Genomic DNA, 68,215 nt, shown 5'->3' with positions numbered 1-68,215 from the left:
AGAGGAGGAGCCCAAGGGATGGATGGATGTTCCATTGCTGGGTTCTGGGGGATCCCCGGCTGCAGCCTCCCCCTTTCCCCACTTTTCTCCAGGGATGCACATTCCCACAGATTTCTCTGATTCTTGGCTAGAAATGCCACCTCCTTCCCCGCCCCCACAGGAAAGGATTACTGCCTTCCAAAGTGCAAGGGCTGGATTAGTGTAAACAGGCAGGGCTTAATCCATCCTGGCCATTGTCCCCATCACAGGGACACAACCTACCTTCCCCGAGCTCCCTGGGCTCCCAGCCTTGCCAGGGTCCCCGGGGACCTGACAGCAGCCCCTCTGCTGCACCCCACATACAGAGATGCGGATGCCTGACCCTACTCTGCTGCTCTGTGTCAGGGAGCAGGGAGTGCAGAAAATGATCCCATGTTTGCTCCCTTGGGAGCCTGGCCTGGGCCCACCCTGGCTCTCTCCAGTGCCGAGCAGTCTCAGGCCCTCAGTTTGCTTCTCTGTACAGGTGTGATCACATAATAACAGTGAATGTGTAAACTTGTATTAAAAAATTTCACTCCACTCCTGCCCTCCGTAAAAGGCACATTGTGGTCAATCCTCAGAATTCCCTGCCTCCCTTTGAACACCTCCTCCTGATGTTCTCGCCACTTTCCGCAGCAGTTCTGCAAGTCTCTTCAATGAATGTCTTTAGTTGCGCTGTCGCGGCTGCCTTGATGTCCTGAATAGATTCAAAACATTTCCTTTTCATGGTCATTTTGACTTTTGGGAGGAGCTAGAAGTCGCATGGTGCCAGATCTGGTGTATAAGGTGGATGAGGACACAGCATCATGTTTTTACGACTCTGCCTTTCTGCTGGATGGCGCTCAGCAGCAGCAGTCATTGTATTTTTTATCACACATGGTAAAGACCTTCGAGAAAGAGGATTCCAGACCTGCTTCAGAAAGTGGCAAGAACAATGGGATCAGTGTGCTTGAGGTGAGGGGGAGGACTTGGAGGGGCCAAAGGACAGTGTGTCTTTTACCGTAATGAACTTTAAATGCCGTGTTTCTGGTCTCACTGTGTGCTGTCAGCATCCTGCTGTTCCTTGGTGTGTGCCTGCGAAGCCCTTTAAGGAGGCGCCGCGCTCTTCCTGGTGCCCCGAAGATGGATAGGAAACACCCGCAAATGGACCAAGGCAGAGGCAGTATCCCTCGGCTGTGTGGCTTCCTTGCCGGCCCTGTCCCTCTGAGGCTTCTACTCTCTGCTCCCTCCTGGCGAGGTGAGGAAGGAGATGCATGTACCCAGGGCCGAGGCTGGGTGCCCTGGTAGGCAGCGCCCCCTCTGGTCCCCTGGAGGTGAGGATTCCTGTGCCCTTTTACAGATGGGGAGACTGAGGCCGGGAGAGGCGAGAAGGGGCGCCTTGGCCAGAGCTTTCCTGGGGTCTTGGGGAGCCGACCCCAAGTGACACAGTGTGGTGACAGTGCGCCCTTCCTGGCCTTGCCTCCAGGTGGGATGGGGCAGGAACAGGGGTCTCCATCTTGGGCCACCCCCTCCCCCTCCCCACGCTCCTTCCTGCGTTGCTTTTTCTTTTGTGGTCATTATTGATGACCAAAGACCGGTCACAGCTTCCAAAGGACCCAAAGCTTGATGGGATGGAAAAACAGAGGCCACAGTGGGGGCACCACGCTCCTGCTACTGGCACCCCGTGCCTCAGTTTCCCTGTCTGTAAGTTGGGGTGGTTGTGAGAGCAGAGGTGATATGTGGAAAGGGCGCAGAGGGGATGTGCTGCTGGGGTTATTTGGTTCATCCCTGAGTCCATGCAACTGCAGCTTTCCACAGTCACTGCTTACCGCTGGGACCAATTCTGGAGAGATCTGATCTGAGGTTCAGAGGGGTGATGAGGGGTAGAATTGTGCCTCCATTGGTCACTAAGACACAGGTCTTGGTGCCTGCCCCCTGGGAAGTTGGGAAGGTGTTGGGCACTGAAGCACAGGGACAAGGAAACCCCAGATAATGAGTGGTTTTTGGGGAGCCAGTACTGGCAGTTGAACCCAGGCCCTTCACACTGAGCTACACCTCCAGCCCTTTTTATTTTTTATTTTGAAACAGGATCTTGATAAATTGAAATTGGATTTGAACTTTGAGATCCTCTTGCCTCAACCTCCCAGAGTCCTGGGAAGAGAAGTGGTTGCCACCACACCCAGCTCAGAAATGAGTCCCGTGAACTCACACGTGGCCAACTGAGGACTGTAATCCAGGGAAGGCAGGGTGGGACAATGTGTGGGTGTTTGTGTTGCTATAACAACACATGAGCAGGGCAAGGTGCACACCTGTCATCCCAGCACTTGGGAGGCTGAGACAGGACGATCACTGCAAATTCAAAGCCAGCCTGGGCTACATAGCAAGACCTTATCTCAAAGCAAAAACAACCACAACAAAACAAAGCATGTGAGGCTGGGTACTTCAGAAGGAAGTAAAGTCTGTAAAGTCCAAGCATGGGCAGCTGCATCTGGCGAGGGCCTTGTGCTGTGTTGTGACTGGGTGGGTGGCATCCTTAGCAGTGAGTGTAGGGGAGCTAAGCACTGGGGTGGCCTTGCTTTATAACACCCTGCTCACAAAGCCCCTGATTCAGCCTCTCATTGGATTCTTGGAGAAAAGCATCCATTCCTTAAAGGACATCGCCTCCTAGCACTGTCTTGGCATGAGCTAGGGAAGGAGACAAAGCATATTCCATGCAGAGCGGTAGCCTTCCCCAAAATGAGGTTCACTTAGGGCCCATGGGATGGCCCAGGATGCGTGAGTGGTGACCAGAAATGGGGGTATCTGGACAGATGGATCTTACTTAGGGCAGCTTTTTGGGCATTGAAAAGATGGTTTTCTCTTTTGGAAGGAATCTCTTCCTTTAAAAATCTTTTGTGAGGATGCAGAAAAAGGCTGGGCATGGTGATACACACTTGCAGTCCCAGCACTCAGGAGGCTGAGGCAGGAGGATTGCTGCGTGTTCAGGGCCAGCGTGGGCTACATAATGAGTTAAAGATCTTGTCCCCCAAAAAAACACACACACAGAAAAAAAAGTCCCCCCCCCCAAAGTCTCTTGTATTCAGAGCTGGAGCTCTGGGAAGGGCAATGGATCTTGAGGCGCTGTATTCTCAGTCAGATTAATCCTCTGATGAGTTCCTAGCAGAACACTCTTAGGAGGAGGGGCCTGGCTGGAGGAGGTGTGGTCTGGTCAGAGGAGGCAGGGCCTGGGGCTTGGGCTGAAAGATGTACCTTGTCCATGGCTCCTCCCCCATCTGCTTCCTGGATGCCCGGAGCTGAGCCGCTATCCTCTGAGCACCTCGGCCACTGTGACTTGTGCTGCAAGGAGCATAGGAGTGCAGGTGTCTTTCTGATATATTGATTTCATTTCTTTTGGATGCATAGTTATAACTTGGTACTGGACCACTTTGAAACTTGTCAAATTTGGTTCTTGATGCATTTACACTGGAAAATTTTGTCTGGTACCCCTCTGGTACCCCTAATCTACACCCTCCGGCAGTGTGTAAGAGCTTCCGTAATCTCCATCTTTGGCAGAATTTATTATTATTATTACTATTATTACTATTATTATTATTTTGTCTTTTTAATAATAGCCATTCTAACTAGGGTTTTGATTTGGATCATTGGCCCATTTTATTTATTTGATTAATTTGTCAATTTATCCTTTGTAGTTCTGGGGATGGAACCCTGGGCCTTGCACATGCTGGGCAAGGGGTCTGCCACTGAGCTACACCCCTTCTCCCTTTGGGCCACTTTAAAATTGTATGATTATTACGTTTTCCTGTTGAGGTTTTTGAGCTCCTTGTGCATTCTGATATTAATCCCTTGTCAGATGAATAGTTTGCAAGTATTTCCCCCCCATTCTGCAAATTAAAACTACAATGAGATACCACGAGATAACCATTACGACCTACAAAAACAAATCAACAAAAAAGGTTGACTATATTAGCATTCTCATACAATTGTACAGACAGGTTGGGAAACAGTTTGGCAGTTTCTTTGTTATAAAGGTAAGTATATACTAGCTGGGTGTGGTGCTGTACACCTGTAATCCCAACAGCCTGGGAGGCTGAGGCAGGAGGATTGCAAATTCGAGCCTAGCCTGGGCAGTTTAGCAACTTAGCAAGAGCCCATCTCAAAATAAAAAATTAAGGGCTGGGGATTTAGCTCAGTGGTTTCGCCGCCTGCTGCACAAGCGCAAGGACTGGAGCTTGATCCCCGGTACCAAGAAAAAAAAAACAGGCATGAAAAAAATAAAAAATTAAAAATAGGGCCGGGGATGTAGCTGAGTGCCAAGGCCTTCGATTCAATCCCCAGTATTGGAAGGAGTGATGAAGACAAAAAGTAAACAAACACTAACACATGACTTGGCAATTTCACTTTTAGAAATTTACCCAGGAGAAGTGAAAGTTTGTATTTGCACAAAAACCAGTTCACAAATATTTATGGCAGGTTTCTTTATAAATGTTTCAAAGTAGAAACAACTGAAACACTTTCTAGTAAAAGGATAAATTAGTACATTCATACAATGGGATACTATTTAGCAATTAAAAGACACAAAGGCTCTCAGAGGTATTATGTTAAGTGGAAGGAGAGACCCAAAGGGGTGGGGAGGGGGGAAATTGGCTCCAAAGGGGCAGGGCAATTCTGAAGGGTGATGGAATGAGTCTCTCATGTGACTACACAAGGATATGCCATTGGTAAAACTCACAGAGCCGTACACTAAAATGAGTACATTTTATTCTATGCAAATTAAATCTTCATATGCCAGATTAAAAAATGGAATCACATTTTGTATGACTGGTATCACAGTATGTACCCTCTGTAGCCTACTTTTTTGGCTTAGCATTAATGATTTTTAAGACTCAGCCAAGTTGGTACTGTGTAGACTACAATGATACATGTAGCTCTATTTTTTTGTGTGTTTGGTGGTACTGGGGATTGAACCCAGGACATTTGCAATGAGCTACATCTTTGACCCTTTTTATTTTGAGACAGGGTCTCGCTAAGTCACTAAGTTGCCTAGGCTGGACTCAAACTTTCAATCCTCCTGTCTCAGCCTCCCAGAATGCTGGGATTACAGGTGTGTTCCACGACACCTGGCTGGTACATGTAGCTCTTGTCCATTCATTTCCAAAGCTACAGCATTATACACTATACTTAGTTTGTTTATCCATTCTCCTGCCGTAGAACATTTACTTTGTGGTAAATAGGGTAATTGAGGCACAGGATATGAGTGCTTTCACTTTGCGCTCTGAGGGTTTATACCAAGTCCTGCTCTGGCAAACTACGTGAGGGTTTCATTTCTCTGTACTCCCATCAACAGTGGTGTTAGCCGGGTATGGTGGTGCACACCTGGTATTCCAGCTACTCTGGAGGCTGAGGCAGGGCGATCTTAAGTTTGAGCCCAGCCTGTGCAACTTAGTGAGACCTTGCTCCCCCCACCAAAAAAAAGATATTGTCTGAACATACCTCACCACTGTTATTTTGCAATCTGACTGATGATCAGTGAACTTGAGCATCTATTCATAGTTTACGGGCATGTGAGCTGACACTGAGTTACATCCCGAGCCATTTTATTTTATTTTATTTTTTAATTAAAATTTTTTTTTGGTACCGGGGGTGGAACTTGGGACCTTGCACTTGTGAGGCAGGCAGCAGTACCACTGAGCTAAATCCCTGGCCCCCTTTTGATTTTATTTTGAGGCAGGGTCTCACTGTGTTGCTCAGAGTGACTTCAAATTTGCAATCTTCCTGCTTCAGCCTCCCAAGTAGCTGGGATTACAGACATGTGGCACCATGCCCAGCTCTCTCCTTCCCCTTTTATGTGGTGTTGGGGATAGAACCCAGGTCTTCTGTGTGCTAGGCCTACGTAGCAAGGGTTTAATATACCCCCATTCAATTTTATCTTTACTAAGAAATCCTCACCACAGGCTATGAAGAATATTTTCCTGAAAATAAAAATTTTGCTTTTCATATTTAAGTCTTTAGTTTATGTGGACTTGAATGTTATATATAGAGTCAATTTCAGTTTTTCACATGCATAACTGTTAGGGGGCTTGGAGCACTGGAGTCTCCTTCTAGAGGTGCTTTCTAGGTTCCTTCTGTCCTGAACAAAAAATTGGTCTAGAGAAGCACAAAAAGTAATGAGGTTTTACATTTATTAAAGGTAGGAAAAGAAAAAGACTCTGTGGAGCAAGTTTGAGCCAAGTAATAGTAGGAGAAGAAGCACAGCCTACAGTGTGAGGGCGGAGCACTGTGGAGGAACACGGTAATGGAGGGCTCATTCGGTGGCCACTGTCCTTTTGTATCTCCCACTCCTCAGGCTGATATCAGCTCTGGGTCGTCCTATGGAGAACTTGCTCCAATTCTGGCTAGAAGAACCGAAGAGAGTGCTCTTTAATTGGTTCTAGGTGCAGGGCTTTGGGAACTGTTCTGTGATGTGTCCTGGGACTTTGAAATGAGCAGCTCAGCCCACTTCCTCAGCCAGTCTGCCATGCCCTAATCTCCTGCTTCTGATCCTGTCTCATTTATTCAGGGTCCATCCTTTCCTCATAGATTTATGTATGCTTGGATTTTTTGGGACTCTATTCTCTTTTATTGGTCTACTTGTCTATCCTTATATCTATAAAACACCCTTTTAATTTTATAACAAATCTTTCTATCTAATAAATCTCTCTAGGCGTAATCTTGGCTCTTGGCTCATTTATATAAATTTTAGAGGCAACACATCAAGTTTCCATAAGAGTCCTATGGGTTTTAAAAAATTGTATTCAGTTTATAGAAAAGTTTGGATAGAATTGGTACCTTTGTTATGTTGAATGCTCCTGTTCATGATATTTATTTCTTTACTCAGATATTTTTGAGTCTTTCGAAAGTATTTTGTCATTTGCACTACAGTGGTACCTCAGTTCACGAACTTAATTCTTTCCACAATTCTGGTTGCAAAACAAGTTGGATGAGAACCAAATCAAATTTCCCCATAAGGTCAACATTGAACCTAGCTATTGAATTTGATTCGGTTCTCATCTAATTCAGTTTGGGACTAGAATTGTGGAAAGAATTAAGTTCATGAACTAAGGTACCATTATATAATGGTGTTATATAACTTTTGCTGGATTCATTTTAGAGATTTTATAGTTTTGAATTTCTTTTTCATTTTTTCTATGGAAGATAGAATTTAAAAATAATAGATCCTATTTTTTTTTTTTTCTGAGACAAGGTCTTGCTATATTGTTCAAACTGGCCTTGGACTCATTATGTAGCCCAGGTTGGTCTTAAATTCACAACAATCCTCCTGGCTCACCCTCCCAAGGGCTGGGATTATAGGGGTGCATCACCATGCCTGGCTAAAAAGAATAGACTCTAACTATTATTGTACAGCAATCTTGCTGATTACAAGTTTGTATGCAGATCTCTTGAATTTTCTATGTAAACAATCACACTTTCTTCAGATACAGGTGATTTTATCCTTTTCTTTGTACTTAATCTTTTTTTCTTTTATTGGCTTTATTTCATTGGTGAGATGCTTTGGTTGTTACTGGACCTAAGTCTGTCTGCTCACCACTTGAAAGCCAACATTTGGGAGTTGAGTTGGTGTGAAGAAAGTTAGGTTTATTGAAGAGAAAGAAGTATGGAAGATTGGGGGGTTATCATCCCCCAGAAAGCTGTCTCAGGCAGATGAAAGGGTGTTTATGGGGGAGAGGGTACTGTAGGACGATGCCTGACAGCTTCTTTGTCACGCTGGGTGTGTCCCTCCTTGCCTGCCGCCCTATGTCCAGAGCACCACAGTAAACCTTGAACTCTGGGCCCAGTGATAAACACTGGCTTCCTGTTATTTAAGTGTCATAGCAATTGACATGAGTTGAGTTAGCTGGGCACAGAATTAAAGCGTGAGGAGGGACACCTCATGTTCCGATGCTAATGAAGGCCAACAGATGTCCCAGGTTGTGTAGATCTAAAGAAAGATTATCTCCTTCCTTTCTTGCCCTCCCTTTCTTTCTCCCTCCCTCCCTCCCCTTCCCTTCTTTGCTCTACCACTGAGCTACACTTTTAGCCCTTTTGAATTATCACTTAAAAAATTTTTTTTTTTTTTGGTACTGGGGATCGAACTCGGGACCTTGTGCTTGTGAGACAGGCAGTGGAACCACTGAGCTACATCCCTGACCCACTTTTTTAAGTTTTTGAGGCAGGGTCTACACTAAGTTTCTCAGGTGGGACTTGAGCTTGCCATCCTTCTGCCTCATATTTTCATTTCTTCCATTATTCTTGTCTGCTTTATTTATTTATTTTTAGCTCAAGGTTGCGGCGGCATCATACAATTAGAGAGCTTTCACTGCTTATTTTTATTTTTCTGAAACATTTTTAGAAAAAAGTGTGTTTTCTGGTACTTGGTATTTTGGGAAAAATTGACTCTAAATTTACTTGGTGTCTTTGGTGGGTGGAATAATGGAGGCCAACTTGTGAAATGATTAAGCGTACTTGCTAGTGTAGTTACTGTTTTAGTTTAAACATAAAATCTAAAAATTTTATCCATTTTTTCTGTTTTTAGGGCTGTTGGCAGAAGTGACAGCAGCTTCTTAGTATTTCAACTTTTTAAAAACTGTAATTGAGTAGATGTCTCCTTTTACTTCCTTATAATACATATTTATACTTTTCCTTATTTTTCTTTGAGTAGTGTAACCAGTAGTTTTAAAAAAAATTTGAATTTTTTTTTTTGGGACTGGAGATTGAACTCAGGACCTTGTGCTTTCGAGGCAGGCGGCGGAACCACTGAGCTAAATCCCTGGTCCTAATATTTTGTTTTAAAAGAACTAGCTTTTGTTTTTGTATTTGGATGCGATATAAGATTTTTTTTTTTTTTTGAGACAAGGCCTCGCTATGTAGTTCAGGCTGGCCTTGAACTCACTATGTAGCCCAGGCTGGCCTTGAACTTGCAGTGATCCTCCTGCCTCAGCCTCCCGAGTATTGGGATTACAGGTGTGTGCCACCACAGCCAGCTGGATAGGATATAAATTTAACTGTTATAACAGAAATCTAAACTTATTAATGATTTAAGGCATGCATTTACTTGTTATGGGTTAAACCGTGTCTGCCCAAAATTTGTATGTGGAAGTTCCAATCCCCGGTACGTCAGAATGTGACCATGCTTGGAGATCAGGCCTCTAAAGAGGTAATCAAGTTCGAGTGAGGCTGTGAGGGAAGCCCTGATACAATATGAGTGGAGTTCCATAAGAAGAGGAAAGCTGCTGTGGTGGGGCAGGCCTGTAATCCCAGCACTCAGGAGGCTGAGGCAGGAGGGTCACAAGTTCAAAACCAGCTTGGGGAATTTAGCAGCTTAGGGAGACCTTGTCCTGAAATAAAAAAAACAATAAAAGGGCTGGGGATGTAGCTCAATGTGAAGGCTCTGGGTTCAATCCCCAGTGGAAGAAAGAAGAGAAGGAGGAGGGGAGGAGGAGGGGAGGGGAGGAAATGGGCACCCAGGAGGCAGGGGTGCACATGTGAGCATGCAGAGAGAAGTGGCCGACCCCACACCCAGGACAGCCCCCAGGAGACACAAACCCTGTGGACACCTTGATCTTAGCGTTTTAGGCTTCAGCAAAAAAGGGCTTACATCTCTGCGGCCCCAGCATCCGGTCTGGGACTTCACCACGCAGCCCTTTGATGCCGATCCCATCTCGAAGAAACCTCTGCCCTTTACTGAGGCCATGGGGGGCCCAGGTCCTTCCTGGCATTCTGCCATCATCCATGGGCTCTGCCCTTCTACATCGCAGCCAGTGGGGAGAGGAAGGGGAAGGAGATGCAGACAGTCATTTTAAAAAGATTTTTTATTAGTACATGTTTGCAGTACATAATGAATGCAGTCATTGTAGGGGGTTGGTGCACATACATATCACATCTTGGACCTTCTTACTTCCCATTTTCCTCCCCCTCTCCATCCCTGGATCCACTGTCCTCTGCCACAGATCTACATCCTTGTTTTAAAAATCATCTATCTTTTATTTTGCTCTTTAAATTATTTATACTTTGGGTTTCTCATATAAAAGAAATCATGCAATGTTTAATCTGTGTCTAATTTATTTCACTTAGCTCCATGGTCTCAAAGTGCATCCATTTTCCTACAAATGACTCAACTTTATCCTTCTTTATGGCAGGGTAGTACTCTATTATATGTGAGTACCACATTTTCTTTATTCATTCATCTGTTGATGGACACACAGGATGCTTCCAAGATTTAGCTATTGTGAATTGTGCTGCTATACACATGGGTGTGCATGGATTACTATGATATGAGGTCTTTAACTCTTTTGGGAAGAAGAGGTATAGCTGGGTCAAACAGAATTTTTATTTTTAGTTTTTTCAGCAGTCTCCATACTGATTTCCATAGTGGCTATACTAGTTTGCATTCCCACCAGCAAAGTACATGCACTTTTGTTCTCTTTCTTTTTCTTTTTCTCTTTTTTTCTTTCTTTCTTTCTTCTCTCTCTCTTTCCTTCTTTCTTTTTTTTCTTTCTTTCTCTTCCATCCTCTCTCTCTCCTTCCTTCCTTCCTTCCTTTTTTCTTTTCTTTTTTGATTCACAGTCTCACTGCGCAGTTCAGGATGACCTTGAACTCACTGTGTAGCCCAGGCTGTCCTTAAACTCTGGCAATCCTCCTGTCTCAGCCTCCCAAGTGCTGGGATTACAGGTATGCGCCACCACGTTCACTTTGGTGTGTCACATCGGGCTGCAGCAGTTGCTGCAACAGTTGCAACAGTTGGCCAGGGACCACCCAAAGATTCTAGGATGATCCTAATTTTATACATACATATATATATATTTTTAAATTTTTGTGGATCTGGGCATCAAACTCAGAACCTTGTGCTTGTCAGGCAGGCATGGCACCACTGAGCTATATCCCTGGCCCTCTGTGATAAATTTTATTTTTTATTTATTTATTTTTGGTACCAGAGATTGAACTCGGGTCCTTGTGCTTCTGCAGCAGGCGGCGAAACCACTGAGCTAAATCCCCGGCCCTCTGGAAGTTTTATTAGGCATAAGTTGGGAGAGGGGCCAGTATGATGGGAGTGGGGACGGAGCACAAGGTTGGACCGAGACACATTCAGAACACAGCCTGTGATGCTGGGTGCTGTGACCATCAATCGCGATATGGCAACTGGAATGGATTAAGAGAGCCTGGTAGATTAGTAGAGCCCAATTCTGAGAGTGTCTGGGAATGGCTGACTACACCATGTAGGCCAGCTGGGTGGCACCAACCAATGGGCTGGTAGCCTGGACAGAATAGAAAGGGAAAGAAGAAGGAAGGCTTTCTGTTTTAAAGAGCTCTAGTCTTCCTGAGTGGGTCTGTCCTTTGCTGCTGTTGCCTCTGGACATCTGGCTTGCCTTCAGGTGCCTGGTTTCTTCAGGCTTGTAACACAGACACCAGGGGCCCTCCAGGGAGCTTCCAGGTCTTTGACCTTGGACTGGTTCTTCGTCCTTGGTCCCTCTTATTCTGGAGCTTCCTGCTTCTTGGGTCGAGATCCTCTGACTCTTCAGTGGGCGGGCGGCCATTGTGAACTCTCCTGCTTTGAATCCTGTAAGTGACCTAATAAATCCACTTGTATAGTTATACATGTTTTCTATTGATTCTATTCCTCTAGAGCAGCCTAACTAATACAGATGACATAGAGCAGACTGGTGGTGGCCAGAGTCCGGTGCTTAGCTGCTGCTAGGAGGAAGGGAGGTGTGGGTGCAGGTCTTCATCATGCTTGTCCTTGTCTGGGTGAGACTCTCTGTCCAGAATCCACTAGCCTGGGCCACTGCAGGCGGGCTCCTGGGATCGTCCAGCCCTGGCCTCCCTGACCTACTGTGTGTACTGAGTTGACCGTTCTGGGCTTTTGCTCCAGTGTTGATGAATGCTGAGCCCTGGCGCAGGTGCCTGTCTGGCCAGACCCTCTCCCAGGGCTGGACCCTGATTGTGTATCTTCAGGTCCTACTCTCACCTGGTCAGGCTGCCCAAGGTAGAACCCCAGCAGCTTTGTTGCTAGAGGCCACTGCTGGGCTGTGGGCCCCCTCCCACCCTAGTTACTCAACTTCCCCTCACTGGGACAAAATACCTTGGAATTACAAAGAAGTTCATTTTAGCTCATGGTTTCAGGGGTTTCAGTCCATGGTCAGCTGACTCCATGGCTTTGTACCTGTGGTGAGGCGGAAACCTCACGGTGGAAGGGCCCGGTAGAGGGAAGCTGCTCACCTCATGGCAGCCAGGAAACAGAGAAAGATAATCAGGGAGCAAAGGGCAGGGACCAGACATATAGTCTCCAAGAGTGTGCCCTGAAGACCCCCAATAATGCCAACTTATGAATCCATCAGTAGACTAATCCATGGGTGAAGTAAGCTCCTTCATGATCCAGTCATCTTCCAGAAGGCCCACCTCTGAACATGTGAGCCTTTTGGGGGACATTTTAGATCCAATGGTGATCTAATCCCTATCACCAGTGGTGAGCCTGGACTTACCCCACCCCTGTATCATCCTACCCTAGGTGGGGAGCCCTACCAGCCCTCAGCTTGCTCTTCTTTCCCTCTGCCTACTTTGAGGTCCCTCCTAGGACTCAGGTGCAAAGCATTCCAGACACTTGGGGGAGGAGTGGGGGAGACAGACAAGGACAGTAAGGCAGTCAATAAAGGGCTGTCACCCGGCCAGCTGCCACTGGGACTTAAACTGTTGGGGACTTCTGGGAGATGGTGTAGACTGCAGAGTCCCAGAGTTGGCCCACCTGTGGGTAAGGTTGTCAGGTATTTGTTGGCCAGTTGTCATGGTCATTGGCTCAGGGTGGCCCCCCTTGATTCCTGTCACTTGCTCCTGGGCTGCCCTAAGCCCTGAGAGGGCTGGAAAGGTGGAGAAAAGCCCTCAGGTGATAGCTGTGGATGCTTCTGTGTGGATGTCGGGGCCAGCCCAGGAATGGCACCCTCAGCCTAACCCGGAAGTCTGGGCTCCTATTTCATCATTCGCACAGCAGGAACAGCCCAGGGCCCCCACCCTGCCAGAGGGGACCAGGGGCCTCCTGGAGCTGGTCAGGGGCTGGTAAGCAGGGTGTGGGAAGCTGGCAGGATCTGCCTTGGCTTTGCCCATGCCCCCTCCCCCAGCTCTGGCCACTCGCTTCTGCTGATGTGACGTTCCAGTTCTAAAAACAGACACAACACCTCAGGCAGATTTGCAGCCCCTTGACAGCATCTGTCTGGCACACAGAGGGCCTCTGCCTTCGTGCAGGGCTTCCCAGGCCCTGGAACAGGTGAGGGCCAGTCCCAAAGGGCTGTGGCACCCACCCCCATCACTCAGCGCCCCCCCCCCCCCCCGCCCCTTTCATCTTTATCTCTGCAGAAGCCGGGTTCCTGGGCCACAGCTTGGGCTGTCTGCAGCAGCAAGGTTAAGCTGCTGACCCCTGCAGGCCATGTGTGTGCCCTGGGGGAACCAGTTTGTTCTTCACTCCTCCAGCCCAGTGGCTGTTTTGGGTAACAGCTCAGGGTCTCTCCCCACCAAGGTTGGGGGCTTCCTGTCCAGAGCAGAGAGGCTCTGCCATCAGGGATCCAGGTGCCCATGGAAGCCAGGTGCAGCCCGTGCTGTCCTCCCTCCAGGAGGGCACTGCTCTGGGCCTGTCACACGCCTACCATGGAGCCTGGAAGTGGCCAGGGTGGCTGGATGGCTCAGGTGGGGCCCAGGCATTGCTGCCCTAGGTCCCCAGTGCCTGTCACCCTGGCCATTCTGTTATCCTAAAGCTCCTTGGTCCTTCACAGCCAGGGTCACCAAGGCCTCCCCCAGGGGCGCCAGGGCCACCCTGGCAGGGGTAGAGCCTGGAGCAGTTGCCTCAGTGCTTCCAGCAGCTGGTGCTGGCACTGGTCTCACGGCCTCAGGCCTGGCACAGTGGGCATGGGCAGCCCTGGTCCCTGTGGCTCACCTATGTGAGGGTCCCCTCCCGTTGTCCAGCATCCTGAGTCCTGTGGTGCAGCCCTTGCCTCAGTTTACCACCTTGTGCTGTAGATCCCCACTGGGTCTCGGGAGCTTGGCTGCATCTCTGGTATTCTTGCCAACTCCTGCCAGGCCCTGACCCAGGAACTGTCTCTTCCCCTGGCCACTTGCTAGGGGCATCAGTGCTGAAAACTCACATTCCTTTGCTTTCTAAGAAAATTTTTGTTTTTTTGAGACCGGATCTCACATTGCATAGCCCAGGCTGGGTTTGAACTTGTGGTGAGCTCCTGCCTCAGCCTCCTGATTGCTGAGGTTACAGGTCTGCCCACCATAGTTGGCTAGGGCTCCTTCTCTGATAACGGGTTCTGGTGTCTCCCCTGCAGACCTGGTGGACCTTTCTAGCACATCTGACTCCATTCCTGGCAGAGAGCCAGCGTTCAGCGACAGGGGGCTGTGACCGACACTGCTGTTGCTCACAGATTCTTCCTCCTCTCTCTTTCTCACTGACTCTGAGAGGCTCCTGCTGCCACGACCCCCACATTTGGATGCCAAGAGCGGGGCTGCCCGGTAGATTTTCTGCAGTGACAGAACTGTCCTGTGACAGTGCTGTCCCTTGGCTGGCCCCTGGAGCACAGAGGGCCCAGGCTTTCTCAAGGGCTTGAAGGGTGGCAGTGTGACTGGCATCTTAGCCAGTCCAGGCTGCCATGACAGATGACCAAGGACTGGGGGCTGAAACAGAACACATATGGTTCTAGAGGCTGAGAAGTACAAGGTCAAGGTGCCCAAAGACCAGCGCCTGGAGAAGGTGACATTTTCTGGCTCGCAGAAGAAAGTGGTGGGACCTTTAAGAGGTGGGGCTTAGTAGTAGGTCTTAGGTCATTGTGGGTGTGGACTGGAGGAGTATAGTAGGAGACATCCACCCCTCCTCTCTTTTTTCTTCTTGATGACCAGGAGGTGAGCAGCTTTGCTCCACTGTGTGCTCCCTGCCACATTGTGCTGCCTCACCACAGGCCCAGAGGCAATGGAGCCAACAGTGGAAACCTATGAAATCAGGAGCCAAAGTAGGTCTTTTCTGTTTTTAAGTGATTATCTCAGGTATTTTTTCATAGTAATGGAAATCTGACTAATGCATCCCAGCTCCAAATATCACTGCAGTGGGGGCTAGGATTTGGACGTATGTACTTTAGGGGAACACAAGGATTCAGTCTATACCACTGAAAAATGGAATTTTAATTCTATTTAATTTTAATTTTCTCTGTCTCTCTCACTTTTGTAGTACTGGGAAATGAACCCAGGGCCTTTGCACTGAGCTGCAACCTTAGGTTTTTTTTGAATTTTTCATTTTTGAGACAGGGTCTCACTAAGTCACTAAGTTGCCCAGGCTGAGTGTGAACTTCTGATCTTCCTAGAGTGCTGGGATGCCCACACTGATTTGCATGTAAATAGCCGAAAGTGTCCCAAGGAGCGGGACCAACCCTGGGAGAGGCCTATGCAGGAGTGGACTTGCTGGTGTATTTCAAATTCTTACTTCTTTACTGGAGAGACAAGAAATGACTCCCTTTATCTCCAAAACTTGCCAATATTTCTAAAATTCCGGACCCTCCAAGAGAAATTCCTTTCTGTCCACTTAAGTAGGTTTTGTTACATTGTCTTCCCTCTGGTGGAACAGATCTGTTCATTAAATTTTGTACATGGAAGGCTTTGCCTTCAAATTAGTTTATTAGGGCTGCCACAGGAGAGTGAGGCCTGGCAGCTTCAGAGAAAGAAATATATTTTTGTCTCCTCCCCCTCCCCTCCCCCCTTCCTTCCCCTCCCCCTCCTCCTTCCCCTCCCCTTCCCCCTCCTTCTTTTCCTCTGGACTCAGCCTCCCAGAGTGCAGGGATTACAAGGATGCACCATCACGCCCAGCTGTATTTCTGTTTCTTGAGGTTAGAAGCCTGAGATCGAGGTGTTAGCAGGTTGATTCCCCTGGACTCCTCTCTCCTGGGGTTCTTGATGGCTGGCTCTTGCTTGTGTCAGCACACACTCCTCCTCTGCCTGTCTGTGTCCAGGTCTCCCTCTTTTATTCTTACACCAGTCATACTGGATTAGAGTGTGCCCTAATGACCTTATTTTCACTTAATTACCTCTGCAAAAGCCTTATCGCCAAATATGGTCACATTTCAGGATACCAGAGCTTAGGACTTCAAGATACCAATTTTGGGGAGATGTAATTCAGCCCATAATAGTCTTAAACAAATGGGTTTTAATGCACATCTCTAAAAATGAGTTAAGTGGCGCTGAACTTCAGCTACTCGATTTTACAGCTTTCAACACTTCCTCGAGGTAATGTCTTCTTAAAGCACTTTATAGATGCATGATGGTATTTTACAGGCAAGAGAGGTCTGTCATTGGGACAAATTCCATTTGGCTTTGGCTGTTGCTTGCTAGCTGGCACTTAAGTCAAGGAAAAAGTACTCTTCACCCAAATTCTTCCTTCAGACACTGGCTCCTTGCTTTTGAGAGCCTCTTTATCTCCTTGGACACAGTTTACAGAGAAAGACCTGGCGGGAAACAGGGTGATGATTTCCAGCCATTACAGCACCTAAGAGCTACTGTATTTGGTGATGGGGGTCTTAGCATTTCCGTGTGCGGGATGGCTTGTTTACTTATTTATATCATGGATAAAAAACCCCACCTAACACTTTTTACTTTTTTTCTTTTTCCCAGTGCTGGCCATGGAACCCCATGGCGAGGCAAGCACTAACCACTGAGCTATGCCTCCCACCCAATTTCAGTGCAGAGCACGGCATTGTTTGTTAACTGTGTACACACTGGTGTGCAGTAAGTAGATCGCTAGACCTTGTGTTTTTCAATACTGGGGATTGAACCCAGGGCTTTTGCACTGAAGTACATCTCCAGCCCTTTTAATTTTATTTTTTATTTTGAAACAGGGTCTCATTAAGTTGCCAACTTGTCCAGGCTGGGCTTGAAGTTGCAATCCTCCTGCCTCAGTCTCTCAGAGTGCTGGGATGTCGGGTGTGCACCACCACCCCCGGCTAAGGATTTTTTTCTTCTGGTACTGGAGATCGAACTTGGGTCCTTGCACTTGTGGGGCAGGCGGTGGAACCACTGAGCTAAATCTGCAGCCCTAAGGATTTTATTTTTAAAGTGACAGTTTAAACTGCAAGGGGACCTTTGAAACACCACTCAGGAAAAACTGTGCTGTCACAGTGCCCACTTAGGTCTCCTAAATACGTGAAACTTACTCTTTTTTTTCCATTGTTATGTCTTGTTAGTATGTTTGCAGTACATAGTGATTACCTTCCTTGTGGGGGATCTGAAAGTTACTCTTCTTGGATTTTCTGTAATCTCAGTTTCTTGTTTTTGTTTCTGATTTCATGCAGAGAGGAGCAATATGCGTGTTGGCCTATGCATGTCCAAATTCACATAGATACAGAAGCTGGGAAAAGGGAAAAAACTGGACTCCTGTCTGTGGCCACACTGGGGCCTGGTGGCTTCCAGATACCAGCAGGGGGTCAGGGGAGTGGACAGTTGTCCTCCCCATAAAGTGTGGACTTTGTATATTTTTTTATTGAAAAAGGAAAGAATTAAAAAAATGACTTGGGAGCCAGGCATAGTGGCACATATCTGTAATACCGGCACTTGGATGGCTGAGGCAGGAAGATTGAAAGTTCAAGGCCAGCTACGGCTATGTGATGAGTTCAAGTCTGGCTGAGACTGTGTGGTGAAATCCTGTCTCAAAAATATGGAGAGAGGGCTTGGGATTTGGCTCAGTGGTGCCGCTGCCTGCCTCACAAGTGCAAGGTCCCGAGTTCGATCCCCGGTACCAAAAAAAACCAAAAACCAGCCCGTGAGTACCAGGTGACTAAATATAAGAGAAAAGGACACACACCCCTCCTCCTGGGGCCCAGACAGAATTTGAAAGGATATTATGGAAGGAAGGTTGGCCTCCACCAATGTTTTATGGATCTTCCCCTCTCTTCCCTTGTTATCTCTGTCTTCTTTTCCTTCATCTTCACCTCCTTTTTAGTGCCCTCCAGGCTGCCATGCCCAGTACCCCTGCCTCTGGTCTTGGTTATTATTACTGCATAATAAATCACCCCTACATCTAGCAGCTTAAGGCAATGCTCTCATTTTGCTCACTGGTTTGGAGGTGAGGAGTTGGGAGAGGGCCCAGCTGCATAGCTCTGGTTTGGGGTCTCCTCCAGGGCTGAGGTTGGTGCTGGCTGGGAATGCGGTCATGGAAGGCTCAAGTGCTCCAGCTTTCCAAGATGGCGCACCCCTTGGCTGTGACGCCAACTGGTAGTCGGCTGCTACGTGAGGACTCTCCAGTGTGCCAGGTATCTGTAGTTGGTTTCTAGTTTTCCCAACAATGAGTATTCTAGGAAAGCCAGGAGGAAGCTGCATGGCTTTTTCAGACTGAGGCTTGGAAAGTCTGTCCCAAGAGTCACTTACTTCTCCAAAGTCGATTGGGCACAAACAGCCATGCCTGCTGAGACTCAAGTGGAAGGCACTTAGGTTCCATTTCTTGAATTGTTTTTTTTTTTTGGTATCAGGGATCCAACTCGGGACCTTGCACTTTCAAGGCAGGCAGCTGAACCACTGAGCTAAATCCCCAGCCCAAGATTCCATTTCTTGAAGGGAGAGCATTAAGCATGTGAGATGGGTGGGATCATTGGGGCTCCCTTTGGAAAATATAATCTGTCACACCTTCCATAAAATCAGTTCTCCGGTGGCTTTAGCTGGTGTCATCTCTGGTGGCCTGTCCTGACTCTTGCATCTGCTTCACTGGGGTCAGGGCACCAGGAAAAACAGCTTCCTGCTTCAGCCTCCGATGGAAGTCTGGCCAAGTCCTTCCCAAATTTCCATGAACTTCAGTTGACTTTGAGGATAGCTCACCACTTTTTATCAGATGAAATCCTGTGCAGACAACTCCATCAGGTGCAATCAAAATAGTGAATGTTTATATTAAAGAAATTACACAGGAAAAGACATATTGCTCTGAATGCCCCTGAAAATCCTCCCCCTCACTCGAAACACACTGATCCCATTGTTCTTGCCAGTTCTGGAAGTCCTCTTTCGTGGGTGTCTTTATGAGGTGTGATCAAAATACCGTGAATGCCGCTATTGAGTGCCATCCAATGGAAAGGCAGGCTCATAACAGCATGATTATGTGTCCTCATCCACCTTATTCATCAGATCTGTCTCCATGAGACTTCTGTCTCTTTCTCCAGAATCAAAATGACTGTGAAAGGTAAATGCTTTCCTATTATTATTATTATTATTATTTTAATTTGTTTTGGTACTGGGGATCGAACTCAGGTCCTTGTGCTTTCGAGGCAGGCGGTGGAATCACTGAGCTAAATCCCTGGCCCAAAAGGTAAATGCTTTGAGTCAGTTCAGGACATTGAGGCAGCCAGGACAGAACAACTAACGACACTCGTGAAAGAGGACTTCCAGAGCTACTTCAGAAAGCTGCAAGAATGATGGGATAAGTGTGCTTGAAGTGAGGGGGAGGGTCTTGGGGATTAATGTCAGTGAGACTTTAACTGTAATAAATTAAAAAAATTAAACACTAATTGTATTTTTTGATCACACCATATATTCTGAAGTCAAGTTATCAGTAAGATGAAATCTAAGTATTAACCCAATTTAATATTTGCCATTTCAATCCTGGTTGAAAATTGCCACGTGTCTTGCTCTTTCTCTCCAGGAAATGTGGACCTTCCAGACGGTTGATGCCATTTCCCAGGAACCTGGGATCTTGGCAGACGATGCTGACATATTCTCAAAGACTGGTTGGTGGAGTTTGCTCGATTTTGGTTCCTCTTTCAAAATGTCCTCACTGGCGCATTTGTTCATTTTCTCTTTTTCACTCGGGCCCCATCAATGTGTTCCAGCAGCCCCTGTTGCTCTTTTCTTCGCCCAGACAAGCAGATTTTCCTACAGCTTCAGAACTGGAGCTGGCCTTTGTTACTGGTGATGTGGTTGACTTAGGTTTAGGGGCCATGCAGTAAGGAAACCTCATAAGACCCAGAGATTTACAGAGCCTGGGCCAGGGAGTTGCTTCCTGCAAGGAGCTCGGACACCTGAGCCTCTGAGTGGCAGGGAGCGCTGTCCCTGGAGTTCGGACCTGGTAGACATTCCTGCAAGTTCACGGAGTGACCTTGAGACTGGACTGGCCCCGGCTCCAGCTCCGTCTATTTCTATTCCCGTCCAGATGCCAATTTGGGCTTAGTCCTTCTGGGAGAGAATCAAGGCCAGTGTGTCTCGAGCATAGCAGGTGGTGAGTGTCCCCTCCAGTGGGGACAGACAGAGGGGAACAGAGGGAGCCAGGGCCCCAGAGGCCCAGCATGAAAAATTTGGATTTCATTCCAAGTAAAATGGATTGAAGCGGGAGAGTGACTTAAAATGATTAACCTCATAAATATCAAGTGTCGGCAAAGACGAGGAGCAAAGGAGTCCCTCCTAGGTGCTGGAGGTTGGTAGTTGTACAAGCCAGTGTTAGAGTTGGACCAGCACATATTCCACAACCCAGCAAGTCTGCTCCTGCATATGTGTCTCAGAGAAACGTGTGTGTGTAGGAATGTTCCTAATGAGGCTATCACAGTGTCCATCAGCAAGAGGATGGACAAGTGCATTGTGGTATATTCTTACAATGGAGTGAAAAAGAATAAACCACTGCTCTGTTCAAGAACATGTATGTAATCTTATGTATCTCATCATATGTAATGATGAGACTGAGTGGTAACATACAGAATATATATGATGTGATTCAATGGATGCAAAGCTTAAGGAAAGGTAAAACAAAGCAATAACATTGAAGAATGCACATATAGATGGTGAAATTGTAAAGAGAAGCAAGAAAAAATGTCTTTTGACAGATGAATGTAGAAAATGTGATATAATGTGAGTACTAAAGAATGATATCGTGCCAGTTTTTTTTTGGTACCAGGGATCGAACTTGGATCCTTGTGGTTGTGCAGCAGGCAGCAAAACCACTGAGTTAAATCCCCAGCCCTGTCTTGCCATTTTTAATAGCATGGATGTACCTAGAAGAACTTATGCTAAATGAAATAAGCTAGTCATATAGGGGCAAGGACTGCAGGCTTCCACTTAGATGAGGTAACTAAAAGAGTCAAACTCACAGAATCCAGAATAGAAGGGTGATCGCCAGAGGCTGGAGGTCTGGGAGGGGAAATGAAAGTGGGAAATTGTTCTTCAAAGAGTGTACCTTCTATTATGCAAGATGAATAATCTCTAGAGATCTGCTGTACAAGATAGAATCTGTAGTTAATAAGGGCTTGTGCACTTCAAAGTACGTTAAGAGGATACATCTCACGTTAAGTGTTTGTTATATTTTGTGTGTAATTTGTGTCTTTCCCAACAGTCCATATGGAAAAGCTTAGACCCCAGGGTGGCAGTATTGTGGGGTCCTGTGAACCATTAAGGGGTGTGGCTTAGCGGGGGGCTCTTAGGTCACTGTAAGTGTGCCCTCTCGGGGAATTGTGGCACCTCATTCTCTTCCTCCTCCTTGCTCTGCTCCAATTGGAGATGTGAATGTTTTTCTCCAGCGTGTTCCCATCCATGCCATGAGGTGCTGAAGTGAAGGCATGGCTCTCACCAAGCTTGTACTCTACTGTTTGGGCTTTGAACCTCCCAAAATTGTGAGCTAAATAAACCATTTATCTTTAGTGTTAAAGCTGACCAACACAGTATTCTTCCAAAACAAAACTAAACAACAACACCCAGACAAACAAAAAGCCCCAACGCTCATGAAAGAACACAAATTTTTGGAGGTTATGTTTAGTACCTTGATTGAAGTGGTGATAATCATGGGTTTATTTATATCTCCAGATGCATTAAGGAATACATTAAATAGGTGTGATTTTAATGTATCAATTTTACCTCAATAAAACCAAAAGAGAAGAAAAAAAAAGAAAAAAGAAAAGTAAGGAAAGATGATGATATAAAACAGGATGGTGGTTAGTGCTAAGGAGGAGGAAGAGGGTTGTTGATGAGGAGGAGCCCAAGGCAGGGAAAGAGAAGAGAAAGAGAGACTCAAGTACCCACTGCCTCCAACTGGACACCACCTTCCACAGTTTGCACCATCTCCCAATAGCCCATCAAATTATGCATCTATTAATGGATTAATTCATCAATGAGATCGTAGCCTCATCATCCAATCACCTCCCCAAAGCCTCACTTCTGGACGTTGCTGTGTGGGACCAAACCTTCAACACATGGGTCTTTGGGGGACACTGATCATACTGCCAACTCCCAAGTATGGCAGAAAGGAGAGTGGAAAGTGCCAGGTCCCTAATGACATCACTGATCTGCAGAAATAACCCTGGATTGGTCCTAAATTTGAACTTCTCATGGGGAGCAACAACCCTTTGTTTAAGTCCTTTTGAGTTCCATATTCTGTTACTTGAAGCAAAAGGAAAAAAAAGAAAATCATTTAAATGCAAGGTTTGTTTGAGAAGGATTGGGGTGGGTGGGAGCTTAATCCAGCCTCATCCTCTGCAATTCGTCCCTCCAAACCCCAAGAAGTCATGTGACCCTTCTGGTGCAGCTCCATAAGGGAGTCAAGGGCTTGCCATGTTCCTGTCTCAGACTGGGATGTTTACCTCTTTTAGAATCTGGGCCTTTTCAGACTGGCTTCTCTCCCGAATGCATTTAAGATTCCTCCATGTCTTTTCATTGCCAGGTAGCTCATTTCTTTTTAGTGCTGAATACTATTCCAATGCCAGTATGTACTACAGTGTCTTAGTCACTTTCTTTGTCTCTGAGACAAAATACCCAACACCCTCAACTTAAAGGAGGAGAGGTTTATTTTGGCTCAGTTTTTAGAAGTTTCAGTCCATACTGAGCCATCCCCAGGCAGAAGAAGCCTCGTGGAAGGGTCTGGCGGAGGAAAGCTGCTCACCTTATGGTGGCAAGGAAACAGAGTAAAGGGAGGAAGCAGGAAGGGAGATAAACTCTTCTGGATCATGACCCCTGTGACCCTGCTCTTTGGACCAAACCCCACCTCCTAACAGCAAGTCAGCTATAAGCCCCTAAAATACAATCACCTTCCAAACACGTGAGGCCTTAGGGGCCATTTTGGTCTAAACCATAGCACATAGTTTATCTAGTCACCTGCTGAAGGACATCTTGTTTGCTTCCAAGTTTAAGTGATTATAAATGAAGCTGATATGAACATTTATGTGTACAGGTGTTTGTGTAGTTCTAAGTTTTTATCTCATTTGGATGAACATCAAGAAGCACACCTGCTGGATTGTACATATGGTAAGAGTACATTTACTTTCATAAGAAAGTGCCAAACTGTCTTCCAAGTGGCCACACCATTGCTCTGTTTACAGTAGAGCTTTTTTTCCCTCCCTAGCCTGCTCCTCCACACTCTCATCTTCTTACCATAACTGGTTCCAAAGTTGCTTCCACATTTTCAGATGTTATAAGAGCAATGCTTCACTCCTGGTACCAATTTTTCTGTCTTAGTCTGTTTTGTGTTACTATAACAAAATACCTGATGCTAGGTAATGTATAAAGAAAAAAGGTTTATTTTGCTCCTGACTCTTGTGGATGGAAAGTTCATGGTACTGACAGGGCCCATGGCCATATTACAAGATGGCATATGACATCACATGATGAGACAGGAAATGAGGCCAGGGAGGGGCCAGCCTTGCTTTTTTAAAACAACCTGATCTTGTGGGCAGTAATCTGCTCTTGCGGGACCTAACACACTCTGTGAGCACTAAGCCTGTTTAAAGGCCTTAATAGCTTTCAAAGCTGATCCCAGCTTGGTCACTTTGGGGATTAAGCTCAACATGAGTGTTGGTGGGGAAGAACTGTATTTACATAGCAGTCATGATGTATAATTACTTTTTATATGTGGTTGGATTTGGTTTGGTAATGTTTTGGTGAGGATTTTTGCATCTGTGTTTATGAGAGAGATTGGCCTGTAGTTTTCCTTTCTTGCAGTGTCTTTTGCTTTGGTATTAGGGTAGTTGTTGGTTTCATAAAACAAGTTAGAAAGTATCTCTTTGCTTCTATTTTTTGCAAGAGATTGCAGAGAACTGGCATAATTTCTTCCTTAAATGTTTGTGCAACCATCTGGAGCTGCGCTTTCTGTTTTAGAACATTATTAATTATTGATTCAATTTCTTTAATAGATGGAGACAAATCCAGATCATCTGTTTCTCTTTCTGTGAGTTTTGGTAGACTGTGGCTTTCAAGAAATCAATCCATTTCGTTTTAGATTATTGTATCTGTGTGCATAGAGTTGTGCATGAAGTTCCTTTATTATCAGTTTAGAGCCCAAGGAGCCTCTCCTTCATTTTTTATCTGAGTACTTTGTATCCTCTCTTGCTTTTCACCTGGCTAGAGGGCTATTGATTTTATTGATCATTTCAAACAACCAACTTTCGGCTTTCTGTTTTCAGTATTATTGATTTCTGCTCTGATTTTTTATTATTTCTTTTCTTCTGCTTTCTGTGGATTAATTTGTTCTTCTTTCTGTAGTTCACTAAGGAAAGCTTAGACGATTGACTTTAGGCCTTTCTTTTTTCAAATATACGTGGTCAGTGCTATAAATTTCCCTCTAAGTACTTCATCTGCTGCATCTCACAATTGTTTTTTTGCGGTATCAGGGATTGAACTCAGGACCTTGTGCTTGCGAGTCAAGGCATCTCACAAATTTTGACAGTTGCATTTTCATTTTTATTGAGCTTAATAAATTTTAAAATTTCTTTTGAGACAACTTTGACCTATATGTTATTTTTTTTTTTGGTACCGGGGATCGAACTCGGGTCCTTGCACTTGCGAAGCAGGCGGCGGAACCACTGAGCTAAATCTCCGGCCCTATGTGTTATTTTTTTAAAATAAAAAAAGTTAGTACATGTTTGCAGTACACAGTGATTATATTCATTGTGAGGAGTTGGTATATTACATAACACATCTTCATACTTTTCTGTGTGTTTTTTGTTTGTTTGTTCTTTTGAGACAGAATCTTGCTTATGTAGTTTGGACTGGCCTTGAACTCACTATGTAGCCCAGGCTGGCCTCAAACTCAAGATCATTCTCTTGCCTCAGCCTCCTGAATTCTGGGATTGCAGGCATTCACCACTACGTCTGATTCTATGTGTTCTTTTGAAATGTCTTGTTTTGTGTTATTTGGGAGTTTTCAGCTATCTTACTGCTATTGATTTCTACTTTAATTTTATTATGGTCTGCGAACATACTTTGTATAATTTTCATTATTTTGACTTAAGTATGTTTTTATGGTGTGGAATACATTCCATTTTAGTGAATGTTTCATGTGAGACTGAGAAAAATGGCCACCTTTAGGTTCCCTCTGTGGTCCACATGGAAATGCTTCCTTCTCACTTCTGGACCTCTAGCCTTTTCTTCCCGACCTCCCTCCTCGTACAAGGTAATGGGGTCTGGGCCTCCAGTCAATGCGGGACAAAGAAGAGCTCAAAGAGATCAAGGAGGCCAGCTTTTCTCGTGGTCAGATCCCTCACCTCTCCAGCCGATTCACCAGTCTGGGCAAAGGGGTGAATGGAAGTCTTCTAGGACTCCAGAACTTTCCATCAACCCACTGGGGAGCTGGATCTTCTTTCTTCTTTGGAGAGAGGGCAGTAAATTTCCTTGGATTCACGAAGAATGGTTCATTTCCAGCCCATCGAAGATAACACAAAGATCAAACATTTGAATGGACCAGAAGGACCCAATAGCTGAAGCCACAAGCTGCAGTTTGGATAAAGATCACAAGATCTCCGCGATGAGCGGTTATAGGTGCCACACATGTTGATCGGAGCAGACATCTTGGAGGAACAGCCGGGTGGCATGGTGCACAGGACTGTCCACGAGGCTGATCAGGACGTGGACAGGGCTGTATCTGTCACAGAATTTGTTAAGGCTTTGGAGCAGGTGGACGTAGAATAGAAAATGAGCATCCGGTTTCTTCACTAAAGGACAGAGACCGAACCATTCCCCACTGTCTGGTATTTAAGAACTGGGACTTAAAGAGTCCTCCTGTCCACCAGCCCTACCTCTCCACCACTCTTCCGCTTCTCTTTGCACAACAGCCCCAAACATGCTCTGTCCATCCAAACCCCCTGTGTGGTGTAAACAGGGCTGCGCAGAATGGCACTCGCAGTCTCTTTCTGTTTGGTAGCCACCCTCAGCTCTGCATTTCTCAATACCATCTTCCTCTGTTCTGCTGCTAAACACCATACATCCAACCTGCCTGAGGAAGAGAGAGGGAATCATGCCAGACTGGCTGGCCATGCTCTCCCTGGGTAGAGATGTGGCCACACTGCCCTCCCTCCAGCAAGGATTTAGACGTTCCTGCATCCTCTTCTACATCCTTTGCTCCTACTTTTCCTGTCACTTGGCCTACTGTCCACTTGTTCTCTCAGCCTCCTTGGCTTTTACTAAACCTCAAGATTCCCTCTGTTTTGCTTGGCACCCCAAGCTATACCCAGTAAATCTATTTCAGAGTTGGCAGCATGGTTCAGAGATCTGGCGGTTTTGATCTGCCTTCACCTGTAAGTGGGCCTCTGGGATGCTGTCTTGCTAGGAGCTTTTCGGGAGCCAACACCTGTTCTGTCATCAAAGGGCTACTGAGTGGCGATGTCCTTGAAAGGTCGCCTTGGTGAGCAAGTGTTCTAGGTGGCCCCCAGGTCTCTGTAGCTCTGGGTTCTGAGTCTCAGCCTTTGTACCTGCATGGCTTCTCTGTGAGTGCCATGATTACTCAGAAAACAGTCACAGGCCTGCAGGTTTGCTTAGCTTTGGACACCATTGCCACCAGAATGGTCACTCAGAGAATGCTCCCTGGACCTTCTTATGGGGTTTTGAACAGGGAGGCTGGGAGCCCCCTGCGCCCCCTGCACTCACACAACCTGGGGTATCCTTGGTGTGATGAGCACCAGAAGTTTTCTCCCTTCACCTTTCCAAGTAGAGCAACTAGTGTTTCAGAAGTGTTTAACTCAACCCAGCTTGAGAGAATTAAAGACTGTCATCCGTGTCCTGAAGTTTTGCACAAAATTCTTTATACATTTTACACTTGGCAGCTGTTAATGCTGGAAGCCACAGCCAGCCTCTAATACAGGTTGGAAACATTGAAGGTATTGTTGTCTCAGCTGCCTGGTTACGTGACCGTCCTAGATCCTTGTGTGGACCGCTGCTAATCCCTTGGAAACAGGGGTCTGGCACTGATGGCACAGCCTGAGGTTGCGTTACAGGACACTGAGTGAGCCAGAGCAGCTTATCTGCCAAAGCCGGCTCAGTATAGACCTCCTGAATGGGGCCGCTGGCATCTTCTGGCTGGGAATCCATTCATCCATACATCTGCCCCTGGCTAACTGTCTTTGACTCATTGCTTACTTATTTCCTTGCTACAGAAGGCTGTCCAAGATGTGCAGATGTTTCTTTAGGAAGGGAGTTGCTAAAAAAGATACCAGTGCAAAGGGATGGATAAGGGTGGGGCATGGGGGAGTGGCCAGGTTGGATGGCCAAAGTATAAATGCATGAGGGACTCTAGGAGGTATCAGCCTGACTTTGTTCTTTTTTTTTTTTTTTGGTTTTTTCGGTACCAGGGATTGAACTTGGGACTTTGTGCTTGCGAGGCAGGCGCCGGAACCACTGAGCTAAATCCCCGGCCCCTTCAGCCTGACTTTGTGATCAAAGTGAAGTAACACAGAAATTATATATGACAGGAAGAACTGTCTGATGTTGACCTGCTAGAGACGCAGTTCCAGGGTCCTTTTTTACATTTAAAGTTTCTAAGATTATGATCTCCCTCCCCGGCTCTATAGCAGACTGTTTAATCTACAGTTGTGCTTTACTGTCCCATTAAAATTATATTCTCCAATCCATCAGTACATACTTATGGTTAAAACAACAACAACAACAACAACAACAACAACAAAAGAGATTGAGAAAAATGTGCAGTCTCCTTTTTGTTGGATGAATTATTCTGCAGACATTAATTAGACCTAGTTAATATATGGCACTCTTCAGTTGTCTTCTCTGATATGCTGCTTTCTAGATCTGTCCACTACTATCTGTCTGGATCTGTCCACTGTCCGTGCTGCAGAGGGATATTGAAGTTTCCAGTTATAATAGTGGGCTTATCTGTTTCTCCTTGAAGTTTGATTAGTTTTTGTCTCACATAGTTTTGTACTGTGGTTAGGTTATGCACACTTAAGATTGTAATATTTCATAGAGAATTGACTATCATCATGTAATCTCTTTATTTTTTTGTCATTCCCTAGCTCTGAAGTGTGCTTCATTTGAAATGAATATACTTTTTTTTTTGTACCGGAGATCAAACTTGGGACCTTGTGCTTTCGAGGCAGGTGGCGGCACCACTGAGCTAAATCCCCAGCCCTTGAAATTAATATACTTTTGATTGATGTTAGCATGATATCTATCCCTCCATCACTTCACTCTTAAAAATTCATTCTTTGAAAATATTTAATTGTGGTAACACACACATAATGTGAGATCTGGCATTGTAGTGTTTCAAGGTTCACAGTTTGCTGGTGTGCTGTATACTCACACAAGATAAGAGCTCTTATCTTGGAAGACTGAAATTCTGTATCCATTCAGCAACAGCTCCTCACCCTCCTTCCTCCAGTCCCTGGCAACCACCATTATATTCTCTGTCTCTAGAAACAGAGTACTCTAGGGACTTTGTAGAAGTGGAATCATATAGTATTTATCCTTCAGGCATATTTGACTTAGCATGATGCTCCCAAAGTTCACCCATGTCATAGTGTGTGTCCGAATGTCCTTCCTTTTCAAGGCTGAATCATATTCCACTGTATGTAATACCACATTTTGTTTACTCATTCATCCACTGATGGATACTTGGGTAGCTTTTGGCTATTGTGAATAATGCTGCTAAGAACACAGCTGTACCAATTCTCTTTGAGAGCCTGCCTGTGGTTATTTGGGTATATATCTAAGAATTATTGCATTGTATGATAATTCTATTTCTAATTTTTTTTTGCAACTGTTGTACTTTTTCCCCATAGAGGCCGCATTATTTAACATTTCCACCAGCGCTTTTCTTTAGCCCTGTGACATGTAGTGACCGGCTGATGTACGTTTTGGAGTTGAATTTGGGGGTTATTTGGGGCCACCGGTGCTATGGCTGCCGCCGCCACTGCTCCCTCCACCTTTTGCTTGGAGCTTTATTTTGCAAGGCAGCACTTGCGCCAGCTGTGTAAAGCTCTGTTTCAAGATCTTTTGAGATGTCAGGTTTTGATAAGGTAAACATGGATTTCTACCAGACAAGTTACAGCATTGATGACCAGTCTCAACAATCCTATGATTGTGGTGGAAGTGGAGGACCCTATAACAGTATGCTGGCTACGACTACTCACAGCAAGGCCAATTTGTCCCTCCAGACATGATGCAGCCGTAGCAGCCATACACTGGGCAAACTTTCCAGCCAGCTCAGGCATATACTCCAGCTACACCTCAACCATTCTATGGAAACAGCTTTGAGGACGAGCTACCTTTATTAGAAGAGTTAGGTATCAATTTTGACCACATCTGGCAAAAACCACTAACAGTGCCACATCCATTAAAAGAAGTAGATGGCAGCATCATGAATGAAACTGATTTGATAGGACTGCTGGTTTTTTGCCTTGCCTTTGGAGCCACATTGTTACTGGCTGGCAAAAGCCAGTCTGGCTATGTGTATGGGATCAATACAATTGGATGTCTAGGAATGTTTTGTTCATTAAACTTAATGAGTATGACAGGTGTTTCATTTGGTTGTATGGCAAGTGTCCTTGGATATTGCCTTCTTCCCATGATCCCACTTTCCAGCTTTGTGGTGATATTTTCTTTACAAGGAATGTTAGGAATCATTCTTACTGCTGGGCTTATTGGATGGTGTCGTTTTTCTGCTTCCAAGATTTTTATTTCTGCATTAGCCATGGAAAGACAGCAACTTTTAGTAGCATATCCTCGTGCTTTGTTACATGGAGTCTTTGCCCTCATTTTGGTCTTTTGAATGGAGTTTATCTGGAATGTGGACATCAGTGGGCCAGATACACAAAGAGGACCTTGAACTCTTAAATCGGACCAGCGGTCTGCTACAGCGCAACTCTCATGCAAATTTATGATGGACATTGGAGCAAAGGAAGTAAACACATATCTTTTGTTCATTTTTATAGAACTTTTGAATACTATGTTGGATTTATCTGCAGTGTGACTAGCCTTAAGTGTTTGTGCTGTTTCTTTCCTTTTCCCGCAGCCTTTGAAAAACAACTTTTTTCCTTATGAATTATATTATGATGCTTTTGAAAGATTTTTATTAACTGTGGGAAACCAACCACAAAGCTGGTAATCTTTCTTAAAAACAACCCAATTATAGTAAAGCAGACATAACACTTATTGCAGAAATGTTTTTCCTAGGAATTAGGAAAGGAAGTTGTCTATGTTCTCAAGTTAGGGAACACTCAAGCCAAAAAAAAAAAAAAAAAATCCCAATGCAGAGTTTTGAGTTTGCAGTTCAAAAATTTGACATTCCTGTAAATTATCTCATGAAGCTTTTGCTAAAATTCAGTTTTGAAAAGTTTATATTCTACCTTATTGTAGATAAGAAATGTGAACTGCTGGTCAGATATTAATGTTCATTAAACCTGGACTGGCCACATTAATGCTTAATTGGGTCTCCACCTTCCCCAAGAAAAAGATAATTGCTAACCTTTTTTGAGAAAAATACTGAAAATTTCACAATTTCAGTATTTCAGTTATCAATGTAAAGTACATTTGATGGGTATTAAAAATTTCCCAATTAATTAATAAAAACAAAACCACCCCCAAAAAACCTTTCCATCATCAGTGGACAGGATTCCAGTTCCTCTGCTTACTGGCCATCTCCTGTAATTGCCTGTTTTGTTGTTGACAGTGGCCATCCAAATGAGTGTGAATGGTAGCTCATGGTGACTGATTGTATTCATTTAGAAAATAATGCTGTTGACCATCCTTTTGTGTGCTTGTTGACCGCTTGTATATCGTCTTTGGAGAACTGTCTATTCAAGTACCTTGCCCATTTCTAAATTGGGTGGTTTTTCTTGATGTTCTTAAATTGTAGGAGTTCTTTATATATATATATATATATATATATATACTTTTTTAAAAATTAAAAATTATTACAGTACAAATGCATTGCCATTAATCCCCTAACAGTGCTCCCCCTTACTTTAAACATACATTGCATCATTCTTGCCACTTTCTGAAGAAGTTCTGGGAGTCCTTTTTTGTCAGTGTCTCTACAATTCTCTCTACATTTTGAATATCAATCCCTTATAATATATATGATCTGCAAAGATTTTCTCCCAATCCATTGGTAGCCTTGCCATTCTGGTGATTGTGTCTTTGGATGCATATAACTTTTGAAAATTAAAAAAATAAAAAGCCTTATTGATTCATTTATACATCATATAATTCACCTGTGTACAATCTAATTTTCTGGGGTTGCTGGGGACTGAACCCAGGGCATTCACATTGACCTACATCCCCAGCCCATTTTTTGTTTTTATTTTGAGACAGAGTCTCACTAAGTTGTCTAGTCAGGGCTTGAACTTGCCAACCTCCTGCCTCAGTCTCCCAGAGTGCTGGGATTATACATGTGTGCCACCATGGCTGGTTCCAGAGGTTATTACTATGGTGACAGAGTTGTGTGACCACCACCATAACCACTTTTTTTTTTTGGTACCGGGGATTGAACTCTGGTCCTTGCGCTTGTGAGGCAGTTGGCAGAACCACTGAGCTAAATACCTGGCCCTCCATAAACACTTTTCACACATTTTTATCCCTCAAGAAACTCTGTAACTATTAGCAGTGATTCTCAACTGTAAATTTTAATCTTGATGTGGTCCAACTTTTATTTTATTTTTGTAGTCTGTGCTTTGGTGTCACATCCAAGAAATTACTGCCAAATCCAATGCAACAAAAACTTCTCCTTATGTTCTAAGAATTTTACGGATTTGGCTTTGCATTTAGATCTTTGATCATTTCAAGTCAATTTTTGTATTTGTTGTAAGTGTCCAGCTCCATTCTTCAGCAGTGGATATCTAGTATCTCTAGCCCTGTTTATTAACAAGACTGTTCTTCCCCTTGTATAAGAAATCACGTGACCACCTCATGCAAAGCTATGTTTCTGGTCTTTCTGTTCTATTCTGTTGCTGCGTATGTCTTTGTGCCAGGACCACACTGCCTTGATTGCTGTAGCTTTGTGGGAAGTCTTCAGACCATCAAGTGTAAGATTTCCAACTTTGTTCTTCATTTTCAAGGTCATTTTGGCTGTTTGGTGTCAGGAGCCATTCTACATAATTTTGGAGAAAAATCATTTCATAATTAAATTATGATCAGGGCTGTCTGAGGCCTAGCCTTTTTGCCTGTGGGCTGGCCATGGCATGTGGAAACATAACTCAGTTTTGCCTCCGGTCACAGCTGAGGCCTCAATGGGGTCATGATGCTGTGATGCCCAAGGGCAAGATTACATCAGCTGAAGACATCCTGGTTCTTTGAGAATGGATAGTAATAAAAAAGGAGAAAGGTTTCACTTGGGGAGGGACAAATTCTTTATCACCTTAATTCGTCCTACCTACTGTTGTAAGAATGATTTTCGCATCTCACTGTTCTGCCCCTCATTGACCTAAGATCTTTATGAGCATAAAATCCTCATCAATTTAGGATTATCGCTACCCTCTGAATTATCTGATGCTCCCTCTGATTATTGCATGAATCCAATAAATAAAGTCAGGCACAGAACGTCCTTGTCTCTGCCCACTCTGAGGCACTGACCTCCTGGCCCCCAAGTACTTTGAAATTATGCAAACCTCTATTGTCTTTCTTTCTTTAGCCCCCATGTCCCCCTTTCTAGACAGTTGGAGGATTGACCGCCCTCCAACAGTTTGGCACATCTGTAATCCCAGAACTTTGGGAGGCTGAGACAGGAGGATCAGAATTTCAAGCCCAGCCTGGGCAACTTAGACCTTATATTAAAATAAAAAATAAAGAAGAGCTGGTGATGTAGCTCAGTGCAAAGTCCCTGAGTTCAGTCCCCAGTAACCCCCTCCCAAAGCAAATTCTAGGTAGAAACTAAAATGTCCCCTACCTCTCTAATTTTCAATAAAATCCAATTAATTATCAATTATTGGCTTTTCTTTTGAGAGGCAAAATGATTTTTGCTGATTCTTTCTAATACCCTTGTGCTTAAATCTAATCATCTGTACCCCCAATCTGTCCCCACGGTGGCCTGGGGAGCAGGAGGCTGGCATCAGAGGTTCCACTGAAGTCTGATGTGCCTGTGAGTCAGCTTCCACGTGCATGCAGGCTCCAGGGTGCAGTGGTTCCCCAGCAGCCAGGCCCAGGCCCCAACTGACGAGCTGGCAGATAGGTGACAGAAGAGGGGCCAGCACCCAGATGGCAGAGGGAGGGCTCTCAGCAGAGGGGTTGTTGTTTGGCTGACTGTGTCCAGGGGTCAGCAATGACCAGGGTGTGGAGCAGGGATTTGTGTAAGAAGACTTCCAGAGCTGCCTCAGAAGTGGCAAGAACGATGGGATCAGTGTGTTTGAAGGGAGGGGGAGGATTTTGAGAACGTCAGTAGTAATGTATCTTTACTGTAATAAATTAAAAAACAATTAAACATTTACCTGTTTTAGACCACACCTCATGAACTGCAACATGCTTAGCTGTCCGTCCATTCATCTAAATTCCCCTGGTTCTGTTTCTGTGGACAGCAGTGACTGACACATCAGAAGATCCCTTAAAAGGGACAGGGCTCCTTTAGGCATGAGACATGGGAGGCGTGGAGAAGGTACAGAGGGAGGCTGCCCGGCAAGGACCCAAGAGCACCTCCAGTGCCAACATCCTGCGGGACGACTGGGACCTCAGTTCTCCAAGCCCCCGGGAATGGCTCTGGCAGGTCCAGCCTCCAGGTAAGAGCACAGCTGGCCGACACCCTGATCTCAGGCTCGGGAGATTGTATAGAGAGCCCGCTGAGCCCTGGAGACTGCTAGCCTGAGACTGTGCTATGGTAAAGGGGTGTTGTCTTAAAAGCTGTCTGCATTCATTTGATACGCACCAGTAGGGAGCAAATGCACACATTCCTCTCTGGAAGGGACAACCAAATGCTGGGCTGTTGTCTTTCCACCAAACATCTGGATGCAGTTGCTCTGACACTCTGGTCTGTGCAGACTCTTCCTCCTGACCACCATGACTCAGCACTCAGGGCAAGAACTGGGATTTAAACCCAGGTGGTCTGATGCCTGATGGCTCTCAAATGCATCTTCTACATCCCTTGGGGAGACAACTGCCCTCAGGTCATAAAGCTCACTGCTCTGTCCCTTCCAGCGCCTGTTCACTTACTCCAGGAAATGTTCCCAGGCAAGGAATTAGCCTCAGATCAAACTCCTCACATCAGCCAAACTGGCAGCGAGTCATTGCCAGTGGATATCAAGGTGCTATGGGCTGCCTCTCACATGCTCCCCAAATGCCCAGACATTAAAGGTGGGGTCCTCAGCTTGGTGCTAGTGGGAGGTGTGGAAACCTAAGAGGCGGTCCTAATGGGAGGTCTTTGGGTAATGGCAGGGCATGGCCTCAAAGGGGATTGTGGGGACCCGGTTTCTTCTCTTTCCCTTTCCAACCATGAGATGAGCACTTTTGTCCACCACATGCTCCCTGCCATTGCCACCTGGCACCTACCAGAGGCCCAAGAGCAGTGGGCTTTGTAATTGGGATCAGCACCTTTAATTAAAGAGGCCAGAGGGAGCTCATTTGCCTCTTCTACCAGGAGGACATGGCCGGAAGGTGCCGTCTGTGGAGGAGAGAGAGAGCAGGCCCTCACCAGATACTGACTGTGCTGGAGACTTGGCCCTTGAATTCCTGTGCTCCCAAATGTGAGCGATAGATTCCTGCTGTTTATAAACTTCCCAGACTGTAGTACTTTCTGTTATAACGGCCTGAGTAGCTAAGACAATAGATACACACACTGACTCATGATGCTCACCTTACTGTTTTTTCTGACTTTACCATGGTGCAAAAGCAATCTACATTTGTTTTGATTTTTTTCCTGGACTAGCAATTTTCAGAGTGATGTTCTTATAATGCTAGGGAGCAGCAGTGACTTCTAGTTCTCAGTCACAGGATCACAAGGGTAAACCACTGAAACGCTGTAGCATACTGTGTTGCTAAGCTACGATGTTCAGTAGGGTAGGTGTATTAAATGCATTTTTGACTTACAATATTTTAAATTTTTAACACGTCTTTTGGGACATAACCCACTGTGGGTCAAAGAGCATCTGCACACAATGAGATTTATCATGGGCAATCAGCTTGTGTGGCTATTGAGGCTGCATGCTGCAAGTACAATTTAACTGGAAAAGAGGTCCTGCCACTCAACAGGGGGTGGCAAAGAACACATGCTCTGTGCTGATGCTGCCTGTAGGCATCTGAAATTTGCCTACTGCTCTAGAGGCTCAGGGTGGTATGACTGCTCTCTAAGCAGTTGTGTTAGTAAGCTTTCTATTGCTGTAACAAAATGCCTGAGAAAACAATGTAAAGGAGAAAAGGTTTATTGGACCTCATGGTTTCAGAGGTCCAGTCCATGGGTGGCTGGCTCCACTGCTATGGGCTGGGCTGAGGCAGAGTGTCATGGCGGGAGGGTGTGGTGGAGCAGAGCTGCTTACCTCATGGCAGCCAGGAAGCAGCAAAGTGAGAGAGCCAGCAAAGAAGGATCTGGGGACAAAATACACCCTTCAAACCATGCCCCAGTGACCTGCTTCATCCAATTAGGCTCCACCTTCCAGTAGGCCCATAGAGCCTGAAGTCCACCATGGCTTAATCCACTGATGAAGTCAGATCCCTCATGATCCAATCACTTTCTAAAAGCTCCATCTCTGAGCACTGCTATACTGGTGACTGAGCCCCAACACACAAGCCTTGGGGACACAGATCCAAACCACAGCGGGAGCCAGAAACCCTTCACTGAGCTCACAAATGATATTTCCTTGTCAGCACTAAGTCCTGGTGCCAGTTCCCCTGGTGTCCCCCTGGACACCCTGAGGCTAGGATCCTGTGGTTTTCTCCAGCTCCTGTTTCACTGCCTGAGGACCCTGGGAAGTTACTGATTCCTCCCTGTGCCTTGGCACATTCTTTCTGAATGAGGCTTTCGAGGGGTGGGTGTTTGATCCCTCCCTTAGGCCACCAAAACTCCTTCCCACTTGCCCTGCCCTGCTCTGTTGGTGGCCGCTGCGGGGTACCAGCTGTCATAGTTGCAGAGGATCCTGGTTGGGAGGTTTCTCTGCTGTGAGTCCCTCTGTACAAGAGGATCCACAGCAGTGGGCTCGGGACCTCATGGGACACTAAATTCTTGGGAAGAACTCATTCAGTTTTAATTATGCTCTTTCCTCTCTTGGGCTCTGCCGAGTCTGGGCTTTGGGTAGAGGCTGGATTTAACCAATAGGCTGTCGTATACTTGGAAGCCCTACATCCTTTGTGGTTTAAGGTTTTGTTGGAGGGATAAATGAGCATTGTTTATCTTTCCCCTCAGGACGAATTATCTCCTGGGAGGGCTCTTTGGAGACTTTCAGTCTCCCCCAGGGAGTATGGAGCAGAGGCTTCTGACAAGGATCAGTTGGGTTTTCCCCCAAACAGATCTCAGAGCAAAGAATTTCCATCCTGAGAGAGCTGGTGGTGGGTGTGTGTGGCTGCAGAGTCTGAAAAGGCCTCATACAACAGGGACATTTATTGGATTGTTTGGTGTTTTATGGAAAAAACCCACAGACACTTTGTGTTTTACTCTGCAGTATGTCCATGCTTGCTTTGTAAGGAAATGCTATTGAAACTGCCACTGAAAGTGTGGCCCACATAGCCCATTTTCCCCCTTTCCTTAGGCTAGGGGCTTGTTAGAAACGTAGGACATCAAACCCTATCCCAGATCCACAATTGAAAAGGCTCAGTTCCTGCTCAAGCTGTCTTCTTTCCCCTTGGGATGAGCTGTCTACTGGGAGCGCTCTTGTGGCCCATCCTGTTAGCCTACTGGAAGTCCCTGTACATGGAGTTTGAGAAGTTTAGAGATAGCATTCTCCTGAGGTGCCCTCTTTAACTGGTAGGCACCAGACCCTGCCGCATTTGAACCATGTTGGTGTAGTGAGGTCATCATGCTGGAAGGTGGGGTCCCTTCTTCTGGTTGGCCTCCCAGGTGGGTGGATTAGTGACTAGGCTCCTGAAACTACTAATTGCTGGTCACCATGTGTCAGGTGCTATATGCTGTACACGGATGGCTCTTTAATCCTCGAAGCAAACTCATTTTACAGAAGCGCAAACTAAGGTTTTTCAGAGACAAGTTACTTTGCCATATCACAGAGCTAGGAGATGGTAGAGCCATACATAGATGTCATGCAGAGAGTCCCAGGGAGGCCTGTGCCTTATCAGATCTTGCCATGTCTGGAAAGAGAGGAGAGGAAAGGGGGAGGGGTGGTCATGCATGGAGGAGGAGCATGCAGGAAAAGGCAGGTTACCTTAATCTCCTGGGGCTAGCTTACTTTGTTGGAGATGCCCTCCACCTCCTTTGTAGCATTGCCATGGGAACTGAAGGAGCCACCCTGACCAGCAAGGAGCAGATCCAGGTACCCATGTCCCTCCCTCCCTGCTTGGGCAGAGGCAAGCAGTGGAAAGCTGCCTTCTCCCACCTATTCTTGAGGGAGAAAGGGAAGAGTCTGAATTCCTGGCCCGGGGCCTTTGTGAAGTCCATAAAGACAGTGCCAAATATCAGCACAACAAGTAATTAAGCACCATGATTGCAAACTGCTAATGAAAGAGAAAGCAAAGTTTGCTCAGGGGGGCAGCAGCAGGGCCAATCAGCTGGCAGCTAATTGAGCATCCGCCTGGGAGGCCAGCCATTTCGCCATGGAAAACACTTGCTCGTTAGTATCTTTCTAAAGTGTGGATCTGGACAAGCACATAGACTTGGAACACATGGAGTGGCTGCTCTGGTCATTGAAGCATTTATATTTTAGGGCACCCAGGACTCTTCAAGGCCTTTGGTGACTTTAGGAAATCCATGACATTCCTACTCTCAGGAGTGGCTTGGCGATGGCTGCCATTTTGTGGATGGAAAAAATGGAAGATCATAATGGAGGAGGTGTTTGTTCCTGGGGAAACAGTGAGAAAGAGGATTCTGTATTGCTGGAAGTTTGAGTTTTTCTAATAGCACATGGTGGTCCAGTTGCTTTCCCAGCTCACAGCATAGCCCAGGGACAGGGGCCTCTTACTTGGCTCCCAGAATTCCTTTCAAAATGCCCTTGGCATGACCATGGAAGAGCTTTGAAGGTTTTTTACTTAGGGGTTTCCTGCTTTCCTGCATCTGGATTGCCTGCCCACACCAGCCTTTGTGTGGTCCCACCACTCCTAATACTTGGATGTTCCACTCTGGAGGGAGTGGAACTCAGTGAGAAGAGTGTAGTCCGCAGGCAGACTAGGTTTGAATCCTGGCTTCCCACTTCCTAGATATGTGTCCCTGGGAAAGTCACTTAACCTCTCTGAGCCTCCCTCCTTACCTGTAACATTGGGAATAAGAGCACATAGGGATTGTTGTGTGTGCTGAGTGGGGAAATGTATCAACCCCCTGGCACATCGTTATAGTGGACATGGGGGTGGTAGTAGGCTGTGACACCAGGCCCTTGGTCCCAGCCTGCCCCTCTATGGGCCCTGATCGATGAGTGGGGATCCAGGGTAGCAGTACCCCCCTTGACAGACCTCAGGACTTCTTCCTCACCACTCTCATCCTGGCCCTCTGGCCACATCCTGTGACAGTTGGGCCAACTTGATTGTCTTGGGAGCTGTCTAGTGGATTAGTAAAGCACACTTCTGGGTAGGTCATGGGGATATGACTTTGGGGACAATATCTGGTCCCTGGCCCCTTCCTGTCTGGCACTGTTCCTCTGCTCTGCTTTCTGGCTGCCATGAACTAAGCAGCTTTGCCCTGTCACTCCCTACCCACCATACTGTTTCTTCCTTGAAGCCAGCTGACCAGGGACAGAATCCCCTGAAACCATGAGCCAAATAAGCCTCTCCTTTCAGATGTGGGTGTTGGGTAATTTGTTCCAGCAATGGGAAAGCTGACTAACACAATCCCCAAACCTACTTTTGTTGGGGACTCAGGGTTTATCTGAGGCCTTCCAGGGGGAGAAGCTTTGAGGGAAATGAAGCAGCAGAAAGGTGGGGGGACCGACACACACTTGAACCCTGCCATACCCAGAGTGACACAGCACCCAACCACACACTAACACAGACACAAAAATGCTAACATGAAGAGGCAGAGAGGAAATCACTTTGGACAAGCTTGTGCAGAAATTTGTAATCAGGAGGTAGAGTTGGGGGGCGGATTTTAATTCTAGTATCAATCTAAGTCTTGTGCGAGGCTGGGAAATACCATTTTGTTGTGAATTGTGTAGGGATGAGCTGGGACCACAGCCGGGCATCAGCAAATACAGCATTCAGAGTCTCCAAACATCCTAATCCCATCCTGGGGTGGAGGGGGAGGGATGGGACTGAGCTAGGTCTCCCACCCTGGCAGGGGGACTATGAGGACCTGGCTCAGCCTATGGACAGACAGGGATAGGGACCAATCGGAGTCTGTTGCTGGGGAAACACAGCTCCCTGCAAGCCACCCTGGCCAGGGAAGGGACACAGGCAGCCTGCTCTCCCTCCACACTTCAGTTCTCAGCCTCCCAGAGGCCCCAGTCCTCTCCTTCTCTCTCAATCTGTCCCTCATTCACAAATGGAGGGCACCCTGTAGATGGCTGATGTACAACTGCATGGGCAGCAACATGATGTGGGGCTGCAGCAGGCATGGGATGAAGCCAGAGAGGCTGACAGGTTCTGAGGACCACGCATCCCTCTGGGGTGAGTTCAGCATTGTCTCATCGTATGTGGGGGCCTGGATCAGTCCTGCATTTTTCAGGACCTTCACTGGGAGGGGGAAGCCTTGGGACTCCAGGCCAGAGCACAGCGCGGGGGGAGATCGGAAGCTGCCCCTTGGCCACCAACCCCAGGCTGTGTCTGCACCTGCTCTGCTGGGTGACCCCACTGGGTCCTGGCAGCTGTGACTTCTGAACTGATATACGGCTCAGCCCTCATGGACCAAGGTTGCAACATCTTTCCACAATAAAACCACGATGGGAGTTAAGTGCTGCATTGCTGCACAATTGAACAGGCCCATAAAATCTTTATTAGGTGCAACCATAGGGCCTAGATGGGTGGCCAGTTGCTTGGCTTTGGGCTGCAGTTAATATCTGGGCCACTGTCCCCAGGCAGGGAGGTGACTGAAGAACTGCTGATGTTGCCGGGCATGGTGGTGCACACCTGTATTCCCAGCACTCTGGGAGGCCGAGGCAGGAAGATTGTAAGTTTGAGTCCAACCTGGGCAATTTAGCAACTTAGTGAGAACTGGTCTCAAAATAAAAAATAAAAAAAGGCTTGGGGATGCAGCTCAATGGAAACGAAAGACCCGGGCTCAAACCCTGTAACACAAAAAGTGCTTATGTTGAATGGTCAGACCCACTTTTTGGGAGCTGTTCTGGAGTGCTTAGGAGGTGGACCGGGTCACTTGCAAACTCTTGCTGGTGCTTACCGTGGCTGATGAGCATTGTCGAGAGCATTCAGAGCACTTTGGAGAGCCAAGCTGCCCTGTTGCTGCTCCCGCAGGACTGTTCTTCTGACTGTGACTCCCAGTAGTTTGGACAACAGCCAGGTCCCAGTCACATGATGACAGCAGCCTCTCTGCTCCAGGGACCCACGCCCTGGAGGCTGTGTCCCCTCTGAGGTCCCTGTGGAGGGAGAGGGAGGCTGAGGCACACCGCCTTCACCTGCCTCACCCTGGAAGAGACGCATGTCATTTTTTCTTGTGGTCCATTGGCCAAAGCTAGGGACACGGCTTCAGGCAAGGCAGGACACAGGGCGTACGTGGCCAGTTCAATGGGTGTTGATCTCTCTGCTGGCCCTGGGTGTCCCCTGCACTTGGGAGGTTGTGGAGGTGCAAATGAGGGGTGCCCTGTCCATGGGTGCTCCTGCGTGGAGCTGTGTCCCCCATCTGGCCCCAAGGGTCACCGCCTTTGGAAAATAACGGCACTCAGTATTAGAGAGCAGCCCCAAGAACATCTGCTCTGGGTGGATCTGGTCCCCTGTCCTGACCCATAGAATCCATCGTCCCTGAAGGAGCAGTAGCTCCTCAGTGCAGCCCCCAGATGGGACATCAGACTAATGAGGCAAAGTTAAGAACAGTGACTAAGCTGTGTGTGGTGGTCCAGGAGGCTGAAGCAAGAGGATACCAAGTTCAAGTCCAGCTTGGGCAACTTAGTGACTTAGAGAGATTCTGTCTCAAAATAAAACAATATATATAAAAAAAGGCTGAAGCTCAGTGGAAAGGCCCTGGGTTCAATTCCTAGGATTGCAAACAAAACAAAACAAAACAAAATAAGACAGTTGTCTAGAGGGCTGCGGATTTAGCTCAGTGGTTTCGCCGCCTGCTGCGCAAGTGCAAGGACCTGAGTTCAATCCCTGGTATCGAAAAAAAAAAAAAAAAAAAAAAAAGAAAGACAGTTGTCTAGAGGGTTTGGAGTGGGTGGAGCTCTGCATGGGCCCAGGTCTGGGAAGCACTGCTGCCCAGGCAGACAAGGGAGGGTGCATCCGGGAATCTTTCCACAAAGTCAACTTTGCAAGAGTTCCAAGGAGTGACGGGATGGCCTGTCCCTGTTCTCGCAGACGATGGTCAGAGGCTTCAACAAGCACTTTGCAGTCAACAACCCACTTTGGACAACATCCATTCAACACTGAGCAGGTACCTACTATTTTCCAGGGTCTTAGTTGCTCTATGAAGCGATAACTAAATTTTAGTTATTATTCCTATGGCCATTGTGTTCTGCACATTTTATGGATGAGTCAAAGCTAAGTGATAGGCCTGAGGCTACAAAGCCAGGTGTAAAAACTCAGGTTTCCTGACCTCACGTCCAGCAGCCTCTCTGTCAGGCCAAGCCAGTTCTGCTCAGGTTCCCCGATTCTAGAAAGATCTCTGCTCGTCCCTCTCCTGGGAAGGCACCCCCCCCCCCCCCGCCCCCGCTCCATCACGCATAGCTCTTCTGGGTACAAATTGGATGGGCTAGACAAGAGGAAGCTGACACGCTGTGTCTCTTCTTATCAGCCATGGTTAGAATAAATTATGGAACCCCTTTTTATTTAATCAAAGCAAATTTAAGCGTAGAAATCATCTGTGACTTAAATTTTCCAGCAGAACACATCGTGTGAGAGTGGAGGTCGCAGCTCACGTTGTGGACTGGGCAGATTCATACATTTATTGTGACAGGCTTTGGGCAGAGAGTAAAAAACTCCCAGCTACTAAAAATCATCAGAATATAAGTCTTGCACTAAAAAAGTCAATAGAATACAACAATGAGAATAAATCCGTAGAGCATTATGCTGTTTGAAAGAAAGCCTTATGCCAAGAAGTATACAATGTGAGATTTCATTCACATTGTTAAATTACATTAAGCCTGAAGATTCTTCCACACTCTAGTCCTTATGTGATGCAACCTACAACTTGGCCTGCTACACAGACGACTGGAGGCCTAGCTCTCAGCACAGGAGGCAGCCATCTGATTCGAATGAGGCAAAACCCTGAGCTCTGACCAATTAAGCCATCTATGCATCACTTCCGCTTTCTATCCGTAAACCTTGTCTGACCATGTGGCGGCTCTGGGATTCTTTGCCCTTATTCTGGTTCTGAAGCCTGCTTCATTCTACAATTGTGCACAAAAGTAATTCAGATCCTCAAACCAAATGGGCTGTAACTTTGTCTTTTGATGATATTAAATCCTAGAATGGGCAAAACCAGTCTCTGGTGACGACAGTCAGATTAGTGGCAGCCTCTAGGATAAAGGTGCCCAGACAACGTTTCGGGTGGAGGGGTGGTTCTAGGTCCCCGAGCAGGTGCAGATTCCATGGGAGTTTGTCAGAAACAGACGGGATTGTTGCAGTAAGATCTCTGCATTTGGCTGCAAGTGAATTGTTGCTTAATAAAAGCACAGTATTTGGGAGGAAGGAACATAAAGAAGTAACTCAAATGAGTTCACTTATTCTAACTTGCATGGAGGCCCTGAGGGGCTGGAGGTCCCATGGTGGCTGATGGAGGAGGGAGGCTGCAGGAATCCCAGTGTTTAAAGACTGTGAATCTGACACAAGCAAAGGAGGAAGGCTGCTAAAAACAGTCAGAGGGGTGGAGCCGCATACACACAGGCTGAGTCTCCAGCCAGTCTAAATGACATATCACGTAACCCAATCCTAGCCTTAGTCTTATCCTAGCTCCTCCCCAACCCTAACAGTAGCTTTCACCATAATCCCAAATCAAACCTGAATCCTGGCCCTAGCTGTAACTTAATGCCCACCTGTCTCGCCTTCTTCTTAGCCTATCTGTAATTATGTTGGTGGACTTTCCATTCCTGTAACAAAATGCCCGAGTTAATCAACTTATAAGGAGGAAAGGTTTATTGCAGCTTGTCATTTTGGAGATTTCAGTCTGGGACTGATTGGGCCTGTGGTGAGGCAGCACATCATGGCGGCCAAGAAGTGGGAGAGCCAGTGGAGCAAGGAGGAGTTGGGGTCCCACTCTCCCCTTCAAGGGCACATCCCCAATGATTAGGAGACCTCCCACTTGGCCCCATCTTTTAAACTTGATGCCACCCTGAAATACCACCATTCTGGGCCTTGAGGGGACAGTCCAGATACATTTCCTTCCTGCTGGCCGGTGTCTAAACTGGTGTTCCAAAGGCTTCCTGGAGACATTCTGATCAGTCCAGCATGGAGCAGTCAGCCAGCAATGCTTTGGCTGCTGTGTCAGGGAGGACAGGACCAGGCAGTGGAAGTGGGGGTGCCAGGATCCACTGTGAGGAGCTACTGGCCAGAGAGGGAAGAGCGGTCATTAAAGGGGGAGATGGGCAGACTTCTCAGGGAACTTTCAGTGGCTCTGAGGAGACAGCTGGATGTGTTCCAGGACTCTGAGCTGAGGGTTGGATAGGCCATTAGTACATTTTAAATATACACAAATAAAATAAATGTATACAATAAATAAATATGTACAACAAAAGGATATATACAGACAATTTTGCCTCGGCTCACAAGCTTAATTCATTCCATGATTTTGGGAAAGATAGCCGTGCTTGTGTTTGTCACTGGATGCAGAACTCATGAACAGGAAGCAAAATTTTGCCGAACGCTTCTGTTTGTGAACTGCATTGTTGGCGAGCAGAAACGTTCATGAACTGACGACTCAGCTCAAAACATAGAGCTTTAGCAGTACAGTTGAACCCCTGCCTGCTTCTTTTGAATGGCACTGAGTTACTTTCTTATTGTTTAGATACAATGCCTAGCACCTACAAGTTAAAGAAGAAAAGGTTTAGTTTGTCTCACAATCTGTAGAGGTTTCAGTCCATGACTGGCTCTAAGGCAGGGTGATGTGGCAGAGGAGAAAGAACTCATGGCAGAGCAGGAAGAGGCAGCAGTACCCAGTGGAGTAGGAGGGCTCTCTCTCTTTGCTTCTGCCTCTCTCTCTCTTTTCTCTTTCCAGGTCACGCCCACAGTTACCCACCTCTTCTTAGCAGGCTTCACTCCCCAATGTCACACCCAGCTATAAACCCATCAGTGGGAATCCAGCATCACACACCCATGATCCAGTCACCTCCCCAAAGCCCCACCTATGAGCACATGAGGCTTTGGGAGGGCATCATCTAGATATAACCCGTAACAGGCACCTTCCTTCCTGATCCTGGGTCCCCAATATTTTTGGTCAAATCAAAAGGACCCAGGATGGGGGCTCCCTGGACGCCTTCTTTCACCCTTGTGCCCCTATGAGCTGCTGCATGAGCTGGTGACCGGAGACCCTTGTGTGGCAGACACTCCAGGCTGTGGTGAACCCACTGCTCCTGTAGCTGTGCTTCGGCTGCCTCTCTCCTCCTTTCCCAGGAGCTGGGTGGGCTAAAGAGAAGCTTCAAGGCCCCATGGCAGGCTGTGCTCCCCAAATATGGCCTTGATGAGATTTTGGGTCCTACGTGCTCTTTTAGAACGTTGCCTTTTCTCCAAGAGGTGTAGAAAAGGTGTAGAGGAAGCAGAAAAAGTTATGTATTCTTCCACCTGGATCTCTCTCGTCCTTACAGCACAAACACCAAGAAGCCCCATGGAGAGACCACACACAAGTGGTGTACCTTGCAGAGCCCCAGCTGGAGTCCCAGCTGAGAGCCAGCACCAGTTGCCATACATATGTGAGTAAGCTTTCAGTGGATCTCAGCCATAGCCTGTGAGCTGCCCCAGCAGACAGAATGGAATACAGATGATACTCTCTGGTTACACTGAAGATTCATGAGAGACCAAAAAATTTTCAGCACTAAATTTGGGATGATTTGTTAGGCAGCAGAAGCTAGCTATAACAGGTCCTTTTCTGTGAGTCATCGACACAGCCTGGCCTGAGGAGACAGCCTCACTTTGCTCCCTTTTCCAAAATCTCTGAGTCCAAGTCAAGAATTTCCACCCTGTTCTATCATTTCAAATCCCAGGAGAGAGTAAAGCAAGTGTTTCTCTAGTCTGAGTCTGTGAAATCTTAACTTTACTCTCCCAAACAATGGTTCTACCCTAGTGTGGAAAGGGGATGTGCTGGTCCATTTTTGATTGCTATAGTGAAATACCTGAGGGCCGAGGATTTAGCTCAGTGGTTACACCACCTGCCTGGGAAGTACAAGGTCCCAAGTTTGATCCCCGGTACCAAAAAAAAGAAATACCTGGGCTCTGGTCAAGAAAAGAGGTTTATTTAGCTCAGTTTTGGAGGTCAAAAAGTCTAAACAGCATGGTGCTGGCTCTAGTGAGGTCCTTTGGCCACATCACCTCATGGCAGGTGGCATCATGGCTACAGACATGCAGGAGGGGGAGATCACACTGCAAGACAGGAAGCCAGAGAGTGATGGGAAAGAGGCAGTAAGGACCTCCCTCTAGGCCCCACCTCTTAAAGGTCCCATTGCCTCTCATTTCACCACACTGGGAACCAAGATTCCGGCACACAAGAATCCTTGGGGGGATGTGTTCAAACCACATCCAGACCACAGCAAGGGTGGTGCTGGGGGTTAGTTCCATCACATACCATGTTGTCTCTGCTTGTTCCTCGTGCCCCAAGGCAGGAGCAAGGACACTGGGCTTGTTACCATCCTTTACATTACATCGTCTAAGCAGCTGTCCTGATCGCAAATTCTCTTTGATCTGCAAACCATTAAAATGTCCCAGAAGTTTTAATGTTTTGGGAAATGCATACCTGAGTGAATAAAGCCAGTAGCATCATAAGCAAAGCACTAATGGCACAGGAAATGGAAACTCACATAGGACTCCCAAGGCTCCCCCCTGGTGATAGGCGTGTAGGGTGCATTTTTGAGTAATCAGTGGAGGATTGTGGTGGTAGCACATAAGCCCCAGGAAATGTGGCTTGAGCCTCAGCTACCACTAGGTTTGACAGTGACACCAGAGGCCCCATCTTTCCACTTGGCTGCTTGCTTATTTTTCCTTGCTATGTGATATTGCTCAAAGTGTGTTTGAAATTCTGTGGCTATAAAATTTTATTTCAACATAAAAATAAATAACGTGGCCAGGAAAACATCACTGCAGGCCTTGCTGCACCGGAGGACTTTTGTTCTTTAAGGAAGGTGATGGTTCCCAGGGGGATGTTTTCATGCAGTATGGCAGGGAGACAGTGTGAGTCACAACAGAGGGCTGGAAAATCCCCAGGATTGGCCAAAGGACCTGCTCAGTGCCCTGCTGTATTAGGGAGCTTTCGGCCACTGTAGCAAAATGCCAGACACAGGCTACTTATAAAGAAAGAGGTCCACAGGGGCTCCTGGTTTTTAAGGGGGAGAGAGAGAGAGAGGGAGAGAAGAGATAAGACACCAAGTTCCCATAATCCCTTTCAAGAACATGTCCCTAGTGACCTAAAGACCTCCCTCTAGGCCCCGCCTCTTAAAGGTCCATAACACTTCCCAGTACTATTACATCAGGGACCAAGCTTTTACTTATGGGCCTTTGAGAGACACCACCCACATTCAAACTATAGTACTTGCTGAGAGATATGGGAAACCATTAAGAAGCCTGAGTGATTACAGATCATGATGGGCCTTCAGGTCAATGGGAGGGAAACAATGTATCTCCCACTTCCACAGAGGATGAAGGGCAGAGGGTACAAGGCAGACACACTTACTGATCTTGATTTAATTTTCCTGGAATTTTGCAATTTTTCCTTGTGTAGTTTTGTTCTTTTCAATAGGAGGGTTTCATTTAATCTAAACCCATCTGTGATTATTTCTTATTTCTTTGCAGGATTTGAAAATAACTAACTGGGCTGGGGATTTAGCTCAGTGGTTCTGCCACCTGCCCTGCAAGTGCAAGGGCCCAAGTTCGATCCCTGGTACCAAAAAAAAAAAAAAGTTATTGAAAACAACTAACTTTCCAAATTGGAAAATGCTCTTTGCCACGACTCCCAAGCGTGGAGTTTGCGTTGATCAAATGTGGTCCCCGGAGGTCAGTCTGTTTAGGGACAGGAAGGACCTTTTTCTAGCACTTTCCAGGAGCCAGGAACCAGGACCAGAGCTGGGTTTGGGCTGGGAAAGGGGTGAGGGGGTCCCCAAGAGGCCTGGGGCAGCAGTCAGGGAGGATAGGGGCAGGAATGAAACCCCCTCTTTGTATAGTTCAGTTTGGTTTAATTGAACAAGTATTTGTTGAGCACCTACTTACTATGTGCCAGATCCTGTATTAGGCTCTTCTGACACCCATGGCAGGATGTTCACCCTCACGACTCCCTCTGGCCGTTCTACTTGCCTTCTGGGAAGCCTCAGCCCTTCCCCAACCCCCCAGTAGGCCCTTCTCTGTTCCCAGGGAGCCCACCAAGGCATTTCCCACATCAACCTCTTTCTCTCTTATCTGCAGAACTTGGTACAAAGTAGTTGTTCAGTAAAATCTTCAGCATTGAATTAATGGAATGAGTTGGGACCTCATAGATGTTCATGCAGGAGGCTGCAGTTGGGTGATGGAAAGAAAGCAGTTATCTCAGTCCATGGCAACCACAGGGAAGACAACAAATGGAACATGCCGGTATTTCAGGAGATGGGGGGCAGCGTGAGACAAAATTCAGGAGCCATTCACCCTAGCTCCATCCCTTCCCTTCCCTTTCTTCTGTCTTCCTCTCCCTCCCTCTCACCCTGTCTCCGTTCTTTCTCTTCTCTTGTCTTCTTTTCTTTCTTGCTTTCCAGTACTGGGGCCTGAACCCACAGTCTTCATACTGAGCCACATCCCCATCCCTTTTAAAAGGGATGTTTTTGAGAGCTCTTTCAAATTGTTTTATCTTTTTTTTTTTTTGGGGGGTACCAGGGATCGAACTCGGGTCCCTGTGCTTGCGCAGCAGACGGCCAAACCACTGAGCTAAATCTCCGGCTCCTATTTTATCGTTAATAACCTGGCAATAATTCAAAATATGAAGTCTTGCTAAGTTGCCTAGGCTGGCCTTGTACTTTCAATCCTCCTGCCTCAGCCTCCCAGAGTGCTGGGATGACAGGTGTGTGCCACCTCGTCTGGCTCTGAATTTTATTTCTGTACAAACAAATCATAGCAATAATAAGAGAAATCAAAGGAAGCCTGCGAGTCTGTCTCCTAATGCGGAGGAGAAGCCTTCCTTTGTTTTTCTTTTCCCACTATCCCTCCCTGTGCTGGTTCCTGCACATGTGCACTGCGTTTTGTTTCCCACAGTCTTTCAGTTTGCTCCATCATCTTCTTAATTGCAGTCCCCAATGGCTGCAGGATTCTCTGAAGGGTGGAGGTAGCATAATTTACGTAACATTTCCCTATTGTTGGCTGCCTGGGCTGTTCTCAAGACTTCACTCTGATGACGGAAATAATGAACCTGCTTTTTATGTTCAGTTATAAAACACTTGTGTACGTACTTCTCTCTTGTTTTTTCTTTTTTGGTACTGGGGATCGAACTCAGGTCCTTGTGCTTGCGAGGCAGATGGCAGAACCACTGAGCTAAATCCCCGGCCCCATGTGTACGTACTTCTCATTCACCTCTCCTACAGCCTGCAGGCTGAGTGTGCTGCTCTGTGACAGAGGAGGAAGAGGGGCCGAGGGATTGCCCTCCAGCCAGCAGGTGACCAAGCAAGGACAGAGGCAACACAGGCACAGCCAGATTTGGAGTCCATTCTTTTTTCTTTTTTTGGCTGTACTGGGAATTGACCCCAGGGCCTTTGCACTGATCTACAACCCCAGCCCTATTTAAAATTTAGGTCAGGGACTTGGTAAGTCATTAAGTTGCCCAGGCTGGGCTTGAACTTGTGCTTGATCCTAGTTAAAAGGCCAAGGAGCAACTGGGCTTGAACTTGCCATCCTCCTGCCTCAGCCTTCCAGAATGCTGAGATTACAGGTGTGCACCACCACTCCTGGCTCCATGTTTTTTGTTTTGAAACGGAACTCTCTCTGGTTTCCATGATAACTGTATTGCATTTCAGATGCTACAAAGAAAGCTGCACGGAATATTTTAAGCAGCTTTCATTCCCGTTCCGGAGAGGTGGGGTCCAAGGGCCTGAGCAGTTTTGACGCTTTTTATGCAGGATCCTACTGTTCTGCAGCAGGTTCATCTCAAGCCTCTCTGGTTTGCATTGTTCCGGCGACATCTGTGAGATTCATTCCTTTTTTACTGTCGCCTTCTCAACATCAGGATGACAGCAGAAATGTTCCTGGGCTCACTTGCACCGTGGAAGTGATTTCTTATTGTAATTTTAATTTGCACTTCTTTGATAATCATGAGGGTGAACCATTTGAAAGGAAGAATCCCTTTTTGTGGGAATTGTGTTTCCTCTCAGGGCCACTGTCTCTTCTATTATTTGGCATCTCCCCTGCCACAAAACACATTGGCCTCTTCTAGATGGAAATTAACACTGTGTTCATATTATTTGGTGCAACTATTTACCCTGCTAGTTTCCTTTTAATTTTAATTATAGTGCTCTCGGTATTTTTATGTGTTTTTGATTGAAGACCTTATTTGTGATGTATTTCTTCAAAGCTTAGATAATAATAATGCCACCCAAAATGTGATAATAATGAGTTAATTTTTAATATATTCTATTATATGATATTTTCATATCAAGCTCCTTAATTGACATGGGAAACGATGACAGTATTTATGGTGTCCCCTCCCCCAACACAGGGAATGTGTGAGAGACTGGGTATTTATGAATGGACGACAAATTATGAATGAACGGTGGGCAGTATTGTGTGTTTGGTTGGGGATTAAAGAGTGTAAGAAATGCATTATTGTTATTTACATGATATTAAATGTACTTTTGGGAGGGTGGTATTGAACATTGACTCCAGGGCCTTCACACTGAGCCACATCCTCAGTCCTTTTAATATTTTGAGACAGAGTCCCATTATGTCATTAAATGGCCTAGGGTGGGCTTGAACTTTTTTTTTTTTTTTTTGTGGAACCAGGGATTGAACTCAGGACCTTGTGCTTGCCAGGCAGGTGCTGGCACCCCTGAGGTAAACCTCTGGCCCTGGGCTTGAACTTATGATCTTCTTGCCTTGGCCTCCCAGAATGCTGGGATTATAAGTGTGTGCTATCAGGCCCAATCTGAATTTTTCAGATAGGTTATAAATATGTACAAATGTATTAAGCTGCTAATCAGTCATGTAGTCATGTAGATTAAAATTCCCCTGGATGCTTTTTAGTTGACTTTTTGCCAAAAAGATGTTAAAGAGTACCCAGAAGAATGTGGTAGATGTATTTTCGATCTCAGCAAAACATTCCTCCATCCTGTGAGAGAGCCACATATCCCATTGCCCTGTGACTTGACACCTCTTGTGGGAGGAATAGGTACCCATTGTCATAAGGAATCCACTTGTCAAAAATAGGCTTTTGAAAGGAAAGTTTATTCCACTAACCAGAGACTAAAATCAGGAGATTCTAGCAGCTAGCTGGGAAAAGCTGAGTTTATCACATCCGTGTGTGGATGGGCTGACACTGGGAGAGAGACAGTGGAATCTAGCTGGGAGGGATTTCATCCCTGAGAGGATGGCTAACACCAGGAGAGAGATATTAGCAACTAACTGGGAAAGGAGATAGGCTTATATAGGTATTGAAGGGGCTAAGGAATCTGGGTGAAATATTTATGACTTGGATGCCCAAGGATGGTCTGCTCAGGTGTGTACACAATTACTGGATTTCTCGGTGCCAGGGGGCTTTATACTACATTTTGAGTCCATTTGCCCTATTTACTGAGAAGCTGCTGTTGTTTGCTAAAAGCAGCCTGTTTGCATTTTCCTGTTGGTTTAGAGCAGGCCTGACACCCATGTTCATGGACACTGGGTATGGTCATGTGACCTGCTTGGCCAATGGCATGTGAGGGGGTGGCCACCCCCCCCGAACAGAACAGAAGCTTTAGCAGCCTCCCCTTCCCCATTCCTCTTCTGTGAGCCCAGCTTGGTTCAGATGTGGGAGGCTGTGTCAGCCTGGGTGCTGGACTGAGAAGACACCAGGAGCACTGCCCAGGTGACCTTGGCAGTGGTAAGTCACTGAGAGTGGGAGCTGTTTGTTACTGCAGCACAACCTAGCAAATGCTGACTGATACAGCAGATAATAATGATATCTAGAAGATAAAATAATATTTCAAGAAAAGAGCCCTGGAAGATGGTAAACATATTAGACCCAATAGTTAAAACTCAAGTTAGAGCCAATTATAGGTATGTGATAGAATAGGCTATATGCTAAAGCAGATATCATGATTAATGAGGAAAAGTATTAGGAGCTGAGCTGTTAGAACTTGTTTGTACATGTTTATAACGTATATCAAAAAATACCTGAAGGAACAACTTTGACATGAGCATGAAGATAATTATTATTAATATCTGATAGTTTTGCAGTTGTCCTAGAACAATGCTTAGCACATAGTAGATACTCTGAAAATATTTACAACATGACTAGTCAATACTTCAATACATGGAGTTTGAACAGGAATTGGAGTTGTTTTTCCCTCTCTAGGGAAAGTTTTAGCAGAGAAAGGAATTAAAATTTATTTTTGCCTATCATCCCAGCACTTTGGTAGGCTGAGGTAGGAGAATCACAAGTTTGAGCCCTGCCTGGGGAATTTAGAGACTTGGCGAAAGCCTGTCACAAAATAAAAAGTAAAAAATAAAAAAGGATGGGAATATTGCTCAGTGTGAAAGCTCTGGGATCAATCTCCAGTGTTGCAAAAAAATATATTAAAATATTTAAAAAATATTAAAATACTAAAAAATACGCATGTACTTTGGATGATTCTATTTGTTTAGAAAATGGCATAAGACCAGAGTCACATTTATTTCTTGTCTGAACATCATACCAAGTGTTACACTCAGGCCTAGGGCCTCCTACAACCTGTATTAGCCCCGAGTTGCTGCAACAAATACAGTGCTGGAGGCAAATAATTTATACAGAGGAATGGTTTATTTAGCTATTTAGCTCACTCTTTTTTGGAGATTCAGGTCCAAGATCTACGGCTGCATTGGTTTGGGCCTCTGGTGAGGGCTCTAAGGGCAATGACAGGAAGTGCATGGGGAAGGAGGAAGAGAGAAAAAGAGACCAGAGTCCCATAATCCCCTTCAAGGACTTGCCCCCAGTGACCTAAGGACCTCTCATTAGGCCCCACCTCTTAAAGGAACACAGCACTCCCCAAATCCAACACTAAACCATTGTACAACCATTTTTCTCTTGGATGCGGTTTCGTTATACCAGTGGGTATACCCACCCTCAGTATTCCAAACAGGAAGTCATTTAATACAGGAAGTTAAGCACTTCTAAAATTGTTGGAAGGCCTGGAGAAATGAAGTTTAGGGAGTTGTCATTACAGCTGAGATGTCCAGAAGTCACACAACTGCTGCTGTCCCAGGTCAGGGAGCTGGGGGGACACAGCCATGACTGGTGGCTGTATGGTGACACTTGAAGTCAGGTATGGCAAAAACTCTCATCAGTGGGGGCCTGGGTGCGGGTTGTTGGGGCCTCCATTTGCCTCTCTCCTGACTTCTAAGTCTTTCCAGATCTCGCTCGTTGAGCCTCAGTAGCTGAACCTAAAATGCATACAGAACCTTGCAGCAGAATGGTCTTGGAAATGTAGATTTCAGCTTCCTCTCCCTGTGCATTGGGCGCTAGGTGGATGTATAGTACAGGAGCGACTAACTGGAAACTGAGTGCAATTAATTATCTGGGACAGTGGCATAGGTACACGGTCTGAGGGACAGTTAGGCAGGGACTCTGTGGACGTGGCAGTCACCTCAGTGGTCTAATGCTTGGTGGATTAGTTTGTTGGGTTGCTGTAACAAAGAACCACAGACCCACTGGCATAGCCAGTGGGAATTTACTCTCTTACACTTCTGGGGCTGGAAGTCTGAGTCAAGGCATCCACAGGGTTGGTTTCTTCTGGGGTCTGAGCTTTGGCGGTGCCTGCACACTAATCTCCCAGAATAAAATCCAGGTATCTCCTTAAGACCCTGTCTCCACCAATGACCACATTCTGAAGTACTAGGGGTGAGAGCGGCACCATATGGATTTTAGGGAACACAGCCTTGTCTGTAACACTTGCGGAAGCCACCAGGCCTCTGGCTCCTGCCACATGGACAGGGACACACTCTTTCCTCCTGCTTCTCTCCCATGTTGCACTGCTCCTGGAGCTTCTGCTGCATCTCAGTTCGGCAACAGCATCACCCCCTCTGCAGACCCATGGCCAAGGCCACTGCCCTGTGACACAGGAAGTCTCCGAGGACCCTAGACTGTAGTGCTGCTGTGTCCACTGGGGGAAGTGGTTTTATCTTTCGGGCCTGAGTTCCTTCGTGTGCATCATGCAGATAAGGATGGCCACCCCACAGCGTCGGTGGGAATCCAAGAGATAATAACCTAGCACAATGGCAGGAGAACTTGGGACATAGCCTCACACCCATTTGATGCCTATGACGTGTGATTTATCTTTTTATTCTTTCCACAGCAGGGATTTCTGAAGTCTTGGGAGCTTTTCTTTCCCCCACTTTGGAACTTTCCCCTACTTTTGAATACCCTGGCCTTTTTGTGACCACAGCTTTTAAGGAACTCTGAGCAAGGAACCAGGCTCTAGGACACGAGACAGACAGTTCCCAGAGGACATGCCCACCTCTAAATCCCTGCTGTCCACCTTTACCACCTGTGAGGACATCTCCATGCTGGATTATCAGGATGGATTCAGTGGAATCACAGGAGCCTTTAAGAATAGACAACTTTCTTAGCAGAACCAGGAAGCTCTGATGTGAGAAGCATTCAACCTGCCACTGTAGATTTTGAAGATGGAAGAAGAGGTCTGTGACCGACCCTGGCAACTAAAAGAGAAGAGGTTTATTTTGGCTCACACAGTCCATGGTTAGTGGGCTCCAAGGCAGAAACAGCACAGCACAGCAGAGGGGCCTGGTGGAGGGAAAGCTACTCACCTTATGGCAGCCATGAAGTAGAGAAGGGAGAGAGGAGCCAGAGAGGGAGTCACAGCCTTCCAGGTCACACCTCCAGGGACCAGTACTTCTGACCAGGCCGTACCTCTGAACAGCAACTCAGAAATAGACTCATCAGTGGACTAATCCACTACTTATTACAGTGCCCACAATCCCATCATCTTCCAAGCAAATGAGGCTTTTAAGGAATATATCAGATCTAAACCATAACAAGGGTATAAGCCAAGAAATATGGTGGCCCCAAGAAGCTAGGAATGGGCTTAAACCTCAAGAACTTAAATTCCTCCAGCAACCCAAATGAGCAGGGAAATGGGTTCTGTCCCAGAGCTTCTGGGAAGGCACACAGGCTGCTGACATCTAGATTTTAGTCCATCTGCTGCCTGCCTCACAAGCACAAGGTCGTGAGTTTGATCCCCGGTACCAAAAAAAAAAAAAAAAAAGAAAAAGAAACATGGCAGTTTCTATTTAGATTTTAGTCCAGTGAGACCCAGCCAGTCTCCCAACTTATAGAAATGTATGCGCTGAGCCACTAAATTTATAGTAATCTGTTACAGCAGCAATAGGGAACTCATACAGTGGGTGCAGAGAGAGACGGTGGATTCAGAGTTGACAGTTTTGAAGGCCCCCTCTCTATCCCCTTCATTCACCTCTTTCCTGGGCACTATCTTGGCTTAAGCCTATTCCCATAGCAAGCTCGTTAGGGTCAGCATCGAGTTACACAGATCCATGTTCAAACCCCGACTCCGTCTCTTCCTGTGGTCTCTCCTCTCTGACCTGGAAATTCATGCTAATTCTACGTATTTATGCATTACAGACAACACCTAGTTTTTGATTAGAGATGCTGTTTGTAACCTCTTGATGTGTACAGAACCATAACTGCTGGTTCTTCATGTGAAGATTCAACCAACCTTGCATTGAGAACACTTGCATCTGCACAGAACTTTTCCTTAAAGAACACAGCATAACAATGTTTAGGTGCTGTTCACATGGTACTAGGTATCATAAGTCAGCTAGAGGTGAGTTAAAGTATGTGAACTGATTGTGTAGGTTGCATGGAAATATGATGCCACTTTATACAAGGGACTGGTGTGACTGTGGGTTTGGGAATTCTCAAGAGAGGGTGGTGGAACCAGTCCCTTGTGGACACTGAGGGACCACTGCCATGGTCATAGCTAGCCATGGCCTCTCCATGATACGACTGCATTCACATTGGAGTCGTGGGGCCCTGGCCATCCTACCCCAGCCTTGTCCTTGGGCCATCACCAGGACAGCTCACTCCTGGCCCAGCAGGGGGTTCCTGGTGACCCTGTCCCAGCACAGCTGACCCACATGGTCCTGAATCATCCTTGGAAGGAGGTCCAGTCTGTTGCCATCTTACAAATGAGGGAGGCAGGGCACAGAGAGGTGGGCAGCTGGCTCAGGGTCACATAGGCAGAAGTAGACCCAGGGTCAGGATTTCAGGGCAGAGAATCTGCTTCCAGCTGTTCCCCATCAGGCCATCCAGTCTGAGAGGGGAAACTTGACTCAGAGGAGTCACTGTTGGTGCTGCTTATGGCACCAGGCTGGCTTTTGAAGTACTGTGGATTGTGCTGGGCATTGGGCTCTTGTGTTTGGAGCAGGGACGTCCCTGGAGCAGGATATGCCCCCCAAGGAGAAGGCACAAGTGCTTAGTCTTGGTGGGGAATGCGTGGCCCTGAAGCCCGAGGACCGAACCGGGACTGCTGTTCCCTAGGATCCTGTGTAAGCCAAGTGAGGCGGGGCCACTGCTTTCTCCACTCTAGGACAACAGGGCAGTGGTATAGATTCCCTGTAATGGTTTTCCCAGCCTGCCCTTCTCCAAGGCCCGAGCCACTGACATGGACTCCTGGCAGGGCTGTACATTCAGCTCTTGTACACCCACAAGAGGTCTTGTGGGGCTCTGGGGACTGGGAGGAGGGGGTGTCCCTAGGCTGGGGCGACTGGTGACTGCTGGGCAGTGGCTGGTTGAGTGTTGAGCTCTGGTTTTATCATGGGCAAGCCCTGAGTCTCTGATGAATTAGTTAATTAATTAATTTGCAGTACTGGGGGTTGAACCTAGAGCCTTTGCACTGAACTACATCTCGGCCTTTTTTAAAGGCCACAACACAAATTTTGTGTTAAAGGCACATTGTGGTGGGTGTATAACATCCATGTTTATTCTTTAGAATATTTCTATTGTTGAATTATTAATTTTAATGTTATGAGTTTTATTACATTAAGCAATGAGTACTTAACAGGAAAAAAAACCATATTGTATCAAATTTTTAATATTTATTGAGTATTTATAAAAAAGCATTGGGCCAGGGATTTAGCTCAGTGGTTCCTCCGGCTGCTTTGGAAGCACAAGGTTCCGAGTTCAATCCATGGCACCAAAAAAAAAAAAAAGCATCAAGAAGCTCTAGTGGTGCAGTCAGTTAGCACACAGTACCTATATAAAAAAAGCATCAAAACTTTCAACATTGACTGTTTTTTGGTTTACAAAGTACAACAGAAATAAAATCCTATATGGACTACAATGAAAATACCAATAGACTTCTTCAACAAAAATAATCTTTACTTCAATTAACACACCTAAGACAGACCACACACAACGGCACGTTCCATACACACAAATCATGCTGAGAGCATATATGTTTTGCTTTCCTGTCTTTTTTTGTAGGATACTTGACATCTTTCTGGCCTTGGTATTTTGTCAGGAGGTTCTTATTATACAATAGGAAGTTAACATGAACATAAAATATCAATACAATAAAGCATTAAATTGTGAATACATATTGTGCCTTTAGAATAAACTCCAACATTTTCACATCAGCTGTGTACTTGCTTACAAAACCTAAAAGATAATATCAGAAATACATTCATATATGAACTACAATGAAAATACCAATAGAACTCGACAACAAAATAATCTTTCCTTCAATTGTCACACCCACAGCAGCCTTCACACATGACAACTGCATGTTCCACACACACGTCTTGCTTACACTGACAGCACATGTGTTTAGCTTTCCTTTCCTGTGTGCCAGGCCATTCTTGTCTCCTCTCTTGTCTTTCTCTTTTGTCAGGAGCTTCTTACTATATTGGACAATGTGCACTTTGCAGGAAAATAAAATATCAATAAAATAAAATACTAAATATGTAATGAGTGCACTGAACAGACACCAACATTTTCATATCAGCTGTTTACTTGCTTATAAAACCCTAAAATATAACATCAGAAATAAAAACCTGTGTGAACTACAACGTAAATACAAACAAAAGTCTACCACAGCAATAATCTTTGCTTCAACTGTTGCACCCAAGGCAGTCTTCACACATGACAACTGCATGTTCCATGCACATGTCTCGCCTTCACTGATAGCATGTATGTTTTGTATCCTGTCCTTTTTTGTTGGTCACAGTTGACATCTTTTTGGTTCTCCTGTTGTCATAGCAGGTCTTTGTGATGCTGGGCCTGCCTGTTCACCTGTCAGCTCACCAGTGTGCTCCACAACTTTTTTGCATTGTTCCCTGGGCAGAAACATTTTGTTCTTTCTCTGCTGTAAATGATCTCTTATGAGTTCGAGTTCCAACCCTGTAAGCAAATCTCTGTAGTATTTTTTCACTTGCTATTTTCTTTGTAAACTATCAAACTATGCCACACGCATTTAGGATTGTGTAAAACACAAGCATTGGCTAACATTTCGTGTTTCGAGTGACATCATAGTTGCTGCGTAATTCATCAACAATATTTACTCAGCCTTTCCTTTTGTTGTAAAATGTTTCTATCTCAGGCTTCAGTTTTGTTGAGGTTTTTCTGCCAATGTTTCCATCATGGTGCAATGCTGGCATCAGCAGTGCCGGTTTGTTCTTTGCTGTACAGAAGACCAGTGTTACATCTTTCTAAAATCCAAAGATTGTACCATACAATTCTCTGTTTTGAAATTGCAAGATTTCATTTGGAATACTGATCAACTTGTGCTCTGTTAGCAAATGTAACATCAATTGGAAACTGGTAAAGCATTTTTGAGTATGGCTATTGGTGCATACAGAATGTATTTATTTGTATTTGTATATTTCACAACATCTTGTAGCATTTCAACTGTTACAAACAATTTCCAACATTGAATGGCAGCACTGGCATTTTGCCCATAGGTTTCACCCCTGCCAAGATCCTCATTTTATTTTCAGACCCAGTTCTAACATTGGACTGCTCCATTTGGTTGCATGACAATTTTGTACCATTTCAGCTAGTCAGCTATGTACTCACACTGCTGTGTTCGTCATCATCTGATTGAAGGAGGCATTCCCTGTGTCTGTATCAGTCAATTCTGGCTCCTTTTCACTGTCACAGGAACTTTGGCTCACATGGCCAACATCAAAGTCATCATCATCATCATTATCATCATCATCTGTGCATGAGTCATCTGATGATTCACTTTTGACTTCCTCCAAAACTTGCAAATCTGGTTTTTCATGTGCCATTGTACTGAATCGGGCTACTTCTACAAGAAAAATCAAAAGAAAACTTAAAAAACAAATCCCAAATGCACAGAAATTTAACAATGAGGATTTCATGGATAAAACTCACCTGTTGCTGCTTTGGAGCTCCTGTACACACCTTTGCCATCCGTTTGGCAAGTGGGTGAATGCACACATGGGGTTTTGCTTTCCTTAGGCGCAGCTACTGTGAGCCACACCCACAGCCCATCACGGTACAGTACATGTTTACTTAACAGACGAATGGTGTAGGTGTATTTTACCCCAGTAATGCTCAGGGAAACAGATGCAGAAACATTACACAGAGCATTATGTGGGTAAAAGTCCAGGTTTGACACTTGGACACATGTGGACACCTTGCCGTTCGATGAACCAAGTGGATAAACACTAAGATTGCTTCCTGTATCCCCCCAGGTGCAGCTACTGAGATGCACAGCCGGCTAACTATAATGCTAAAGTACAAATTTTCATTAGGAAAATATAGTATGTGTTTATGTAACCCAGTATTATGCCCCTTTTATTTTGAGACAAGGTCTTGCTAAGTCACTAAGTTGCCCAGGCTGGACTGTAACTTGTGATCCTCCTGCCTCAGCCTCCCAGAGTAATGGGAATTACAGGTGTGCGCTACCACATCCTGCTTTGATGTGGCCTCTGAATCCAACCAAGAGGCTCAGTAAATAGCCACACCTGGAGATACTAAAGTATTTGACAGGTAATGCAGCTGTTCACCTCTGTGACCACTAGGTGGCAGGGCTCCTCTATTATTTTTTCTTTTTTATGAAAAAAATTCCTAACAAAATAAGAGAATAACAATAGTTAATAAGCTGTATATCATTACCTTCAAAGTAGCTCCTCAGAGTACAAGACATAGACAAAAGGGATTCTGACAAAGTAGAAACAAACAGATAATACCTCACCCCAAATTTCTTTTCAATGAACTAAGAAATTAGTAGTATAAAGGAAACAAATTAGCATATATATTAAGATATTTTTGCAAGAACAGAATAGGCAGTTTGGGGAATTATTTGAACTTTCCCATACTTCCTATTTATCTATCTTCTATTTTGCTCTTTATCTGTGTGTATATTTTGGGTTTCTCATGTAAGACAAACCATGTGATATTTAAGCTTGTGTGTCTGATTTATTTCACCTAACATTTTGATCTCAAGTTGCATTCATTTACCTATGAATGAGGTCCCTTGCTGATAACCCAGGACAGCCATCTGGTTTTAGGGTCCTTTTGGAATCCTTTTTTCTGATGAGATTTTTTTCTTTCTCACTTAAAAAAAAAAAGATTGAGACAGAATCCCTGTACCATCACATTGACTCTTTTAAAGTATGCTGTTCGGTGGTTTTTACTACATCCCCAAGATCTCACAGAGCCACTAATTCCAGAGCGTTTTCACTCTGATGCGAGCTCATCTGTGCAGGGAGCAGAATTTGTCCTGTTGCTGTGGGAGCTGGGGATTGTGGGGTCGCCACCCCTCTGGAGCCAAGTGACCCACTTCCTGCCCCTCCTCAGGTCTAAGGCAGCAGCTGATGGAGGTTCTGGAAGGGGCTGAACTTGAGGTAAAGCTTTTTTCCAGCTTCTCTCTCCTTGGCACTTCCTGTTTCTGTCCCCAGAGCACAGGGAGAGAGGGAAGAATCAATGGGAGGAGCCTCTGGCTGGTGGGGGGGTTTGGTCCTAGCCCCTCACTGGCTAAGCTGTGGGGTCAGCACACACCCTCTGCTCTGCCACCACCATGGCCTGGAATGGGCATGTTGACTGGGCTGCACGGGACCACGGCCTGGTTCTGGTTTGGAAAGTTCTGTGGGTGTGAACCCAGTTGGAGACACCCTCTCTCCTCCACACTTGTCCCCTGATCCCTCCACCCCTATTCCCTGTATCCTTGGGAGGACACTTCAGAGTTTGTGTCACTACGGGGAAGGATGAGCAGTGCTTGTTCATAGGCACCAGGTGAACGACAGTCATACCCATGGCTGACTTGGGTCTGGACTGTCTCCAAAAGCCCATGTGTTGAAGGCTTGATTCCCAGCCTGCGGCCTTATTGGGAAGTGGTGGGACCTTTAAGGGGTGGAGGAAGTTAGTCATTGGAGGTGTGTCCTTGAAGGAGTATTGCCTTTCCTCTCTTGCATTCACTTCCGGTCACCATGAGGTGAGCTCCCCACCATGATGCTCTGCCTTGTCACAGGCCCAAAAGCAATGGAGCCAGTGGACCATGGACTGAAACCTCTGAATGCTGAGCCAAATAAACCTCTCCTCCTCATAAGTTGTTTATCTCAAGTGTTTTGTTACAGTAACGGAAATCTGACTGACACACCCATTCAGCAGAAAGGGATCAAAGGAAGAGCCCAATGGCTGTTCCTCCTCCTAGAGGTCCCCAAGGATGCAGAGCATGTGGCAGTGACCTCTTGGGACTGACTTTGGAACCAGGGAGACAAACATTAACATTCATGACACAACTATTGAAATAATTTTACAATTGTTCTATCAACCTTTGACACCAATCAAGGCACATGTAGCCAGGGAAATGGGAGAGGCTTCCTGTAGGAAGCTATGCTTCACCTGAGACCTGCAGAAAGGGAGATGGTACATCACCCCAATAAAGCTACACACACTGGGAAAATGCAGTCAGTGCTCACCCTATATTCCATGAGGTGATTCTAGGACCCCTTCAAAGTTTAGTTGGGCCATTAGCTCTGGCTGGTGGATGAGGGAGGAAGTGATTGATTTTGTCACTTCTGGGCTAAGGCAATGAAAAGCTGAGGTATGATTGTTGTAGTTTGGACCTGGAATGTCCTCCAAAGTTCATAATTTGAAGGCTTTGTCATGAAAATTCTGGGAGGTAGGGACTAGTTGGAGAAACTATGTCACTGGGGGTATGCCCTTGAAGGGTACAGCAGAACCCCAGCCTCTTCCCCCCTCTTTCTTTTTCTCTCTTTCATTCTTTCTTCTTCCTGGTCACCAGGAGGTGAGCAGCCTTCCCCAATTAGGCCCTTCCACCATGATGTTTCTGCCTCACCTCAGGCCTTCCTACAATGGAGCCAAGAATCCATGGACTGAAACCCCTGAAATCACGAGCCAAAATAAATGTACCTGTAAGTTGTTTTTTCTCAGGTGTTTTGTCACAGTGATGGAAAGATGACTAATGTACTGATCTGTCTTTTAGTCCATATCCAGGTGCTGCAGCCCCATATTGAAGGAGGGAGAGACAAACCCCAGTCAGTTAAGTCTTTGAGGTGGTGAGGCAGTGACCGTTCCTCATTCTGATCAGTGCCTGCAGCAGCCATGCAGGGTGCACCAGAAGCACAGCAAGGACAGGGCTCCAGGCCCCTCCATCACATCTCTGTCATTCTCACCTCAGTCACATCAGGGTTGCCCCAGAGCCCTAGAGGATGGTGAGGAGGAAGGGCCCAGAAGCCCAGCCCTTCCCCACTTTAAGACCTTTGGGAGGAAGCATGTTCTGCACCTGGAGAAGAAAAGAGGAGCATCAGCTTTGGTGTGTGGTGGAAGCTTTGGGTGGGACTGGATTTCTGTAACTGCAAAAGCCTGGGAAACCATGGGCTCCTCCAAGAAGTCCTTAGAGGGTGGTGAGGGGACATTAATTCATGAAGGGGGCAAATGGGGACAGATAAGGCTATCTCATGTTTGTTACCAAGTAGATCACAGTGGGGTGTATTAGTCACTTTCTTGTTGCTTGTGCAACACCTGCAGCTTACAGGAGGAGAGGTTATTTGGGGTCATGGTTTAGTCCATGGTTGGCCGGCTCCCTTATGCCACCATGGTGGAAGGGCCTGGTGGAGGACAGGTGCTCATCTCATGACATCCAGGAAGCAGAGGGAAGGGAGGAGCAGGGAGGGATGAATAAACCCCAAAGGCATAGTCCCAGCGATCCACCTCCAACCAGGCCCCACCTCCTAGTGGCATATTCAGCTAGGAACTTACCAATGGATCAGTCCACTGAGGAACATAGTGCCCTGTGATCCAGTCAACTACCAAATGTCCCACCTGCCTCTGAACACATGAAACTTTTGGGGGATGTCTAGATGGAGAGAGAGAGAAAGAGAGAGAGAATTGAAAATGCTATGGAACTGGCTCTGAAGATGGAGGAGGGAGTCATGAGCCAAGGAATGTGGACAGCTGGCAAAGGCAGGAAAGGGATTCTCCTCTAGTGCCCCCCAGAAGGACCCCAGCCCTATCAATCCCCTGATTTTAGAGCTCTGACCTCCAGAACTGTTGGCAAGTAGAGCGATGTTGTTTTAAGCCATCTAGATGGTGCTCCTTTGTCACAGCAGCAAGAGGAAGCACATACCTCTCTTCTGTCTTCTTTCCTCTGGACCCCTTCCAACATCATCTCCTTTCCTGTAGGTCTCAGGTGAAGCATAGCTTCCTCCAGGAAGCCTCTCCCATTTCCCGGGCTACATATGCCTTGATTGGTATCAAAAAACGATAGCATAATTGTAAAATTATTTTGATAGTCGCACCATGACTGGTTCATGTTTGTCTCCCTGGTTCCAATGTCCCAAGAGGTCATGGCCAAATTCTTGACAGATGTGTCTCCAGCATCACACAGAGCACCTGGACTCCACCGAGGCTCAAAGAGTGTTTGTAAACTGCACAAAGAATCTACCCTCATCCTGGGCCAAGGAATGGTGAGGATGTGTGTGCCTGCATGTGTACATGTGTGTATGCATGTATATACAGGTGTATATGTATGTACATCTGTGTGTGTGAGGTTTGGAGAAATCTAACCACATCCTCACTCCTGCCTGTAGAGGAGGGAAAGGAACATAAACAGGTTGATTTAGATGGTGATAAAAATACCTGGTTCACAGTTTCCATAGTCAAATTCACAGAGACAGAAAGTAGGCTCGGGGTTGCCAGGGCTGGGGGAAGGTAGTACAGGGAATTCATGTTTAATGGGGATGGGGTTTCCCTTTGGGAAGGTGGAAAGTTCTCTAAATGGATGGCGGTGATGGTTGCATAACTATGTGAATGTACTTAATGACACCAACTGTATACTTAGAAATGATTAAAATAGTGTCTTTCATTATAATATATATATCTGTAAGAAAAATTTATTTCCCTGTATCTAAAAAATGCCCCCTCCAAATCCACAGTTCATTTTAGTACATTGAAAACTGTTGACTGAAAAGAAATTTAATTCCGTTTCAGACTGCATTGGTTAGGATTCTCTAGAGGAACAGATTCAATATAAAATATGTGTACGAATGTATAAGGGATTTACTAGGTAGGCTTACAGGATCAGAGCTGGAAGAGTCCCAGATGCCCTCTGCTGAGTCAGAGATGGAAGACTCCAAAATGGCCACCTGCACGCTGGAGAGATGGAGGAACCAGTAGTATTTGAAGGTCAAAGGCCTGGAAGCTCACTGGAGAGCTTGCAGAGTCACAGGTCTGAGTCTGTGACTGAAATCCAAACAATCTGTGTGAGAAGGCTTAAGAGCCTGTGCTGAAAGCCTGAAGGAACAGGAGACCATGGTCTAAAGGCAAAGGCAAAGACCAGAGCTCCTCCAAAGAAAGGGCAGAGTTCCTTCTTAATTCTTTTTTATACTGTCCAGGCTACAAGCCTATTGGTTAGTGGCACTCAAGGCTACAAGCCTATTGGTTGATGCCACCACATATCAGAGTCTTCCCTCCTCAGTTTTCTGGCCTACCTGTCAGTCATCCACAGACACAGCCAGAACTTAGCAATCTGCTAGGTGGTTTTTACTCACGTCAAGCTGACAGATCACAGTTAACCATCACACAGAGCACGCTGGGGTGAAGTTAAATATGCTCCAGTCCATTGAAGATTAAGAACCAAGCCCTTCCTCAATCAGGGAAGACTTGGATTCCACACTGTGGTGGTGACTGTGACCCTTACAGGAAGACACATTTTCAGGGAAGGGTTCCGGGAGCTGGCCCTCGTGTAGGTTGCAGCAAAGTGGGCAGAAGGCTGCTGAAGGGCATGGGGGCCTCTGGGCCCAGGGCAGGGTCCCCAGGGCTACCTTTCAGCTTGAGGGTACTAGGGCTTCATGTGGGCAGCAGATTCTAGGGCTGCTGTCACTAAGATCTTATACATCCTCCACAGGTGCTGCTGTTGGGGGTGTGGACCCCAGGGAACCTCTGTTGAGAGGAGGTGGGCCCTTTGATAGGAAGGGCCTGGGGGAGGCCTTTAGACCATGGAGGGTGCTCCAGAAAGGATAGCGGGGCCTGGCTCTGGCTTCCTTTGCTTCCTGGCCACCAGCAGCCTAAAGGCAATGGGTCTATTGTGCCATGGACTGGAACCTCTAAACCATTAGCCACTCCCCCCCCTCAACGTGCAGGTTACTGGAGAGTGAACCTAGGGCTTTTATACTAAGCTATACCCCCAGCCCTTTTTAGCATTTTTTATTTTGAGACAGAGTCTCACTAAGTTGCTCAGGCTATGCTCAAATTTGTGGCCCTCCTGCCTCTGCCTCCCAGAGTACTGGGATTACAGGTGTGTGGCACAGCACCCTGTTAATCTTTTCTCTTTAGAAGCTAGTTATCACTGATATTTTATCAGAGTGACAGAGATCCTGGCCCAGGAGACCCCTGGAAAATCCTTTGGGAAGACAGCCGCCTCAATCTGGGGGAGGTGGGGAGGAGCAAGGAGCCAGGTCCAGGCTGGGAGCCCTGCAGCTGGGCCCAGGAGCAGGAGTGCTTCCCACAGCCACCAGATGTCGCTGTGGGCTCACGGAAAGCGAATCCAGGCCTCCTGAGTGCTGTTGGCCTTGGTCCTCCCAGGGTGGCTGGGGCAGTTCTCTGCTTTGCTGGGCTGGGCAGCTGCATGACTACCGTGGCTGAGGCTGGAGACCTGGGGCTGGGGAGTCACATCATTCTCATCGCCTTGGCCTCGTTTCAGCTGGTGACCTGGGCAGCTGGTTCTGGGCCCTACACTTCAGTGCCCACTGCAAGGACTTGGGGGGAGGGTTAAATGTGAGCCTGGCCCCGACACCTTGTCAAGCTCTGGTCACAGTAGTGCAGGCCCCTGGGCTTCGTGGCTTGATCATTCCAGGAAGATGGAAAGGAGGGGAACCTGGGTCCCTTGGACCGAAGGGAGCTCCTGCGGGCCTCAGTGAGACAGTGGTTTCCAACTGGAGACTGGAGGGAGACAGCAGCCTGCCCAGGTGGCAGAAAGTGGGGATGGGCCTCTGAGACTCAGTTTTCCCATCTGTAAAAGGAGCCCCTTGATCTGGAAAATAGCTGGGACCCTTTTAGCTCGGACTCACTCTAGTTCAGAGTTGCTGGACACGGGGTGAGGGAACCCCCTTCCCGTGGACTTGTCTGCCATGCACATCTGCACCCCAACTGGAAGGGATCTGTGTCTGCTGGGAACATCTTGCTTCCAGCATTACTTTCTGATCTGTTTGCAGCCGAGAATTCCATATAGCGCTGTGTCTGGCTGCTCTGTAGCCCTGTGTGTCCCCTACTTGTCTTCCGGGCTCAGGCTGCATTCTGTACTGCAACTTGGGCAGATCATTGGTCCCTTGTACTTTCCAGACCCTTCAAGGACAGATGGCTCAGCTCTGGTCAGGGAGTGTCGGAGGGGACGTTTGTGTGTGTGTGCACACATGTACACACGTGTGGCATGTGAGCACACGTGTATGGTGCATGCTGTGTGTGCATGCCATGTATATGCATGTGGTGCCATAGGCTGTGCCTACGTGGACAAGGTGCGGAGGAAAAATACAGTGTGTTTAAATAAAAAAATCATTACAGTAAAAGACACATTGCCGTGAATTGCCCTCCCCCTCCCCTTCAAACTCACTTATCCCGTTGTTCTCACCACTTTCTGAAGCAGTTCTGGAAGTCTTCTTTCATGAGGGTCTTTAGTTGCCAAGAGGGACTGCTTTGATGTCGTGAATTGATTCATAGTGTTTCCCTTTCATGGTCATTTTGACTTTGGGGAGGAGCCAGAAGTCACACAGTGCCAGATCCGGTGAATAAGGTGGATGAGGACACAGCATCATGTGCTCATGAGCCTCCCTTCCCATTGGGTGGCTCTCAGCAGCAGCATTCACTATATTTTTTATTACAGCCCATAAAGACTCAGAAGAGGAACTGCTTGAGAAAGGGGGAAGAATGATGGCATAAGTGTGTTTGAAGCAAGGGGGAGCACTTTGAGGGAGTTCTTGGCAATGTGTCTTTTACTGTAATAATTTTTTTTTTGGTACTGGGGATCGAACTCCGGACCTTGTGCTTTCGAGGCAGGCAGTGGAACCACTGAGCTAAATCCTCGGCCCTACTGTAATACTTTTTAAAAAATGTAAACACACATCATACATTTTGGGCGCTCCTTGCTTGTCTATACCGTGTGTGCGTGTGCACATGTGTGTATCTGTGCGTGTGAGATGGAGGGGGATAGCCTCTTGGGAGGACACAGAGTTCAGGTGGCTCTGAGTTTTGCATCCTGTCCCTCCATAGCTTCAGTTTGGCAGAAGGCTGCTTCCCATTTTCTTCTGTCACAAAGATGGAGCTTGGCCTTTGAAACCAGAGCCTTGGAAAGTGCTTATGTTTTCTTAGGGGGCCTAGGAGCATTTCTGTGTCCGGGATGAGTGGAACGCTATCTTCTTGCTCCCAGCGTGGCCACTTGGGGAGCGCGCAAGTCCTGGGTCCCAGCTCTTCTCAGCAGCCCCTGTCTGCCTGGTGTCTGCTCTGCTGGCTTTGAGGCCTAGGTGTCACACGGTGTGCAGAATCCCCTGGACGAGGCTTTGGGAGGCAGCTAGACTCATTTCACATCCGGGGACCGGAGAGCGTGGCTGCCTGCAGCATTCATTGAGCCCAAACTCGACTGCATGGAAATTAGGACACAGCTAAATCAGTTTCCGCAGCCCTGATTTGCAATGGGCTCGTGATAGCAAATGTTAGCATTCTCAAGAAGGGTGATCGATTCTGCAGCGTCTGTGGCTCGCAGATGTGCTTTCCTCACCAGGAATGTGACATTGCTTCTGCTGACTTTCCTCAGTTGCTACTTCTCCCGAATTCCTGATTGGAAAACTTGGGCAAGACTTTCTCTGCAGATTTTCAGTGAGCAGCAGAGGAGAGAAGAGGAGACCCAGGGCTGCTGAATCTGGGTCGGGGTGAAATTCTGCAGCCCTAGTATGAGATAGTTTTCCTCCCTTCCTT

At 46.4% G+C, this 68,215-nt stretch overlaps 2 pseudogenes; both read left to right on the top strand.

The window, feature by feature from the left end:
• Positions 1 to 25,234: 25,234 nt before the first annotated feature.
• On the top strand, positions 25,235 to 26,112 carry LOC147822635 (calcineurin B homologous protein 1 pseudogene; annotated as a pseudogene).
• Positions 26,113 to 29,236: 3,124 nt separating this feature from the next.
• Positions 29,237 to 30,199, top strand: LOC147822634 (protein YIPF5 pseudogene; annotated as a pseudogene).
• Positions 30,200 to 68,215: the final 38,016 nt, after the last annotated feature.

The sequence above is a fragment of the Heterocephalus glaber genome, unplaced genomic scaffold (genome assembly GCF_053883595.1).
Source record: "Heterocephalus glaber isolate CG9 unplaced genomic scaffold, H.glaber_assembly_v1.0 deba00001610, whole genome shotgun sequence".
Classification (NCBI taxonomy): Eukaryota; Metazoa; Chordata; class Mammalia; order Rodentia; family Bathyergidae; genus Heterocephalus; species Heterocephalus glaber.
This window is presented reverse-complemented; position numbering and strand designations above follow the sequence as displayed.